Raw genomic sequence first — 70,946 nt, forward strand, 5'->3', positions numbered from 1 at the left:
TTCTCTGCCCATGAAGTGGGGTGGAAATTCAGCACCCCCCTGAGCGGAGCCTGGCCGTGAGATAGATGAGTTGCCCTGTTTAAGGCGGTGCCCAGGGACAGCCTCCACGTCACCATCACTCAGGCTCCCTCTTGCAGCCCCTGCTGGCAAAGTGGAAATGTGGCTTGCAGAGTTGAGTCCGAAGCCAAGCAGAGGGTGGGAACGGAGCCAAACTCAAAACTGAACCACCAGCACCCCCGCTGGGCAGCCCCGGCAGTGCACCCTCGGGGTCCTTCAGCCGAGAGGAGCTGGCCCCACCTGCCAGCCCTATGGTGCTCCCAGCCAATGACGGGGCATGGCGGGGGCTGCTCCTCTGTGGCCTCCTCTTAGGGCAGCTTTGGCTGGGATGTCTCTGAGGCGGGCTGACATCTCAAAATGGTCCCGCCACCCAGGAGGCCCCCCTCCTTCTGCAACTGTCAGAGCTATGCGGAGTCCCACAGCTCTCGCCTCCCACTCCTGTTCCCTCTCATCCTTCACAGGCTTTTCTGGCAAAATGTTCTTGCACATGGAATCCTGCTTTGGCATCCGATGTGAACCACAGCATCCAGTACACCCAAAGCCCCGCTACACGACAGCCCCCATCTGCTCTGCAGACGCCCCCAGCCTCAGCCCCACACCTCTTCCTCCTCTTCCTGTCTCACACACATATACGATACACACACACTCTCACACACACAATACACTCACACACACAAAATACACTCACATACACAATCAAGACACACAGACGTGTACTCACACACAAGCACAAGGACACACGTACACACATACCCACACATGCACACATGCACCCATTCACACAAAATACACACACACACATTCCCACACATGCACACTCACACACAGACATGCACTCACAAGCATATGCATACATGTGCACACATATGCACACTTACTGATGTGCACTCACACACAATACACACACAGACACACGCACGCACTCACACACACACAACACACACACAGACTGCACTCACGTGCACACTCACACACATTCACAATACAGACATACACATGCACACAGGTACATTCCTGCACACGCACACTCACACACACAATGCATTCATACAGTACACTCACACTCAGAGAAGCACTCACACAAGCATATTCACACGTACATCTACTCACACACATACACACACAAGTACACTCACACATCACAGTGACACACATGGCTCACATGTGCACTCACACATAACACATCCTCTTTCACACATACACTGACATTTACTCTCAAACATTTGCACACACACACATTTACATTTACTCACACACACACATTTACATTTACTCACAGTCACATTCATACTCAAATTTGCGTGTGAATACACCTGTAAGCACACATACACTTGTGCACGCACCTGCACACCGTTCGGACTGCACTCACACACCAACCCCAGAGTGCACCAGGCTTGGTCCAGCCCCCTGGTGCTTCCCCCGCGACTGACCGAGGCTGGTGTGGGAGGGAGGGAGGAAGCTGTCCTGCCTCCGGAGGGGAGATGAGGGCCATTCCAGAGCTTAGCCGCTCCGCTGCGTCTCGTCAAGAGCAGGGCCAGGGAGGCCCAGCGGCTTCGGGGAGTCAGATTCAACGGACCAGGCGGGAGGAGGGTAGGGCCTGTGGCTCCCCTGCCACGACCACACTGTGTGCTGAGGTGCCTGGCTCTGGGCTCTGGCAGACCAGGTTTTTGTAGTGTGGGCTGCATGGCCATCTCCTTCCTCTCCTTAACATTCTTTATCCATGAAGTGGGAATCATGATCCCTCCTTATCCATGAAGTGGGAATCATGATCCCTCCAGACCCAAGTTGTCCCCAGAATTAAAGGGGCATGTGTGTGTGTGGCAGAGTCCTGGGACCAAGGAAAACCCCAGAGAAACGGGGACGGTGCTGTGAAGAGGAAGTGTTGGCTGTGGGGGCCTGATCCAAGTCACCTAGGAAGACAGGGGCAAGAGGGACCCAGGCCCAGGGAGCTGCGGAGCCGGGCAGGATGGGGAGGAGGAGGTCTGTGGCTGGCTGGCTTGCACTGGGCACCCCGCAGAGCCTCCTCTGCTGCCCGCCCGCTGCTCCCTGATGTTGGGCAGAGCCTCCTCTGCTACCCGTCCGCTGCTCGCCAAAGCTGGGCAGGACCTGGAGTTCCCTCACCTGCAGGGTGGGACCATCCCACCTGCCTCCGCTCGCCTCTCCCTCTCCTTCCCAAACTGCGCGGCTCTCGGCACCCTCTTCGTACCACTCCCAGCACCCAGCAAACACATCTAGAAGAGTGTAGCACAGCTCACGGGCCCTGGCACGCTGTGGGGTCTGTGATGGGGCCCAGCAGACTGTGGGGACCACGAGCTTCATCAGAGAGTAACCTGCAACCTGTCCATGCTGGGTCCTCCTGGGGACCTGACTGGCAGGAGGCACCCCTGAGGTCTCGGTGGTTCTGGGGCCCACAGGCTTCAGATCTGGCCCGTCTCCCATCTTCCACTCTTCTCCACGGCTCACTTTGCCTGGAAAATAGGTAAATGCTGCCTGCTCTACTGGCCAGCCGCGGAGGCTCTGTTGGTGAAATGAGAGCCCATAGGCTGGAAAGTGTTTGAAACATTTGAAGGCCCAAGTCTGGAGGGCAGTTCCCAAGGTCCACTCAGATCCTGAGTTCATTGGCTCAGCCTTGGGGTGGGGCTGTCGCTCCCCGAAGGGGACCTGCCTGGTGAAGCCCAGGGCAGTGGATTCAAGTCTAAGTCCGTCCTGTGGATGTGGGGTCTGAGCGAACCACTCAACCCTCTCAGAGTCCCTCATGAGGCTCCCAATTTCTGGCCTGCCAGGGCATGACCTCCCTGGAGACCCTCACTCCAGATGCCTAGAAGTCAGCAAGAGGGAGAGGAGCCCACAGCCAGGGTTCCTCTGGAGGACGCCACAGGGCCGTGCCGACCCATGGCCCAGACTCTCCTTTTAGCAAAGGCCTCCTCTAGATGTGTTTGCCAAGTGCTGGGGTGGTAAGAAGGGGGTGCCAAGAGCTGCGCAGTTTGGGAGCGAGAGGGGGTGGGAGAACAGAGAGGGGCTGGGTGCCAAGGGGCAGTTGTACTGAGGGGGAAGCTGCTGATAGCGCTGGGCCCCAAAGCCTCTGCTGGGCTTCTGGGAAGCAAATGGCTAAGTGTCCTGTTCCCCGTAGCCCAGCTAAAAAAGACCCTTCAGGGAAGCAGGCAGCCACAGAGGCTGCACAGTCTTGGGGCCTGAGGCACAGCCCAGGGTGGGCCAGGACAGTCCCCGTGCCCCTCACAGGCCTGGGGAGGGTAAGGCAGAGCCCAGCAGGCTGTCCCCAGAGACCCCAGCTGCCTTCTGGGCCAGGAGACAGGAGTTGTAGTCCTTGTTTACAGGTTGGCTAGGGGACGCCCTGGGGGAGGTGAGCAGGAGGGGGACGTGGCTAAGAGCTGGAGTGGGAGTTGTGGCCTCTCCAGGAGTATTCCGGAGAGAATTTCCTAAACTGAACAGGCTTTGTGAGGCCACCCACACTTGCTGCCTGTTGGGGACCCCTGGAGTGGCATCCCCCCTCACACTTCTGTGGGACCCTCAGACACAGCTGTCACCATTGCTGAATGAACGTCACTGGCCACACGGGCAGCTGGACCATGGCCACAACTCACCGAAGGGCCAGAGGTACGACTCACAGAAGGGGCAGAGGTGGGATGCTGCCCACTGGTGGGAGGAGAGTACAGAGATGGACTCTACCCAGCTGCGACAAATTCAGGAGTTTCCCGAAGGGACTGTGACCTCTGTAGGCAAAGCCAAAACATCTAGGGGAGGCCGGGCGCACACCCCCTGGACCAAGGGTGTGACCCAGGGCTGGCGAGTGGGTACTTGGGCTGGGTCTGCCAGCTGGAGAGCTGTCCCTGTTTGCCGAGGGCCCTGAGGGCAGGATGTGGTCTGCCTGACAGCACGTCTGCTCACAGAGGGACCACCTCAGGAGGGCTTTCTTCCGAGCAATTGTGCTTCCTGTCCTGAGCACCTTGGGGAAACTGAGGCAGGAGGTAGTGTGGAGCCATGAGTAGCTTGGCAGGGGTGCCTCTTCACCAGCTCACGCCACAAAGCCTGTCTACCCCAGCCTCCAGCTTTCATGGGCCTTGGGACCCCTTCAGGCACTCCCACAGCCCACCCCCAGAAAAGCCTGGCTCACAGGTAGCCCGAACACACTCCTATTACAGTGAGTCCCACAGCACCCATGCCTGGATGCTGGCCAAGATCAGGTGCCTGCCACTGCCACTGGCTGTGCCCTGCCTGCAGGTCTCCCTCATGCTACCCTCTCCTCAGATTCTCTCCTCTGCCTCCTCTAGGAAGCCTCCCGTGACTCCACCCAGAGCCCTCTTGTCCCTGAATTCCTGGGGTTCTTTTGGCTTTGGGGATAAGTGGGTGTGGAGCTGTCATGTCCCTAGGTGCAAGCTGGACTGGTGCCCAGTCTCCCCAATGGCCTTCTTAGGGCCCACCCTGCAAACCTCTGCTGTATCTTCCACATACAACCTCATCCATGAAGGGAAGGCCACACCTGCATCCCTTAGGGTCAGAAACCAAGACGCCCTGCAGGCTCTGCACCTGACTCTGGAGCCTAAGATCCCTCGAAGCAGGGCAGTGCTGCCTCCCTACAGCTTAGTCCTGCCCATGATGGGTCCTTGGTTCAGTCATTCATTCATTCCCTCCCCTCCCTGCTGCCCCATGTCATAGACAGGCTGGCTGGGCCCTGTGCCGGGGCTGGGCCAAATCCTGCATGTGCAGAAGGACCCCGTGAAAGCCTGCCCACAGCAAGGTCAGTCAGAAGGGACAGCAGAGGCACAAGGGGCGGGGCTTACAGCCCAGGTGGGGGCAGCAGCGTAGGGTGCAGGAGCCCAGAGGGAGGGTGCGGGTCCATCCAGCAAGGCCAGCCTGCACAAGGCCGTTCCTGTCCAGTCCAGGTGCAGAGCCTCACTGGGACCTGGGAGAGCAAAGGGACAGGCAAGGTCATACTTGCGGGCGATGTGGGGCTCCTCTGCTGGGCCTAGACCTTGAGTTCATACCCCTTTGCCAGGTTGGGAGAGGGCATAGGCTGGGGACAAAGCGGGTCAAGCAGGTGTGAGATTACCCTTGGATCTCTTCCTCCTGCAGCTTGGAGGATGCCAGCAGGGGCCGGCATTGAGGAGGGCCTCAGGTGGCTTCACCAGCATGGCTCTGAGGGTCTCCATTTCCAGAGCTCTGCATCTGTGAGCTCAGGCACCCGACCCAGTCAGCAAGGGAGAAGGCAGGCTGCTTCTCAGTGGACTCATGCCGGTGGCCTCAGGTCCCATTGCTCCACCTCTCGCAGTGGAAGGCCACCCACAACGTGCTGAGTCCACTCAGCAGAAAGGAAGTGCTTTCCCTGAGCTTGCAGGACTCAGCCCAGAGCCTGGTGCTTGGAGGGCTCTGTGAGCCTGTGGGCCCAGGGGGGGCCTGTAGACGCCTCTGGAGGCTGGAATGCCTGTGGAAAGCACCACCTTGCTGATTCTGCCGCAGAGGCTGGGCTGGCATGTGGGCTGGGGCTTGTCCTAACACTGGGACCCTGGGGTTGCAAGCAGGAAGCAGGTAAGGCTTCCACACTACAGCCTGTATGAGGTTGTATAAGGTAAAGCATTCATGTATTCATCTGCTCTGCAAGTATTTATTTACTTCCCACATGCTGGACACTGTGCTGGGTATTTGCCACAGTGGCCTTGACTGGCGTCCACAGGGCCAGCAGCTTTCACAGGAAGGGCACACAGCCTGGGGGCCATGGGGGTGACAAGAATGTAGGCCTGAGATGGTGGGAAATGGCTCCTGCACAGAAAACGTGCTTCCCGTAGTCCCAGGCAGCTTAGAAGACCTACTGATGAGCATCGAAACAGAATCCTGCTCCTAAGCCTGGCTGTGCTCTCCCAGTGTGAGGTCTTTGGTTGCCGTCCATGTCATTGTCATCCTCCCTACCACAGGGGCCCTGGGCAGCCAACCTTGGCAATACTCATGCAGATCTAATAAAACCATGCCAGCAGACACCGTCCGTGCCCCTGCCTGGCTACCTCATGCCTGTGCCTGCTTGGAGGCTGCACATCTTTGGCTGGAGTTTGCTCTCAGCCTGGATTCCATCTTCTCCCAGCAAGGTAGGTGTTTTTCTAGCACTGATGCAGTGGCTGGCATGCTTCTTCATACATGGCATGTGGCATTAGCAATTTAAATCTCCACCTCTGTGTGTGATTTTTACCATTAAAATGAGGAAGGGGTAACTCCAGGTTGAAATTTAAGTCTAACTACACATGTGGGGCTTCAGGGAAGTCCCTAGCCCCCTGCTTCAGGGGGCTGATTGGCTGAAAGTTAGGTGAGCTAGAGCTTGAGTAAGGGGCTTTGTTTTTCTCCCCTAGACCAGATCACCACAGGAAGCCAGCCAGCCTGCTTCATTCCCCCTGAGAGATTTCATCTTCATTTTAAGGGGTTTTGGGCAAAGGTCTCTTCTGGAGCTACTTCCTGCTGGAGGCGAGTGTCATTCCTATATCCTTTACCTTTACCTGAGAGGAATGGAACTCCTCTCAGCTTAAGGGGACGATGTGCTAGGGCTGAGGGCTTCTGGAACACACTGGAAGCACTGCACGGTCGGTAAAATTGTTGCAATCTAGAAGACAAAAGTTTTCCCAGGAAGTTAAACAAGCATGGTCCAAAAATCAAAAGAAGGATAGCCGCTGATGGTCCTAAGGAAGGAAGAAACCAACTTGTAGAGAGAGAGGTGATGAGGCAGCATTCGGAACTGACTCCTCTGCTGGGCCCCCTTTACCCAGAGAGTGTGGCTATATTGTCTGATTGTAGATTGCTTAGATGTTCACCTCTGCTTGCCCTGTAGTATTTATCTAAGCATGGCAGGAGGTGTTGGTGACTATGTATACACCTCCTTGTTCTGCCATTAGGTAATCAAGGGCCAATGGTTATCCAACACCACGTTATCGAGAGAACTGAGGGAAGGCTTCACACCTTCTAAAGCCTGCCCAGTCTGATCCACTACATCACCAATCTGCCATGTCAGGCCTCCCCAAGGGGCTGCTAGGCCAATAGTCAGGCCTATTCCTGCTAGCACCATGCCAGGGCCTTACCTTGCTCAGATAGTGGCCTGATGTTGGGAGGTGCAGTTGTGGTTACTCCATTTATCCCCATCGATCCCAAGGCACATTCACCTGTGAATCACACATTGTCTCTACAAGAATAGGCATTTATCCCCATCGATTACTCCATTTATCCCCATCGATCCCAAGGCACATTCACCTGTGAATCACACATTGTCTCTACAAGAATAGGCCTGAGCCAACAGAGGAAAAGTATAAGGAAAGCAGGCAATGGACCACAGGAGGTTATTAGGGTGGCCTCAAGGGAAAACAATTCCAAGAGGAGCCCAAATTTGAATGTCCCCTGGTGTCATTGAGAATGGAGAGGTTCAGGTTATGAATTGTGCAGTTGGGGGTAGCAAGCCAGGGTCCTGAAGATAGTCTGCATATCCCCTGGTATATATCATTTATATAAGGATGTTACTTAACTATTGCTGTCTTCCAGAGGCAGCTTCTTGAACAAATACTTGAGGTCCTCTATAGGTTTATGGGAGTAGACTGTTTTCTCCAAGCAGGCCTGTCGTCCATCAGGAGAAGCAAAAGGTTTTATTCTACAGACAAGTCCTTCCAACTGTACAGCTGATGGAGTGGCCAAGGAAACCTGGTATGGACCCTTTCATTTCTCAGTGAACTGAGCCTCTGGGCTTCCTTTTCGCCACGTCTTGAGTAGGACCTGTGCACCTGGGCTAGCAGGGAAATGATCTGAAACTCCATGACCCAGCTGAGGTCACATCTTATTATCATATTGGAAGATGGCCTGCTGAACTTGTCCTAAGTTAATGATGTATTTTACAGCCTGATTTAACTCTTCGTCTAGAAGAAAGTGGCTAGGAAGAGGCTAGCAATAAGAGGAGTGGGTTGGGATCCTGTTGGCATCCTATGTCATGCTTAGACAAGGATGCTCGCCTAGAAACTCAGGTTAGAGGCTTGGCCCACAAGGTTAGATGCCCTGGGGTATATCTGGAACAATGGAAGTCTCTTTGCAAGATGTTTGTCAGTGTGTGATCTGAACTAATCCACCTTGTGCCCTCTGCTGGGGATGGGAAAGCTCTACGTCTCATCATTTCCCAGCTCATTGCTTTGCTGTACTGCAGCCTTGGGGCAGCCCCGAATGGCTGGCCCAGAAGTTTCCGCCTTCCAGTGGTGGCTTCTAATGCTCTTTATGTGTTTCTCTCTGTTCTTTTCTGCCTGTTTGGATCGGCTGTTACTAATCTGATGCCGAGTGGCAGCTCTGCTTATCTCATGGTGTTGAGGTGAGACTCACTGTTTTTGGTATTACTAATTCAAGGCTACCTGGAGATTGTCTTTTCTTGTACAGTTCAGCCAGTTCTGGCTAAAATGTATACATTAAAAACTCATTTAAACTGAAGAAAAAAATGATGGAAAGGTTTTTTTTTTTTTTTAAACCAAACTTCCTTAAAGACTACTTTACCAAAACTTTGGTCCACAGCTTTCCTTGGATTGCTTGTTGTATGTCTGGGTCAATTAAGAAAAGTTTATGCTGTGGGAAACATGTTTCTATAATTGTGGAAGGGTCTTATCTATAAAGTGCTAACATCTGGAAAACAGTGTAGGATCTCTTGCTTCCTCGGTTTGCAGACTCACAGATGAATGAGTGCCCTTAGCTGTCCCTTCCCGTCCCTTCCCGCTCCGGTTTCCTGTGTGCAATGTGCTCAGCCTTCCGAGCCTCGGGAGAAGCAGGGATTCTCATGCTTCTTTATGTTGCCCTAGGGACTAGGGGTTAACAGACCTCACCCCAACGTGTGAGGTCCTTTGGGCTCTATCTGCTGGGGAGCCTGGAGCCAGGGATCCTCCAGGTCAGCCACTACCCGGTTGCATGGGGCTTTTCGGCCTTTAGGGGCCCAGGGTTGCAGTGCCACCCCAATGGAGAGCCCGTTTGAGTCTCAGAGGGATATTTGTCAGCACATACTGCTAGGTCCCTCTTGTCCCCTTTGTCAGCTGCGTATTTGCTGTCTGTGCCTCACTAGTGACATCAGTCATCCTGAGCTTGCATGCTCTGAAGTTTACACCTGCCATTTTCCTTCTGGTCCTGGTGATTTTCATTCTTTGGGCTATTTAATTCAGCATCTCTCTGGGCAACGTTGGAGGCCAAAAGCCTCCCAGGAACTAGTCTTATTGAGAAGAAAAATAATTTTGTCTAATTCAGAAGTTATCTAAAGGTCAATTCAAATGATGAATTTGAAAATAGTTACTTACAAAACAAGTCAGAAAAGAGCCAGTAAGTAGGGGAGTGAGAGATGTGAATAAAAGTTATGGATATGAAGATGTATTTTTGGTAAGGAAGGTTATCAAGAAAAGAGAATAACGTTGTATGAAAAAGGATCTTGTATGGTAAATTTTTGTCCTAAAATAAAATGGCTGATTATTTAGGAAAGAGGGAAAGTTTGGGCAAGGCAGAAAGTCCAAGCATGTCTTCAATGGTCTGTGTATGTCAGGGTCAAGTTCATGAAGGGGAATTTATGAAAGAAATTTCGTATGTAATTAAGTTGGTTATTATTAAAAGGAAGCCACTTATAATAGTCTTTCTAATTGGTCTCCTATGTTAAAACAAAATGTTCTTAAGGCACTGATTTGCTCTTAATGACATTACAAGAAATTTTACTTTCACTTTTTTTGTTGTTTGTTTTGTTTTTTTGAGATGGAGTCTTGCTCTGTTGCCCAGGCTGGAGTGCAGTGGCGCGATCTCAGCTCACTGCAAGCTCTGCCTCCTGGGTTCATGCCATTCTCCTGCCTCAGCCTCACGAGTAGCTGGGACTACAGGAACCCACCACCACGCCTGGCTAATTTTTTGTATTTTTAGTAGAGACGGGGTTTCACCATGTTAGCCAGGATGGTCTCAATCTCTTGACTTCCTGTTCCACCTGCCTTGGCCTCCCAAAGTGCTGGGATTACAGGTGTGAGCCACTGCATCTGGCCAACTTTCACTTTTATAAACTGTTTCTCTCGAAAACTTCTCAGATCCATATTTCAATATTTCAGACATTCCATTTTTTCTGTCTCACTGCTTTCAGCTTTTTCCTCGTTGAAAAGGTCTGAGATCATGACCCTCTCGTTCAGTTTTTTCTCCTTAAGCAGGCCTGAGATGATGACCTTCTCCTTCAGCCTTTTTTGTCAGCTCCTGCACCCCTTTTTTCCTCCAGTTTTAACTGTTGCAATGGCCTGATGCTAAAATGTTTTATCTTGAAGGTCTAGAAAAGCAATGTTTTCTTCTAGTATAACTTGATTTTATATTCTTGGCTTTTCTTGCTGTGTCTAAATTTTCAGTGTAATCAGAAAACTTCTTATGCTGTTCCTAAGAGTCACATATGCTCATAACCTTAAACACACTGTTCCTGTGTCTGATTGCATTCAAGCACTTCTTTCATCAAGTTTGTCTTCCAGGTTATCTAAATGGGCTTCCTGTAAGAAGAAGCAGTCTCACTGCAGAAGGTTTTCTCTGCCTTTTTATCAGCTGGCTTTACTTTTTTTTTTGCAACTGGGTCTCACTTCGTTGCCCAGGCTGGAGTGCAGTGACACAATCTCAGCTCACTGCAACCTCTGCCTCCCGGGTTCAAGCCATTCTCTTGTCTCAGCCTCCCCAGTAGCTGGGACTACAGGCACCTACCACCATGCTCAGCTAATTTTTGTATTTTTTGGTAGAAATGGGGTTTCACCATGTTGGCCAGTCTGGTCTTTAACTCCTGACCTCAAGTGATCTGCCCACCTCAGCCTCCCAAATTTCTGGGATTACAGGTGTAAGCCACCACACCCAGCCTATCAGCTGGCTTTTTTAAAAATGCAAGATTTTATATTTTATCAAGATAATTCCTATGCTGTCTTTATTAGGTTTTCTATTGCAAAAAAAAAAAAAAACCTGAAATTTAAAAGGCTTAAGATTTTTACATCCATATGACTTTCTGTATTGCTTGTAATGTCTTTTTTATTATTACTCTTGGTTAAATGTGTGGGGAAAAGAAAGAGAGATCAGACTGTTACTGTGTCTATGTACAAAGACGTAGACATAAGAAACTCCATTTTGTTCTATACTAAGAAATATTCTTCTGCCTTGAGATGCTGTTAATCTGTAACCCTACCCCCAACCCTGTGCTCACAGAGACATGTGCTGTGTTGACTCAAGGTTTAATGGATTTAGGGCTATGCAGGATGTGCTTTGTTAAACAAGTGCTTGAAGGCAGTTTGCTTGTTAAAAGTCATCACCACTCTCAAATCTCAAGTACCCAGGGACACAATACACTGCAGAAGGCCGCAGGGACCTCCGCCTAGGAAAGCCAGGTATTGTCCAAGGTTTCTCCCCATGTGATAATCTGAGATATTGCCTCGTGGGAAGGGAAAGACCTGACCGTCCCCCAGCCCGACACCCATAAAGGGTCTGTGCTGAGGAAGATTAGTAAAAGAGGAAGGACTCTTTGCAGCTGAGATAAGAGGAAGGCATCTGTTTCCTGCTAGTCCCTGGGCAATGGAGTGTCTCGGTGTAAAACCTGATTGTATGTTCGTTCCATCTATTGAGATAGGAGAAAATCGCCTTAAGGCTGGAGGTGAGACATGCTGGTGGCAATACTGCTCTTTAATGCACCGAGATGTTTGTGTATGTGCACATCAAAGAACAGCACCTATTCTTAAACTTGTTTATGACACAGAGACATTTGTTCACGTTTTCCTGCTGACCCTCTCCCCATTATCACCCTGTTGTCCTGCCACATCCCCCTCTCCTAGATGGTAGAGATAATGGTCAATAAATACTGAGGGAACTCAGAGACTGGTGCCGGTGCTGGTCCTCCGTATGCTGAGCGCTGGTCCCCTGGGCCCACTATTGTTTGTCTATACTTTGTCTCTGTGTCTCTATCTTTTCTCAGTCTCTCATCCCATGCGATGAGAAACACCCACAGGTGTGGAGGGGCAGGCCACCCCTTCAAAATGAATAACTGTTACAATGACCTGTGATTCTGTTTTGATCAAATGTTTTGAGCCTTTTAACATCTTTAACAAATATTCTCAAAATCAAAATCCTAAATTAAGTCTCCAATTTAGTGTCCTTGCTAGGGCTTATTAAACCTATAAAAATTAATCTCTGTGAGGTTATAAAATCTTTGTATAGCTTCCAGGTAGACCATGAACTCCAGTATCACCACCTCCAGCCTGATAATTATATATTGGAAGAAAATTAGTTAAAGGATTCCCTTCAGCCCCCTTGAAACTGCCCTTATCAGGAGTTGTTAACTAATCCTTGTGCTCAGTTAATAACCTGTTGTAGGCCCTTGACTCCTGGGCACACATATCTAAAGAAGGCACTGACTTCCACCAGTATCTGACAAAAACTCAAGTTAATCAAAGCCTCGTCTTTAGACCTGGGCAAAGGGGACAAAGTAAACGGCTTTCATGAGACACAGGGACAGGCCTGTATTCAAAAACATTATGATTCATTTAATAATTTTGCCTTTATCTGAAATAATATAATTTGTTCTATGCCTTTACACTAAATAATTTAAATGTTTAACTTATTTCCTGGCATTCTCAAAATTAGATAGGGCTTATGACCTTTTTCTTTAAAATGTTTTTAATTCTTTATATTTTCTTTTACCTCCAAAATTTACTCCCACCAGGCCCAGGGAGTGTCGTAAGTGTTTTCAGGGCCAGTTTCGAGGAATAAAATGAGTTCAAAGCTTCCAAATAAAGGACAAGCACACAAATGCCTAAATGGCTGAACAAAGTGCTTGTGTTTTGTGTAGCTAATTGCCACAAACCATGATGACAGTAGCTCATACACAGAATGTATAAAGAAGCCAATTTTGTAACCTTGCCTTTTGGCTTTTGATTTTTGGTTCTTATGTTGCTGAAGGGGGTTTAAGCTTAATGAGTGCCTGCCCACCTACAGTCCCATCTGGCCTAGAGTACTTCATTGGCTCTAAGTCTTTTGACTCAAAGTCCCTTGGCCACAGGAATTCTGCCAAGGGGCATGATGGACCCAGGGCAGGTTGTCCACCACTCCCACTCCAGTGTCCACATGGGACAAAATAGAAGCGTGGCCGTTGACACTGCCTCTGGCATACCTTGACAAAAAAGGAGGAAAATGCATGTAAATAAATAAATAAAATCCTAAGCACCCCATCCCCAGCAGAATGGGGGCCCCTTAGGCCAAAAACCTGAAAAACTAGTTTAGGCCAGGAGGGGAAGTGGAGCTGGTAGTCAGGGGGTGGGGAGGGCATGGACAAGCCTCACTATACCTTTCCCCCACCTTGGAATTCAGGCACAACTGACCAGCATTAAAATTAAAATAGAGGTCATAAGACTGACAAAACAGACTGGATCGAAGACCCTGCCAGGCAGGGACGAAGTCTGCACCCCAGGGTAGACAGAGGTGTAAGTTACAGGAACGTTTTTAAATATGTTTGCGTCAGGACCCCTCCATGAATATTCATAGCTCCTCTGTTCAACCAGAAAACTTCATCTTATTAAAAACCTGGAAAGAAGGATCCTCTGAGGATCAATTACAGCCAAGATGGAGGGGTTCATCAGGTATTGTTAAGCTCCCCCATTGCCGTTAAACTTCAAGGACTCACTAGCTGGGTACACCTGTCTAAGATTAAGCCCATTTCTTATGAGTCCCCACAGGCACCTGAGAAAGATACCATGGCCAACACCTGTGAACTCTTAGAATACCTAAAGCTGCTGTTTTGGAAATAAACAGATGACTAGCAGGCTTAGTCCCTCCCTCCTACTCAGCCTCCTTAACAACTCTCATCCCATACAGGTTTGCACCCCCAGTGGATACCTATGGTCATGTGGTCACCTATTTAATCAGCATATAAATAGCTTGTCTCTCATTTGGGATCATTAACTCAATGGTTACCAGCGTATTGATAACATTTGGTTCAGGGGTCAATGTACAATAAGACAGGCAACGCCCTATAATGTACAATTATATAACATCACTTACCTGAGAGCTAAATGGGCAATTCGCCTTATATTGGCTGGGGTTGAGGCTGCCATTGGCTTACCAACCCCATGGGGAAAATTTACCTATCATGAGGCAACTCTTCAAAACTTTACTTCTTCATTCTATGCACTGTCTCATAAAACAGGAGACACTTTAGAAACATTAAAACTCTCCCTTGATTCCTTTGCAGATATAATAATTGATGATAGATTAGCATGAGAGTGTCATACTTATTGGTTGAACAAGGAGTATGCACTCTAAGCAATAAAACCTGCTGCACTTACGTAAACACCTCAGGTCAAATAGAAGAAGATGAACGTAAAATATATGAGCGAGCTGCCCGGTTGCATAAATATAACCAAGGCTGTGATCCTGACTACAGCTGCTCAACTATAAAAACCATCCTCCTGAGTCTTACTTGGTTTTTGCCCTTCCTAGGACCTTTGATATTTATCTCATTATTAGTAATCTTTGGCCTTTGCTTGTTTAACTTAATGGTAAAGTTTGTGTCTTCTAGATTACAACAATTCCACATAAAGATTATTCTGGCAACCCATCCTGTCTTCTGACCTTGGAAATAAAGACATCCTGCCTCAGGCCCCTTAGATCAGGCATCCAGAGATTTTTACACCTCCAATACTAGGCAAAGCATAAGCCCATAGAATCATCAGTCAGGCTGGAGTTAGAACGTATATGACTATCTGATCATAAACCCCAGGCAGAAAAACCACTTGCAAGTGGTCACGAGTCATCCTCATCCTGGGAAGCCAACAGAAACCATCATTGGAGGAGGACATACCCTCCACTCAGAACCCCAGCCTCCGGTTGACTAATGACAAATACAAAAGTGCCACTGACAACCAGAGGCACAGAAGTGATTAAGCCCCCAGGAGCAAAGGCAGAAGAAACAAAATCTCCAAGTTAGATTCCCAAGGAATTCCCATATAGGAATGACTGGATGCAAATGTAAACATACAGCCTTGAAAAGTCAGGAAAAAATCAGGTCACTTCCACTTCTACAAGGGATGCAGTAGGTTGTGGCTGCTCAGAATGTGACAACCGGGCAAATCAATCCAGAGTTAAAAGTCACATTTGAAAGGCCCTTCCACAGATGTGGAAGCACCAAGGCCCACGTAAACCGAAATTCCGAAGAGGGCGAGCCCTTCCCAGGGTACCCTTTGTCATTGCAGATACATTTGTCAGTTTGGGCACCAGCTGAAAGCCAGGCTGGCTACAGACAGGGACTCCAGTAGGGAATGCAAACCAGAGTGCTGTCTTGGCTCACAGGGGACCAAAGTCGCCCAGAATCTCCAGGTACCTAAAGATCAAGCCAGTTTTCCCATGGAAGAGCCTCCAAGTGCTGTGGTGGGAGGGACCCTGGGGAGTCAGAGAGGGCTAGGTAGAATCCCCCCCTCAGGGTGGCAGATCCCAGAAGACAAAGTGCCCCTAGAAGGAGCCTGCCACAGTCACACCACTGGTCTCCATCATAAGCCAGTGGCCCGGATGGAACAGGTGTATGGGATGAGGTTCAAGGGGAAAGTCAAAGCCTAGAAAGGGAAACCCATCCCAGCTGAGGATTCGGTGTGAAAGGTGAGCATACAAATTGGGTCACCCTTATCACACCCAACTAAGGCAGAGTGCCAGGTGGGGAGACCATTCAGCACTCAGGATAGAAAACATTGCTCCAAGAATGTACTTCTCTAAGGCCTGACTGCTGAAACTGCCTGCGGTAACTTGAAATTAGTTTTATCTGATGGCTACTGAGACCACCTGCTGCAACTCTAAGCCTCGGTTCACCCACTGCTGTCACTGATTCACTCATCAACCAGAGCTTGCCAGCTCCCCAAAATCCTACTAGTGCCAATGAAACTCAGACAGCAATATGTACTATTTCTCTTCTTTATAAAAAAGAGACAGTTACTCTGTTTTTTTTTTTTTTTTGGACAGAGTCTTGCTCTGTTGTGCAGGTTGGAGCGCAATGGCGCGATCTCGACTCACTACAACCTCCACCTCCCGGGATCAAGGGATTCTCCTGCCTCAGCCTCCTGAGTAGCTGGGACTATAGGCACACACCACCACACCCAGCTAATTTTTGTATTTTTAGTAGAGACGGGGTTTCGCCATGTTGATCACTCTGGTCTTGAACTCCTGACCTCAAGTCATCTGCCCGCCTCAGCCTCCCAAAATGCTGGGATTACAGGTGTGAACCATTGCGAATTTAAAAAAGCCTTTTCTTTGTTCTTTGGACATACTGAAGGCCAGCCAGTCTGCCCCCATGCCCCTAATTGCAGTTATTTCGTCCCAAATAAAACATTTCAATTTCAGAAATTCACCTATTTTATATGACTTCGACAAGAGACAAGCCACACTGTGTAGGAGATGCTCGGGTGAAGCCAACTGTCCCTGGCCACACACAGCTTGAAGGCAAAATGGCAGGAGCTCAAGCGAAAGCCAGGCAGGTCTCCCCCGAAACCTCTGCACAGGTGGGCGCTGGCGGGGCTGAAGGGCAAGGGCACCGCTCATGCTGGCTTTTGTCATGGTTAGGGACAGGGCCGGCTCCAGAGGCGACGGGGTCACACCCTGAGCGGAGGGGACCCCGGGGGTTATGGTGATGGCGGGACCACCTAGAGGGAGGGTCCAGGAACGAGGCGGGTGGACTGGCACCTTGAGGGCAGGGTGGGCCTGGGCGGTGCCTCAGGCTGCCCAGGGTGGCTGCTGTCCCGTTTCTCCAGCAGCCAGGGCCGTGGGCTTCTAGAACATTCCCCGTGGCTTTCCTGAAGGGAGCGTGGATGGAGCCAGGGTGTGCAGATTTCTGTGAGAAATATTTTCACCTGGGAGCCCCAAGGGGGACCCTGCCAACCTTTGAACACCGGCAGACGGGCTGGAGTCCTGGAGCCTGGGGACGGGGCTTGAGGGTCGGGAAGGAGGGCGGAGCTGTGCGGCCCGCGGAGGCCCCGGAAAGTTCCAGAAAGAGGGTGGGGCAGCCGGCGCGGGAGGCTCGCATCGCGGGAGGCGGCGGCACGCACACCGCAGGCTCCGAGGGGCACGGGTCAGTTTTCGGAGGCGGGTCGGGACCCGGGCGTGAGACTGGAGTCTGCCCAGGGGCCCAGCTGAGGCAGCCCGGCCGGAAGCCTCCTCGTCAGCTGCTTGGGCCGCCAGGACGCCGCCTGGGGGTGCGCCGCGCTTCCCTGGATGGGGTGCCCCCACTCCCCTGGGAACTCCACTCCCCTCGGAGTCCCAGGGAGACCCCCGAACTCAGCTCCTCTGGGGGGTACTGGGGGACCCCTCAAACTCCATTCCCCTCAGGGTCCCAGGGAGACCCGCTACTCCGCTCCCGTCAGGGTCCCAGGGAGACCCCCTAACTCAGCTCCTCTCACGGGTACTGGGGGACCCCTCAAACTCCACTCCCCTCAGGTTCCTGGGGAGACGCCCCCTACTCCACTCCCGTCAGGGTCCCAGGGAGACCCCCCGAACTCAGCTCCTCTCAGGGGTACTGGGGGACCCCTCAAACTCCACTCCCCTCAGGTTCCTGGGGAGACGCCCCCTACTCCACTCCCGTCAGGGTCCCAGGGAGACCCCCTAACTCAGCTCCTCTCAGGGGTACTGGGGGACCCCTCAAACTCCACTCCCCTCAGGTTCCTGGGGAGACGCCGCCTACTCCATTCCCCTCGGAGTCCCAGGGAGACCCCCTAACTCAGCTCCTCTCAGGGGTACTGGGGGACCCCTCAAACTCCACTCCCCTCAGGTTCCTGGGGAGACGCCCCCTACTCCACTCCCGTCAGGGTCCCAGGGAGACCCCCCGAACTCAGCTCCTCTCAGGGGTACTGGGGGACCCCTCAAACTCCACTCCCCTCAGGTTCCTGGGGAGACGCCCCCTACTCCACTCCCGTCAGGGTCCCAGGGAGACCCCCTAACTCAGCTCCTCTCAGGGGTACTGGGGGACCCCTCAAACTCCACTCCCCTCAGGTTCCTGGGGAGACGCCGCCTACTCCATTCCCCTCGGAGTCCCAGGGAGACCCCCTAACTCAGCTCCTCTCAGGGGTACTGGGGGACCCCTCAAACTCCACTCCCCTCAGGTTCCTGGGGAGACGCCCCCTACTCCACTCCCGTCAGGGTCCCAGGGAGACCCCCCGAACTCAGCTCCTCTCAGGGGTACTGGGGGACCCCTCAAACTCCACTCCCCTCAGGTTCCTGGGGAGACGCCCCCTACTCCATTCCCGTCAGGGTCCCAGGGAGACCCCCTAACTCAGCTCCTCTCAGGGGTACTGGGGGACCCCTCAAACTCCACTCCCGTCAGGGTCCCAGGGAGACCCCCCCAACTATGCTCAGGGGTCCCAGGGAAATGCCAGCACCCCAACTCCGCTTCCCTCAGGGGTCCCAGGGTCCCCCTCCCCTTACAGCTCAACTTCCCTCGAGAGACTGGGGGTGGAGGGTCCGTTCAGTTCGTGAACCCCCTTCCCTCGGGGTGTCCCGGGGGCCGCCCCACCCCCACACTGTCTGTGATTCCCCAAGGCGGGGGTCTCGGGCCGCAGCCCTTTCCACGTTCTGCTGCTCATTCTTTTCTGGCTCCTTGCTTTCGAAGGAGAGAAGGAGGCCTTCGTTTCCAGTCTTTTTTCCTTTTCTAATGGAGCCCTGCTTTTCCTTCCGTGTCCCTTCAGGCTACTTCTGCCAGGTTTCTATTTTTCATTCTTTGGTGTTACTTTGCCCAAAATATTCTTGACTTCTATTGAGAAGGATTTGGGGGTCCATTTCTTATTCGGAGGTGTGTTCTTAAGTTCCAAACAGATGAGGATTTTCCAGTTAATCCTTCTAGGGGTGACTTAATGCTTAATGCCACCATAGTCAGAAAATGGACTCTGAGTGTCCGAAACTGCATTCGGCTCTGAAGTATCTGTCCTTGTCACCTCTTGCAATGTTTTTTGCCTGGAAGCCTGCACTCGCCGACGCTGACATAACTGTTTCTGCCTTTCAGTTCTACAGCCTCCTTTGCTTTGTGATATTGTCATATACTTTATTTCTATATATGTTATAAACTCAATATTTCTTGTAGTGGGTCTGCTGATAATAAAATATTCCAACTCTTTTTGTCTGAAGCCATCTTAAGCTTACCCTGTATTTGCCCCATGCATCTCTTCCGTTTCACGGTTCCTGAGTTGTCACCTTTGTGATAAACTGGTAATAGTAAGTAAACTGTTTTCTTGTGCTCTGTGAGCTGTTCTAGCAAATTATCTAGGAGGAGGTGGTCTTGGAAACCCTTGATTTATAACTGGGCAGTCAGAAGTACACGTGGCCCAGACTTGTGATTGGCATCTGAAGTGGGGGCATTAGGGTGGGACTGAGCCCTTCACCTGTGGGGTCTGCCCTACTCAAGGCAGTGTCAGAATTGAATTGAAATGTTGGACAGTCAGTGTCCACAGAGTTGGAGAACTGGTTTGTGTGTAAAAACTCACATATTTAGGGTCAGAAGTATGGTGGTGTAGAAATAATTCATACTGTAGTCCCTTATTTCTGCCTCTTACACATCCTGTTATTTTTAAAATGTTTTCATCTTAAAAGATCAATTTAGTAACCTTTTTCTCTTTCTCTTTAATGCTCTCATTAGAATTTTTAAAGTACTTCTATGCTAATGTCAACATTTGAGTGACTGTGGGTTTATTTCTATTGTTGTTTTATTGATTAGCAATAATTTATTCCTAATTCTTACATATCCTGTGATGTTTTTATTGAACATCTTGCATTGCGTACAAAATAGCTGGAAAGCTTGGAGGTGGTTGTATGTTACTACTGGGGATGTGTGACCTCTCCTCTCTCCAGGAGCCTGTGGGAAGGCCCTGGACTACTGGCTTGTTCAAAGGTGGAGGCCAATTGGGATGCTCGCAGCTTCAACCTGACCCTGGCTGCCTCTGGAGCCGGCCCTGTCTCTAACCCTAACTGAAGCCATCTTGAGTGGTGCCCTTCCCCTTCTACAGAGTGTGGCTTGTCTTTTGTTGAAGTCAAATAAAATAGATGACTTTCTGAAATTGAAATATTTTCTTTGGGAGGAAATAATTGTAGTTAGGGGCATGGGGGTAGACAGGCTGGCATTCAGTATGTCCAAAGAACAAAGAGAAGGATTTTTAAAATTTGCTGTGGCTCACAGCTGTAATCCCAGCACTTTGGGAGGCTGAGGCAAGCAGATCACTTGAGGTCAGGAGTTCAAGACCAGCGGGGCCAACATGGTGAAACCCCGTCTCTACTAAAAATACAAAAATTAGCTAGGCGTAGTGGCGCGCACCCATAGTCCCAGCTACTCTGGAGGCTGAGGCAGGAGAACTGCTTGAACCCAGGAGGTGGAGGTTGTAGTGAGCCGAGATCACGCCATTGCACTCCAACTCCAACCTGCAGGACAGAGCGAGACTCTGTCTCAAAAAAAAAAAAAAAAAAGAAACTATGTCTCTTTTTTTATGAAGAAGAGAAATAGTACATATTACTGTCTGAGTTTCATTGGCACTAGTAGGATTTTGGGGAGCTGGCAAGCTCTGGTTGATGAGTGAATCAGTGACAGCAGTGGGTGAACTGAGGCTTAGAGTTGCAGCAGGTGGTCTCAGTAGCCATCAGATAAAACTGGTTTCAGTTTACCGCAGGCAGTTTCAGCAGTCAGGCCTCAGAGAAGTACATTCTTGGAGCAATGTTTTCTATCCTGAGTGCTGAATGGTCTCCCCACCTGGCACTCTGCCTTAGTTGGGTGTGACAAGGGTGACCCAATTTGTATGCTCACCTTTCACACCGAATCCTCAGCTCGGATGGGTTTCCCTTTCTAGGCTTTGACTTTCCCCTTGAACCTCATCCCATACACCTGTTCCATCCGGGCCACTGGCTTATGATGGAGACCAGTGGTGTGACTGTGGCAGGCTCCTTCTAGGGGCACTTTGTCTTCTGGGATCTGCCACACTGAGGGGGGGATTCTACCTAGCCCTCTCTGACTCCCCAGGGTCCCTCCCACCACAGCACTTGGAGGCTCTTCCATGGGAAAACTGGCTTGATCTTTAGGTACCTGGAGATTCTGGGCCACTTTGGTCCCCTGTGAGCCAAGACAGCACTCTGGTTTGCATTCCCTACTGGAGTCCCTGTCTGTAGCCAGCCTGGCTTTCAGCTGGTGCCCAAACTGACAAATGTATCTGCAATGACAAAGGGTACCCTGGGAAGGGCTCGCCCTCTTCGGAATTTCGGTTTACGTGGGCCTTGGTGCTTCCACATCTGTCAAAGGGCCTTTCAAATGTGACTTTTAACTCTGGATTGATTTGCCCGGTTGTCACATTCTGAGCAGCCACAACCTACTGCATCCCTTGTAGAAGTGGAAGTGACCTGATTTTTTCCTGACTTTTCAAGGCTGTATGTTTACATTTGCATCCAGTCATTCCTATATGGGAATTCCTTGGGAATCTAACTTGGAGATTTTGTTTCTTCTGCCTTTGCTCCTGGGGGCTTAATCACTTCGGTGCCTCTGGTTGTCAGTGGCACTTTTGTATTTGTCATTAGTCAACCGGAGGCTGGGGTTCTGAGTGGAGGGTATGTCCCCCTCCAATGATGGTTTCTGTTGGCTTCCCAGGATGAGGATGACTCGTGACCACTTGCAAGTGGTTTTTGTGTCTGGGGTTTATGATCACACAGTCATACACGTTCTAACTCCAGACTGACTGTTGAGAAAGCCTCTGGGTAAGGAATTCCTGGGAAACACACTGTTTTCATGCATCCTCTGGAAGATGAGGCCCAAAGTTACCAGGGTCTCTGTTTGCTGATGCTGATGATCCACATTTTCTAGCCCACTCTGCTTCTCTGGCACCTTTAGTCTTGAGGATCCATGCTCTGTGAAGGAATCCAAGCTCTCATTTCCCACTCACCTCGGCCCTGGCTCTGTCTCCAGGACCTGTTCTACTACAAAATCCTAAAGCTCTGGGCGCTGGGTGTCAACCTGTGCCCCAGGAAATCATACAGTTACTGTGGACTTTCCAGTTTGCTTTCTTCTAGTATTCCATTTTAGCTCTTGGGTATTTTCCCATCTGCCCCAAGATCCAGCTGGAAATCAGTGAACACATTTGATGGGAATTTTCCTGCATGTGCTCTGGGCATTGACAGTGGAAGGGTGTTCAGAGGAAGAGGGCCTCAGTGTACATGCTCTGGGTCAGTAGGTGCCCTTGAGCCCAGCTTTGGGAGCAAGTGTTGGATGAGTGAAGGAGGCATCCAGGGAAAGCAGGCAGGACAGGGTGGAGATGGGGCTGCTGGGTCTCAGGGGTATGGGCATGGAGTGGGTAGAAGATCCACCTAGGGAGGCTGGCTGGCCGGGCGAGTCAGGAGCCCCTTCCAAGGGTGGACACTGACAGGCCCTCAGTCTTGGTCTCCTGCATCCCAGAGGTACCAGCCCATCTTTTTTCCCAAACTTGCTGATGTAGGGCTAGGGACATTTTGAATCTCAGCCTCGCCCACTGGAGCTGGACTTGGTACACAGGGTGGGGCAAAGTGGGTACTGGATCCTGATTGTCCCTATCCCTGGGATGTGGCTTCTTGCTGCACAGTCAGCTTCTGGTTCTGTAGCCCCAGCTGCTCCTGTGGTGGGGGGAGCTACAAATCAGGCTCTGACCCCCTCCAGGTGGGGCCTTAGTATGAGGGGAGTCAGCAGGCATCAGCAGCTGGGCCCAGGGAGTTGCCCCACTGAGCACTGAGGACTGACCTGCTCCCAACCAGGGAGATGGAGCTTCCCCCTTGAGTCGGGCTGCTGAAGGGGAGTAGGGGATGGAGACAGTGCATTTGCAGGAGTAAGGGTGCAGTTGGGTTCCTGCGAGAAAATGTCTCAGTTGTGGCAACTGATTGGTGACCTGAGGGATGTTTCTTAGCCCACAGTGCTGGCATCAGGACTCAGGTGTGAGGTGCTCCAGACCCTCCCCTTGCCAGTAATTAGCTGATGGCTCGGTGATGCCCAGGGTGAAGGAAGACTTGATTTTGGGAAGGGAGTTCTCTCGTAATGACACTGAGGATGCCTTCAAGTTGGTCTTCTGGCATGTTCTGTCCTCGCTCCCCTTCTGTAGTCACCTCAGCCCTCATGTTGCTGAGTTGTGTGTGAGAGCAGGAAGTACATCAATGGGCAGTATTTGAGAACATTTCACAAGTCGCTGTTGAGGTTCAGAATCAACCAATAGATACAGAAAAATATTTTGGAGCATGGGGATCCTTGGGTGAGCTGCCACATGAAGCAGCCCCAGGACCTCCCTGGCTCGAGGAGTGACAGCGAGTTTGTCTGAGGTGAGGGCACAGGCCTGGCGAAGCCTTGTGTGTGGGTGAGACCTGCCCGACCCCAGTGCCTTACCCGAGGAGCTGCTGGCCCAGTGGGGGAGGCATTCAGGTGGGCAGAGTCAGGGAGACTCATGAGGCCGTTGAGGCCAGGGGCATAGAGCTGGCCAAGGAGCCATGGCTCACTACCGTGTTGTATGGGTCTCCTTACCTTCAGGTCCAGGCTCCTGCGTGAAGTGATGCTCCTTTTTGCCTTACTCCTAGCCATGGGGCTCCCATTGGTGGCAGCCAATGTCACCGTGGGTGCTCAGTGTAAGTATCATTCCCTCTCACTGTCCTGGAGAGGACGAGAATTCACCTGGGGCTGCTGGGGATCACTGGAATGATTGGCTGCAACGTGGAGCAAGTCTCGGCCAGCTGGGGCCTGCATTGTCTGTGTAATCAGGGGTGGGCACTAGGGCAGTCCAGGAGTAGTCATGAGCAAGGAGAGGGTTAGGATGGAGGAGCAGCTGACCAGGGACCAAGGGGGAACCTTGATGTAGCCCTTCCCCATCAGCGCCAGGCAGGAGGGGCTGTGTCCAGGGAAACCCAGGAGGATGCTGGACCCCTGTGAGTATCCAGTCTTCCTTGGTGAGGTGGGCCAGGTCTGCAGAGCATAGCAATCCCATATGTGACCACCAGTGGTGCTCTCTGGAGCCTGCGTTGGAGAGCAGGGAAAGCTCTCCTTGTGCCTGGCCTCCCTCCCAGGAGCTAGCCTGGGCCAGACTCAGACTGCATAGAGAGCTGAGCTGTGCAGGCTAGGAGAAGTCCTTGGAAGCAGAGGGGAAGGGCTGGCCATTGAAGGAGGGTGGAGTGATCTGGTAATGGGTGGAAAGGGCGTGGTGGAGCAGAAGCCTGAAGCCTGCTTTCTCCCCTCTCAGGGACCTATAATGTGAGATGCCATGACTGTGCGGCCATAAATGACTTCAACTGTCCCCAAACTAGAGTATGTCCGTATCATATTAGGCGCTGTATGACAATCTCCATTCGTAAGTACCTCTTTGTCATTTTGACACATTGTAAATTAGTCCCTTACTTGGGTAGTTTCTGGGGCCAGGGCCAGTCTGCTTTCTTCTCTACACCCAGCTCTGTTTCCCCTTCCCTCATGTCCTCCCATCCTGAGTGCGTTTCTGCACGCTTTGGTCTCAGCCTCATGTTAGGCCAGCATGCATCATCTTGTAGAGCCAGGTACTCTGCAAAGTAGTACAATCTGTCCACACATCTGCAGTGTCTCTAGGGGGTAGGAGCATTGCTGGACCTCAGAGCCTCTACTGTCCCTGGTCGTGTGTGTAGACACCCCATGCTGCCTAGGCGAGTCCTCACTGGCCATTCAATTTCTGGTAGTCTAGAGAGTGCTTCCAGCTCGGCAGGTCAAAGCAGTGGATGGGCCATGGACTCCCCTCAGGGAAAAACCTACCACACACAGATGGGAAGGACAAGCATGAGGTCAGGGCACAGCCTGTACTTCCAGGATGCTCTTGCTTCTTCCTCAGAGCCCTCTGGTGCTCTGAGAAAGGTGCCCTCTCTCCCCAGGGCCCTAACCTGTAGAAGATGTATGGCCAGAGGCCCAGTGACCAATGGAGCAAGCAGGGAGGGTGCAGCCAGTGTATGTCCTGGCGCACAGTTGGAGGCCTTGTCTGGGGCCCTGCTCAGGGCCTTTCCTCTAGCCCTTTTGTCCCCGGTGTCTGTGGTTGTGCTTGCAATTTCACATGTCATTCTGCGTTCTAAGCTTTGTGCAAAAATAATCCCCTGATTACCACCTCGGTGTGGTTTGGCTATGTCCCCACCCAGATCTCATCTTGAATTGTAACTCCCATAATCCCCGTGTATCATGGGAGGGACCTGGTGGGAGGTAGTTGAATCATGTGGGTGGTTACCCTCATGATGTTCTCATGATAGTGAGTTCTCACAAGATCTGATGGTTTTATAAGGAACTTTTCCCCGGCACTTCTCCTTCCTGCCATCATTTGAAGGATGTGTTTGCTACCCCTTCTGCCATCATTGTAAGTATCCTGAGGCCTCCCCAGCCATGCGGAACTGTGAGTCAATTAAACCTCTTTCCTTTATAAATTGCCCAGTCTAAGGCAGTTCTTTATAGCAGCGTGAGAAGAGACTCATACACACCTCTTCTTCAGACCAACTGCTGATTTGGGACATGGGCAGGAGGCTGAGAATCTGGGCTTTGTCTCCACAGTGGCCACTGCTGGGGACCTTGGTGGCATGGTTTTGTCATGTTGGGATTACTGCCTCTAAATGAGGCTGAGAACTCTCTTTCCTGTAACTCCCTCATGGGATAATAGTTGGCAAAAAGAGGAACTTGAGTGAGATTTGCAAGGTATGGGTGAAGCAGAGATCACTCTTCTGGAAGGTCACGAAGTGATGGACACTGGCGGACTCCAATCTGTCCTCCTTCATGTCCACCCCATCTTCTCCACTTTTGAGCCTTTGACTGAAAGCAATTCCTAAGACTCCAGCAGGTATTTGGCCATTGGCCTGCCTAGGTGATGGGTACTCCAGTGGAGCAGTTTAAACATCTCTGCAAGAGACTCTTCTGCACAGCCTTTCTTGAGAGGATAACGGTGCATGGCCTTTGATATTGCCCTGCAAAGTTGGGCTGTTCCAGCCTGCCCCAGTGTAAGTGACCTAGCTCCGGACTGTTCCTCTGATCTTCAGCCTTACCTGACTGACTTCCTTTCTTGGCTCCCCCATGGTCATGGCAGCTGTAACACTTTTATTTAATAACTTAGACCTAGACTGTTTTAGAGGCTCCATTTTCCTGAATGAACCCTGATGGATATTAGGACAAAGAAATTGGGAATGCTGGAATGCTGGGACATTTTTCCTTTCAGGAGATTTGCTGATTTCTGGGGCTGTGCAGGATGGTAAGCAAAAGACCTCTATGGAAAGAAACGCAGGCAGTGTCCTGAGACAAGGGGCCTGGTATGAGGCATATAGGAACTCTGCACTATCTCTGCAACTTTTCTGAAAACCTAAAACTATTTTAAAATAAAAGATTCATTCACACACACACACACACATGCGCACACACACACACCATAACCCCACTACCTTGTGGATTGAATAACAGAATTGCAATGTGGTTTACAATTTGAAACCCATCAGTTTAATTCACCACATTAACAAAGAAAAGGGCAGAGATGATTGTAGATGCTGAAATGTTTTGATAAAATCCAACACTCTTTCCAAATCTCTGAGGGAAATGTCTACCATCACCACTTCTATTCCCAGTGGAACTGGAGTTCTTAGGTAGTTCAGTTAGGCAAGAGGAAGTATTAAGTCTCATGGAGAGGAGAAAGAAAGAATTTAAACTGCTTACTATTCATCAGAGACAACAAACTTCAAATAACAAATATCTTTAGGAAAGATCCTGGATACAAGATAAGTATTCAAAAATCAGTTTACAAAATCAATTGTCCTTTTGTACATCAACAAACAGATTGAAAATGAAATCCAAGGAATGGTGCTCTTTAAAGTATCATAAAATCAAGTACCACAAATCTAACTGGATTTGTGCAAGATTTCAACACTCAAACTGCAAGAACACTATTGAAGACTTAAAACACCATTAAAGACTTAAACACATGGAATTGTACACTACACTTATGGATCATGAGAGTCAAAAGAGTAAGGATATCTCTTCTCCAATTAACCTACAAATCCAGAAGAATTTCAGTCAAAGTCTCAGCAGGGGTGTGTTTGTGTTTTGACAAGTTGGTGCCGAATGCTTTTTGAAAATATGAAGGGCTAGGAATAGCCAAATCAGTCTTGGGGAAAAAGAAAAAAGCTCGAGGACTTGTGCTCTGAACTATCAAAATTATTCATATAGTTTCCTTAATCAAAACGGTTTGGTGTTGGATCCTGTGGTCAGGATTGAAAAATACAACACTAGAAGAGAAATAATTCAGAAAAAGCCACATACTTCTGGTTTCTTGACCTCTGACAAAGTTGACCCTGCAGTGCAGTAGGTAAAGACACTTCTCTGCGCTGAGTAGTGGTGGATATGTTAGATATTCATACACAATATTTGCACCATATAAAAGAAGCAGTTTCAGGTGGTTTGTAGATCTCAGTGTAAATATTAAACCAATAAAATTTTTAGAGAAAAATGTAAAATGCTGTATTTATGACTTTTAGGAATTAAGAATTTAAAAAATAGGACAAAATAGTGCTAGTCGCATAAGAATGAAATTGATAGGTTGAATTACCTTTAACTTCAAAACTTCTGTTCCTAAGAAGATACCTGTGAAATAGTAAAACCGCAAGCCACAGATGAGGAGAAAGCATTTCAAAACATGTATTTACTAAAGTACTTGTATTCATAATATAATGAACTTATTCCTATGAATTAATAAAAAGCTGATCAATGGAAATTTAAACAAAAGGTTTAAAGAGAATTTGCCAGAAAGTGGTGTCTGAATGTGTAACATACATAAGAAAAGTTGTTCACTGTCATTCTTCTTGCAAGAAATGCAGCTTAAAACCACAACACACTAACACCACAGGAGATGACTCAATATCCTAAAATGATCATACCAAGTGTTGTCAGCGTTCTGAAGTGTGCACAATCCCTCAGACTATAGATAAGTTCAACCCAGTGTAGAAAACTCTTCGACGTTGTCTGCTAAAGCTGTATATCAAACACTGAGACTCAGTGCTTCTGCTCCTAGGTACGTAGCTAATTATAAAAAAGCTTATACAGGCTCACCTCAAGGCAAATACAGGACAAGAGTATTCATTGCAGCACTGTTTGGAGTAGACAAAAACCAGAAACAACCTTAATGTCCATCAACAATAAATTGTGGTATGTTCACCAATGTAATGCTATGCAATTTTGAGAATGAACAATATACAACAGTGTGCAACAACAGGGATAAATTTCATAAACACAGATTAAAGCAAAAGAAGCCATCCACAAAAGCAGATATAATGTATAATTTCATTTCATAAAGTTCAAAACCAAACAGAACTAACCTATAGGTTTAGAAGTCCATACATTTCCTGTCTTTGGCCTGGGCTGCTCACAGCAGTGTCTGCATGGAGGAACAGAGTGAAGAATCCTGGGTCTCTCTTGCAGCTCTGTTTCTGATGCTGCATGCTGAGTACTGGCTGTAGGCACTTGGTGGAAATCCATTGAGTTGTGGACTTATGGTCAGGCACATTTCTGTAGAATGTTGAACTCCAATAAACTTTTTAAATGGAAAATAACAGAAAACAAGTGACTGGTTCGTATTCATCAGTTGTTTCTGGTGTTATAGAGGAGACAAGACCAAGAGCCATGAATAGATAAATCAATTATGGTAAGTTCCAGAATAAAGTATTTGTGTAAACACTGGATAGACTTCAAGGGGAACAGAAGTAGTGATGAGGGCCAAGGTATTTAACCCAGGGATTCTTGAAGGAGGTGTTAGATGGAGCTTTGGTCAGGTGGCATTGGTCAGCTGAGGCTACTGGGCAAGCCCTCTAGTGAAGGTTATTGATCACATTAGTCGTGATCACATTAGTTGCGATCGATAACCTTCACCAGAGGGCTTGTCCATCGGATAACATGTACCTAGTTGGAATGGTGCATCAAGTCTGTAATGGGGAGGAGGTTGGCACCAAGGGCTCAAGAGCATTTATATGTTGGTCCAGGAGACTGAAACACCAGGCTGAGGGTCCCAGGAAGGAGTTTACACTAGAAGGGTCTTGCCAACTGCAGAAAATCTAGTTAAGGCTACATTAATATGGGCACCTCTGTTAAAGGTCCATGTGATCTCTAGACCATAAGTGAAACATGATTTCTGGTCTGCATTTAATTTCTCGGGCTCTAGAATTCTTACCATAAAAAATGAACAGGACATTTCATTGTGCGTAGCTACATGACAAGGTACCATGATATCATTTTGGGAGGGCCAGAGGCCTAAAGATGGCAGCTTAGATAGAAAACTGTCTCCAGAAGAAGTTGTTCTGGGAGTGATGAGACCCGCTAGTGGACTTGGATATTCTCTCTCAGTCAAGTGTTCTAGACAGCTGGGAGTGTAGAATGTGAACATGGAGCTAATTATGGTTGAATGTGAGGTGGATGTGCTTCAATATTTACAAGCAGAAAATGTGAAATCAATTATTTTCATTGCTGCTTCTTTTTTTAGGCATAAATTCTCGTGAACTACTTGTTTATAAGAACTGCACAAACAACTGCACATTTGTATATGCAGCTGAACAGCCTCCTGAAGCCCCAAGAAAAATCTTCAAAACTAATAGCTTCTACTGGGTTCGTTGTTGTGGTGGCATGGTTTGCAATGCAGGAGGACCTACTAATCTTGAAAGGGACATGTTACCCGATGAAGTAACTGAGGAGGAGCTTCCAGAAGGAACTGTGAGGCTGGGGGTGTCAAAACTGTTCCTGAGCTTTGCCTCTATCATAGTCAGCAATATATTGCCATGAGGACCCCTCCTTGGAGGGTCTGACCATCTTCACCTGTTCCGCAGAGAAATGTTGCTCTCCATTATTCCCTTGTAAGCCAGAGACCCTTATCCACTGCTCCTTTAGGTGGCCCATTTATGGTTTGTTGTAAGAGAAAAATAAAAAAAATATATCGTTTAGTGGAGATGTTCATGAGCATTTGTTTGCCTGCATGTACTTGAGCACTCATAGTGGAGTCTCTATTCATATCTGTTCTTCCCTCCCTTGCTCTGTATTCAGGGATTACTTTGTGGTTTTATTATAATAAGTTTCTGTAGCTATTATTGATTTTGGTAGTTTTGTCTTTGCGCTTCATACTAAAGTTATGAGTGGGTTGCACACTGCAGTTACAGTATTGCAATATTTTGGTTTGTCTGTGTACTTAATTTTACCCTAGGTTTTATACTTTCAGATGTTTTCTTTTTATACATGAGTGTTTTTTTCTTTCAGTTTGAAACGCTCCCTTTAGCATTTCTTGTAAGACAGATGTGGTGGTGGTGAATTCTCTCAGCTTTTGTTTGGGAGAGACTTTATTTCTCCTTCATATTTGAAGTTCAGTTTTGCTGGATACATTATTCTTGGATGACAGTTGAGGATTTTTTTTCTGTTCAACACTTTCAAAATGTCATACCACTCACTCCTGGCCTGTAGAGTTTCCCTTAAGAATTCTGTTGCCAGATGAACTGGAGCTCCTTTACATGTCTGCCTATTTTCTCTTGCCACTTTTAGGGTCCTCTTTTTGTCCTTGACCTTTAAGAGTTTGATTATTATATGTGTCAGGGTAGTCCTATTTGGGTCAGATCTCTTTGGTGTTCTCTAACTTTCCTGTACCTGAATATTTATCTCTTCTTCAAGTTTTGGAAATTTTTCTGTTATTAGTTTTTGAACAGCTTCCTACCCCTGGTGCTTGCTTAACTCCCTCTTAAACACCAGTAATTCTTAGATTTGGTCTTTTGAGGTAATTTTCTGTATCTTATAGGTTATCTTCATTCCTTTTCATTCTTCTCTCTTTTTTCTCCTTTGTGTACTTTCAAATAGCTGTCTTCAGGTTCATTGATTCTTACCTCTGCTTTATTTATTTTGCTGTTGAGAGCCTGTAATGAATTTTTCAGTTCAGCAAATATATCTCTCATTTCCAAGGTTTCTGTTTGACTTTTTAGATTATTTCAATGTCTTCGTTAATTATTTCTCATAAATTTCTGAATTGCTTTTCTTTGTTATCTTGGAGATCACTGAGTTTCCTTAAAACTACTATTTTGAATTCTTGGTCAGAGAATTCACATATTGCTGTCTCTTTAGGGTCAGTTACTGGTTCCCTGCCTTGTTTGGTTGGGGAGGTCATGGCTCCCTGTTTGCCATTGTTTCTTGTGAATGTATGTCTATGTCCTTGCACAGAAGAATTATGTATTTATTTCAGACTTCTCTGTCTGGCTTCTTTTTGTTTCTTTGCGTGTATGTGTGTGTGTGTGTGTGTGTGTGTGTTTTAAGACAGGGTCTCACTCTGTCACCCAGGCTGGTATGTAGTGGTGATTGTGGCTCACTGCAACTCCACATTCCAGGCTCAGGTGATCCTGCTACCTCGGTCTCCTGAGTAGTTCAGGCCAGCTAATTTTTGTATATTTTTGTAGAGATGAGGTTTTGCTGTGTTGCCCAAGCTGCTTTCAAACTCCTGGGCTCAAATGATCTTCCCACCTCGACCTCCCAAAGTGCTGGGATTACAGGTGTGAGCCACCACACCCAGCCTGGTTTTTACTGGATATGTTTCATTAGAGATCTTTGTAATGTATCTGTTTCTTTCCTTTTTCTTTTTTCCTGCTAGGTTGCTGCCTCCTTTTCTGCACTAGATGGCAACTTAAGCCCAACTTTGCCTTGGTTCTAGTCAACAGTAGAGTACTGCCAGTCCCAAAGAGAGAGGCCCCAAGGGGATATCCTGGTCATGTGGGAAGGCTGACCAGGGCTGCATGCCTGGGGGCCTGTGGGACTTACTTCCTACAGCATGGCACTGTGAACAGCCACCCTGATTTAGTGTCTCCTTTGGCTGAGTTACACAGCAGAATTTTCAAGGGTGGGATGGGAGTCCCATTTCCCCTTTTGTCTCTGACTTTCCTCAGAAATATTTTTCCCTTCAGGCACTCCTGATGATACCTCTGGGTTGAAGCAGGGGCAGGTCTCCTGCCCAGGAAACCCAACATGGGAAGGAAGCTGGTTGTCTGCCTCCATGTCACTTTGTCCAGTGTAGAAACTGTGAGTCAGGGGGAAATGTTCTGCACATTTGGTGCTGAGCAGACAGGGGAGAAGGGCATTTGGGCATGTAAATCCCGTTTTCTTACATCTGCTCTAGGAGTTTTTTTACTTTTCTGTGGCCCCAGGAACTATCTCATCCTCATATTTGAGTCCTGGGATATTGCTGGTGATAATCTCAGTGCTGTGTATTTGGTTTTGGTTTTCTTTGAGATGGGAGGGAAGCCAGCTTGCTTGTACACTGCCATCATGGAAACTTGGACTTGTGTTCTGTTAGGTATATTCCCAGTAGTGGAATTGTTGGGTTCTATGGTAACTCTCTAGATAATTATTAAAGAGACTGTGAGACTGTTTTCCAGAGTGGCTGCACCATTTTACAGTCCCACCAGCCATGTATGAGGGTTCTAGCACTTGTTATTACCTGATGTTTTTTATTTTAGTCTTTCTAGTAGATGTGAAGTGCCATCTCATTGTGGTTTTGATTTGCATTTCCCATATGACTAATGACATTGAGTATCTTTGCCTGTGTTTTTTGGCCATTTGTTTATCTTCCTTGATTGTTAAGAGTACTTTGTATACTCATGATACAAATCCCTGATCATATAGATGATTAGCAAATACTGTCTCCCATTCTGTGGTTTGTCCTTTCACTTTTGAGAGTGTCCTTTGAAGCACACATGTTTTCAATTTTGGTGAAGTCCAAACTATCTACTTTTTCTTTTCTTGCTCATATTCTTGGTGCCATGACCTTCACCAAACCCAAGGTCAGTAAGGATTACATCTATGTTTCCCTCTAAGGCTGTTATTTTTTGCTCTTATGATTAGATCTTTGTTCAATATCAGATTAATTTTCATATATGGTCTGAGATAAGGACACAACTTCATTCTTTTCCACATAGTTATCAAGTTTCAATACCATTTGTTGGAAATATTATTCTGTCCTCAATGGATGGTCTTGCCACCTTTGTAAAAAAGTCAGGTGACAGGGGTGGTCCGTTCCAAGATGGCCATATAGGAACAGCTCCAGTCTGCAGCTCCCAGTGTGATCGATGCAGAAGATGGTGATTTCTGCATTTCCAACTGAGGTACCTGGTTCATCTCATTGGGACTGGCTGGACAGTGGGTGCAGCCCACAGAGGGTGAGCCAAAGCAGGACAGGGCATCACCTCACCTGGGAAGCACAAGGGGTCACAGGATTTCCCTTTCCTAGCCAAGGGAAGCTGTGACAGACTATACCTGGAAAATCGGAACACTGCCACCTAAATAATGAGCTTTTCCAATGGTCTTAGCAAATGGCACACCAGGATATTATATCCCACACCTGGCTCAGCAGGTCCCACGCCCATGGAGCCTTGCTCAGTGCTAGTCCAAGATTGAACTGCGAGGCAGCAAGCCTGTCTAGGGGAGGGGTGCCCACCTTTGCTGAGGCTTGAGTAGGTAAACAAGGCAGCTGGGAGGCTCGAACTGGGTGGAGCCCACCACAGCTCAATGAGGCCCACCTGCCTCTGTAGACGCCACTTCTGGGGGCAGGGCATAGCTGAACAAAAGGCAGCAGAAACTTCTTCAGACTTAAAAGTCCCTGTCTGACAGCTCTGAAGAGAGCAGTGGTTCTCCCAGCATGGTATTTAAGCTCTGAGAACAGACAGACTGCCTCCTCAAGTGGGTCCCTGACCCCTGTGTAGCCTAACTTAGAGACACCTCCCAGTAGGGGCCAATTGACACCTCATACAGCTGGGTGGCCCTCTGCGATGAAGCTTCCAGAGGAAGTATCAGGCAGCGATATTTGCTGTTCCACAGCCTCTGCTGGTGATACCCAAGCAAACAGGGTCTGGAGTGGACCTCCAGCAAACTCCAACAGACCTGCAGCTGAGGGACCTGACTGTTAGAAGGAAAACTAACAAATAGAAAGGAATAGCATCAGCATCAACAAAAAAGAACATCCACACCCAAATCCCATCTGTAGGTCACCATCATCAAAGACCAAAGGTAGATAAAACCACAAAGATGGGGAGAAACCAGAGCAGAAAAGATGAAAATTCTAAAAACCAGAGCACCCCTTCTCCTCCAAAGGGTCACAGTGCCTCACCAGCAATGGAACAAAGCTGGACGGAGAATGACATTGACGAGTTGACAGAAGTAGGCTTCAGAAAGTCGGTAATAACAAACTTCTCCAAGCTAAAGGAGGATGTTCGAACTCATCGCAAGGAAGCTAAAAACCTTGAAAAAAGATTAGGTGAATGACTAACTAGAATAAACAGTGTAGAAAAGACTTTAAATGACCTGATGGAGCTAAAAGCCATGGCAAGAGAACTATGTGGTGCATGCACAAGCTTCAGTAGCCGATTCGATCACCTGGAAGAAGGGGTATCAGTGATTGAAGATCAAATTAATGAAATGAAGTGAAAAGAGAAGTTTAGAGAAAAAAGAGTAAAAAGAAACAAAGCCTCCAAGAAATATGGGACTATGTGAAAAAACCAAATCTACGTTTGATTGGTGTACCTGAAAGTGAGAGGGAGAATGGAACCAAGCTGGAAAACACTCTTCAGGATATTAGCCAGGAGAACTTCCCCAACCTAGCAAGGCAGGCCAACATTCAAATTCAGAAAATACAGAGAACACCACAAAGATACTCCTCGAGAAGAGCAACCCCAAGACACATAATTGACAGATTCACCAAGGTTGAAATGGAGGAAAAAATGTTAAGGGCAGCCAGAGAGAAAGGTTGGGTTACCCACAAAGGGAAGCCCATCAGACTAACAGTGGATCTCTCGGCAGAAACTCTATAAGCCAGAAGAGAGTGGGGGCCAATATTCAACATTCTTAAAGAAAAGAATTTTCAACCCAGAATTTCTTTTTTTTTTTTCTTTTTTTTTTTATTAAGTATTTATTGATCATTCTTGGGTGTTTCTCGGAGAGGGGAATATGGCAGGGTCATAGGATAATAGTGGAGAGAAGGTCAGCAGATAAACACATGAACAAAGGTCTCTGGTTTTCCTAGGCAGAGGTCCCTGCGGCCTTCTGCAGTGTTTGTGTTCCTGGGTACTTGAGATTAGGGAGTGGTGATGACTCTTAAAGAGCATGCTGCCTTCAAGCATCTGTTTAACAAAGCACATCTTGCACCGCCCTTAATCCATTTAACCCTGAGTTGACACAGCACATGTTTCAGAGAGCACGGGGCTGGGGGAAAGGCCATAGATCAACAGCATCCCAAGGCAGAAGAATTTCTCCTCCCAGACAGGGCGGCCGGGCAGAGGCGCTCCTCACTTCCTCCCAGACAGGGTGGCAGCCAGGCAGAGGCGCTCCTCACATCCCAGACGATGGGCGGCCAGGCAGAGGCGCTCCTCACCTCCCAGACGGGGCCCGCCTGGACGTCTGGGAAGTGAGGAGCGCCTCTGCCTGGCTGCCACCCTGTCTGGGAGGAAGTGAGGAGAGCCTCAACCCAGAATTTCATATCCAGCCAAACTAAACTTCATAAGTGAAGGAGAAATAAAATCCTTTACAGACAAGCAAATGCTGAGAGATTTTGTCACCACCAGGCCTGCCCTACAAGAGCTCCTGCAGGAAGCACTAAACATGGAAAAGAACAACCAGTACCAGTCACTGCAAAAACATGCCAAATTGTAAAGACTATCGAAGCTAGGAAGAAACTGCATGAACTAATGGGCAAAGTAACAGGCTAACATCATAATGACAGGATCAAATTCACACATAACAATATTAACCTTAAATGTAAATGGGCTAAATGCCCCAATTAAAAGACACAGACTGGCAAATTGGATAAAGAGTCAAGACCCATCAGTGTGCTCTATTCAGGAGACCCATCTCTCGTGCAGAGACACACATAGGCTGAAAATAAAGGGATGGAGAAAGATCTACCAAACAAATGGAAAGCAAGAAAAAGCAGGGGTTGCAATCCTAGTCTCTGATAAAACAGACTTTAAACCAACAAAGATCAAAAGAGACAAAGAAGGCCGTTACATAACGGTAAAGGGATCAATTCAACAAGAAGAGCTAACTATCCTAAATATATATGCACCCAGTACAGGAGCACCCAGATTCATAAAGCAAGTTCTTAGAGACCTAAAAAGAGACTTAGACTCCCACACAATAATAATGGGAGACTTTAACACCCCACTGTCAATATTAGACAGATCAACGAGACAGAAGGTTAACAAGGATATCCAGGACTTGAGCTCAGCTCTGCACCAAGCAGACCTAATAGACATCTACAGAACTCTCCACCCCAAATCAACAGAATATACATTCTTCTCAGAACCACATCACACTTATTCCAAAATTGACCACATAGTTGGAAGTAAAGCACTCCTCAGCAAATATAAAAGAACAGAAATCACAACAAACTGTCTCTCAGACCACACTGCAATCAAATTAGAACCCAGGATTAAGAAACTCACTCAAAACTGCACAACTACATGGAAACTGAACAACCTGCTCCTGAATAACTACTGGGTAAATAACGAAATGAAGGCAGAAATAAAGATGTTCTTTGAAACCAATGAGAACAATGACACAATGTACCAGAATCTCTGGGACACATTTAAAGCAGTGTGTAGAGGGAAATTTATAGCACTAAATGCCCACAAGAGAAAGCAGGAAAGATCTAAAATTGACACCCTAACATCACAATTAAAAGAACTAGAGAAGCAAGAGCAAACACATTCAAAAGCTAGCAGAAGGCAAGAAATAACTAAGATCAGAGGAGAACTGAAGGAGATAGAGACACAAAAAACCCTTCAAAAAAATCTATGAATCCAGGAGCTGGTTTTTTGAAAAGATCAACAAAACTGATAGACTGCTAGCAAGACTAATAAAGAAGAAAAGACAGAAGAATCAAATAGACAAAAATGATAAAGGGGATATCACCACCAATCCCACAGAAATACAAACTACTATCAGAGAATATTATAAACACCTCTATGCAAATAAACTAGAAAATCTAGAAGAAATGGATAAATTCCTGGACACATACACCCTTACAAGACTAAACCAGGAAGAAGTTGAATCGCTGAATAGACCAATAACAGGCTCTGAATTTGAGGCAATAGTTAATAGCCTACCAACCAAAAAAAGTCCGGGACCAGATGGATTCACAGCTGAATTCTACCAGAGGTACAAAGAAGAGCTGGTACCATTCCTTCTGAAACTATTCCAATCAATAGAAAAAGAGGGAATCCTCCCTAACTCATTTTATGAGGCCAGCATCATCCTGATACCAAAGCCTGGTAGGGACACAACAAAAAAAGAGAATTTTTTAGACCAATATCCCTGATGAACACTGATGCAAAAATCCTCAATAAAATATTGGCAAACTGAGTCCAGCAGCATATCAAAAAGCTTAGCCACCAAGATCAAGTTGGCTTCATCCCTGGGATGCAAGGCTGGTTCAACATATGCAAATCAATAATTATTTTACATCACATAAACAGAACCAAAGACAAAAACCACATGATTATCTCAATAGATGCAGAAAAGGCCTTTGACAAAATTCAGCAGCCTTTCTTGCTAAAAACTCTCAATAAACTAGGTATTGATGGAATGTATCTCAAAATAATAAGAACTATTTGTGACAGACCCACAGCCAGTATCATACTGAATGGGCAAAAACTGGAAGCATTCCCTTTGAAAAGTGGCACAAGACAGGGATGCCCTCTCTCACCACTCCTATTCAAAATAGTGTTGGAAGTTCTGGCCAGGGCAATCAGGCAAGAGAAGGAAATAAAGAATATTCAGCTGGGAAAAGAGAAAGTCAAATTGTCCCTGTTTGCAGATGACATGATTGTATATTTAGAAAACCCCATCGTCTCAGCCCTAAATCTTCTTAAGCTGATAAGCAACTTCAGCAAAGTCTCAGGATACAAAATCAATGTGCGAAAATCATAAGCATTCTTATACACCCATAACAGACAAACAGAGAGCCAAATCATGAGTGAACTCCCATTCACAATTGCTTCAAAGAGAATAAAATACCCAGGAATCCAACTTACAAGGGATGTGAAGGACCTCTTCAAGGAGAACTACAAACCACTGCTCAATGAAATAAAAGAGGACATAAACAAATGGAAGAACATTCCATGCTCATGGATAGGAAGAATCAATATCGTGAAAATGGCCATACTGCCCAAGGTAATTTATAGGTTCAATGCCATCCCCATCAAGCTACCAATGACTTTCTTCACAGAATTGGAAAAAACTACTTTAAAGTTCGTATGGAACCAAAAAAGAGTCTGCATCGCCAAGACAATCCTAAGCCAAAAGAACAAAGCTGGAGGCATCATACTACCCGACTTCAAACTATATTACAAGGCTACAGTAACCAAAACAGCATGGTACTGGTACCAAAACAGAGAAATAGACCAATGGAACAGAACAGAGGCTTCAGAAATAACACCACATGCCTACAACCATCTGACCTTTGACAAACCTGACAAAAATAAGAAATGGGGAAAGGATCCCCTATTTAATAAATGGTGCTGGGAAAACTGGCTAGCCATATGTAGAAAGCTGAAACTGGATCCCTTCCTTACACCTTATACAAAAATTAATTCAAGATGGATTAAAGACTTAAATGTTAGACCTAAAACCATAAAAACCCTAGAAGAAAACCTAGGCAATACCATTCAGGACATAGGCATGGGCAAGGACTTCATGACTAAAACACCAAAAGCAATGGCAACAAAAGCCAAAATAGATAAATGGGATCTAATTAAACTAAAGAGCTTCTGCACAGCAAAAGAAACCACCATCAGAGTGAACAGGCAGCCTACAGAATGGGAGAAAATGTTTGCAATCTACCCATCTGACAAAGGGCTAATATCCAGAATCTACAAAGAACTTAAATTTACAAGAAAAAACTCAAACAACCCCATCAAAAAGTGGGCAAAGGATATGAACAGACACTTCTCAAAAGAAGACATTTATGCAGCCAACAGACACATGAAAAAATGCTCATCACCCCTGGTCATTGGAGAAATACAAATCAAAACCACAATGAGATACCATCTCACACCAGTTAGAATGGCAATCATCAAAAAGTCAGGAAACAACAGGTGCTGGAGAAGATGTGGAGAAATAGGAACACTTTTACACAGTTGGTGGGACTGTAAGCTAGTTCAACCATTGTGGAAGACAGTGTGGCGATTCCTCAAGGATCTAGAACTAGAAATACCATTTGACCCAGTGATCCCACTACTGGGTATATACCCAAAGGATTATAAATCCTGCTACTATAAAGACACATGCACACTTATGTTTACTGCGGCACTGTTCACAATAGCAAAGACTTGGAACCAACTCAAATGTCCGTCAATGATAGACTGGATCAAAAAAATGTGGCGCATATACACCATGGAATACTATGTAGTCATAAAAAAGGATGAGTTCATGTCCTTTGTAGCGACATGGATGAAGCTGGAAATCATCATTCTGAGCAAACTATCACAAGGACAGAAAACCAAACACTGCATGTTCTCACTCATAGGTGAGAACTGAACAATGAGAACCCTTGGACACAGGGCAGGGAACATCACACACCGGGGCCTGTCGTGGGGTTGGGAGGCTGGGAGAGGGATAGCATTAGGAGAAATACCTAATGTAAATGATGAGTTAATAGGTGCAGTAAACAAACACGGCACACGTATACATGTGTAACAAACCTGCACGTTGTGTACATGTACCCTAGAACTTGAAGTATAAGTTTTAAAAAAAGGTGACCATAGATGTATGGCTTTATTTCTGAACTCACGATTCTGTTCTATTGATCTATATGTCTGTCCTTGTGCCGGTATTTCACTGTTTTCATTATTGCTACTTTGTAGTAAATTTTTAAGTTGGGAAGTGTGAGTCTTTCTACTTTACTCTTTTTCAAGACTATTTTGGCATTTGTGGGTCTCTTGCAATTCCATATGAATTTTATAATCAGCTTACCAATTTCTACAAAGAAGAGATTCTTTGAGACTGTGATAGGGATTGCATTGGATCTGTAGATCGATTTGAGCAGCATTGTCGTCTCAGCAACATCATGTCTTCTGACCCATGAACATGGATGGGATGCTTTTTCAGTTATTTAGATCTTTAATTTTCTTCAACAGGGTTCTGTAGTTTTCAGAGCATAAGAGTTGAACTTCTTTTGTTAAATGCATTCCTAAGTATTCTATTCCTTTTGATGGTATTGAAAATGGAATTATTTTCTTAATTCCTTTTTCAGATTCTTCATTACTAGTAGGGAAAATACAAATGATTTTTCATATTGATCTCATACCCTGAAATCTTGCTGAATTACTTTTGTTAGAACTAATACTGTTTTTAGTGGGCTTCTTAGGATATTCTATATGAAAGATCATGTGAAGTTTGAAGAGATGGTTTTACTTTTTCTTTTTCCATCCGGCTGCCTTTTATTTTTATTGCCGACTTGTTCTGGTTAGAACCTCTAATACAGTGTTAAATAGCAGTGGTGAGCAGATGTCCTTGCTCCTGATCTAACTTAGGAGGAAAGTAGCTAGCTTTTACAATTAAGGGAGAAGTTAGCTGTGAGGTTTTCATAAATGACTTTTATGAGGTTGAAGAAGCTCCTTTCTATTTGTAGTTTGTTTAGTATTTTAAAATGAAATTGATGGTAGATTTTTCAGACGCACTTTCTGCATCTATGGAGATGAGAATGTGATTTTTGTTTTTTTATTCTACTGATACAGTTTATTGCAATAATTGATTTTGGAGGTTAAACCAACCTTTTCTTCCTGGAATAAATCCCACTTGTCCATGGTGTATACTTCTGTTTATATATTGCTGGATTCAGTTCGCTAGTATTTTACTAAGGGTCTTTGAAGGAAGCTGATGGGGCCCAGAGAGTTTGTCAGGGCAGAGGAGATGGGACTGGGACAATGCAAGGCGCCAGGTGAGGACTCCCACTTTCTCCGCCATCCTCAAGGTATGAACAAACAGGAGGGATATTCTCACAGAGACTCCTCCGAGGACCCCACATTCTGTGCTCCATCTGTGTCTCCCTGCTCATTGCCCTGCCCTGCCTGGCAGCCACTCCACCTTGCTGGCCCTGGCATGGTTTCTCTCAAGGAAGGTGTGTTTGCTGACAAAGTGTCCTCCCAGCCCTACTGACACATGCCACCTCGTGTGCCTCCTTGAGATGCACCTCTGTGAATTTTGACCTTCTTCCAGTCTCCACCACTGCCTCTGGGCAGCTCCCACAGTCCTGACTCCTTGCAGATGCAGCAGGAAGTCTTCAGATCCCCTCGGCATTTGATGTTTCCTTTGCTTGTCTGCTCTGAGCTCTGTTGTATCTCCCTCTTGGTCCTCACAGTCATTGACAAGGTGGCAAGCACCCTCTCATCTGCTGCCCCACATGGTGGAGATGGGGGAGGCCCACACCCATCGATCAGCACTGCTGGGACTAAGTCTGTTGGACCAACCAGGTTGTCCACACATCGCTGTGCCACACCACTGATCTGGGGCCTCCAGACTTGACATCCTGCTGTCTTTTCCTAGACCCTATCTTTGAGACGTCACAAACATTCCACCCAACCCAAGCCCTGCCACACAGGCAGTGAGTCCCACCTCCCCCATGTTCACAGAGACCAACCTTCCCACCTCCCCAGCACAGGCACCCACACCCAATCTCGCTCTCTCTCTGGCCTTTGCTGCTTTTTAAGCTGTTCACTGAATCATGTGAACCACGTGGGACACAATCTCCCGACACTCCCTCTTCCCCTTCAAGGCTGCACTGTGAGTCCCTGCACTGTTGATCACCCTCATCTTCATGTGAACCCGAAAGAATTCATCTCCACAGTGGCAAAAACTCACCTCGCCTGTGCCTGGACCACATGGGCACAAACATTCTCCAGTCAACAGGCATTTTGGTTGCTGTTTCCTCCATTTTCAGTTTCTTTCATTTTTCTTCTTTGTATTGGTTTTTGATTTGAGACAGGGTCTCACTCTGTCACCCAGGCTGGAGTGCAGTGGTGATCACAGCTCACTGCAGCCTTCAACTCCTGGGCTCAAGCGTTCCTCTCACCTCAGCCTCCCGAGTAGCTGGGACTATAGGTGCCACCACCGGGTCAGGCTAATTTTTAATTTTTGGTAGCGATGGGTCCTTGTTCTGTTGCCCAGACTGGTCTGGAACTCTCTGCTTCAAGTGATCTTCTGCCTCAGCCTCCCAAATTGCTGGGATTATAGGTGTGAGCCACCACGCCCACCCATTGTTCTGTTTGTGTTGCATTTTTCTGTTTGCGTTAGTGACACCGCTGTCACTAATGCCATGACCCTAGGAGTAAAACCACTGCAGGAAAGGAGATGTTCTGTCCAAGGCTACAGATGAGGGGCTGCTGCTTTCTGCACCAGCCCTAATACTCAACGGTCCTCTTGGCTGGGATCAGGAGACACAGCTGCAGGTGGACAGCCCCGCTGCTCCAGAGACTGCTGGGCACACAGACTTCTGGCCCAGGGCCACTGGAACTCAGCCCGGGGCAGGCGGATGGAGGGTGCTGGGTCAGGGCTGAGGTTTGAGTTGCTTCTCAGAGCAGGGAGAGGAACCTGAGAACTTTTCAAAATATCATGGGGTGCAGACTTGGACACTGGGTTTGGGGCCGGAAAGGATTGGAATGAGCAGGACCCACAGACCCAGGGGAGGTGGAAAGTTCTGCTGCAGGCCTGAGGGCTGGCCCAGCCTGGTTCACAGGAGTCCCTGAAAGTGGAGGCCTGGTCTGTCCCCGGAGAGGGAGCCCCTCTTCCTCCACAGTGCACCTTGGGGGTGTCCAGCCAATTCGAAGACAGTTGCTCTGGCCTTGGCCCGTGACCGCAGCCTCAGGATCTTCTCCAGGCGGCTCTGGCACCCCCCACCAGGGAAGAACATCAGGGTGGGGGCTCCTGGACCACCAGGGTGCCCTCTGCCTGCCCCTCTCAGCTGCCTCTGGGGCTTGGCTGGGCCCTCACTCTACAGCTGAGTTAAAGGAAAATGTTCCAGGTCAGCCTTGTGGGACCATTTCCTCCCCAGGAGGCACACTCCAGAGGGGTGCGGCCAGACTTATGGGCAGGGAGAGGGGCCCGGAGGTGAGGTGGGGAGGGGCCTTGGGACCTGCACCTCTTCACTGCCTCAGCACGGCGACATGACCGAGGCTCTGCAGGAAGTGAGTTCCGGGATTTGCTTCCAGGTTTCAAGGTCAGGGCATTAGGGAAGCCGCAGAGCCCAGAGCAAGACCGGGGTGCTGGTTCTGGCACCTCCACGCCTCAGCTGCACCCACAGTGTCCTCTGGATGGGAGGGGCCTTCTGGGGTGCTCTGAGGCCCCAGCCTCCTTGTGGGTGGGCTGAGGAGGGATGGGAAATGCTGGCTCATGGCCACAGGTTCAGAAACCCCCAGAACAGATGAGAACAGACCCAGCTGATGGGAGACGGGAGGTGGGCAGGAACAGGCAGGAGGACTGTCCAGCGTGCCCAGGCAGATTGCACCACCACTCCAAGGACGTGCTGGGAGGTCCGATGGCATCAGCCTGCCCAAGGCCAGCTCTGACACGACAGCGGGAGGCACACGGGGACACACAGCACATCACAGCTGCTGAGGGGCCGAGGCCTTTGAGATTCCCAAGGAAGAACGGGGAGTGGGGAACTGATTAAAGTAAAATGAGAAATAACAAATGGCCCTCCCCTGTGAAAACACTCCCAGCACCTCATCTGGCTCCCCCCAGCCCCCAGCCCAGGCCTCACACCCTGTTGCTATCCACTCCTGGCCAGGCCTGACCTCTTGTGTCTCGGGCTAGAAGAGCCTTCCCCTGACTGCACTGGTGGCTGCCTTTGGCTTCCCCTTCAGCTTCGCCCCCCAGCGAATTCCCCACTCAGCCTTGTGGTGCCCGCCGCGGCCCCTCCTGCAGTTGGAAGGACTTGACTCGGGTGTTAAAAACATAATCAGCAGTCAGAGGCCACGGTCTACACGTTCCCCAAGCAACCACCCGCTGAAACGCAAGCTGTCTTCATGTCCCCAGACCCTGGCTCCGGTCACCAGCAAAATGCACAAGGGGCCTCTGGACCTCCCTGTGAGCATGACCCAGAGAAAAGGAGCCAACCGGTGGTCCCCAAGTTAGCCTGCAAGCTCTGCAGCCCTGAAGAGAATGCGGAGAGGGGTGACTGCAGTGAGGGGACAGAGGGGACAGACTGCCACACTTGCTCCCTCTGCTTTCCGAGCCACACGGTGACTGCAGCTGGTGGCATCGCCCACTTGGCTGGAAGCCTCCCACCGCGGTCGGCCCTTTCTGCCTGTGGGATGGTGCAAGTTGAGAGGTTTCCTAAGTGCAGTGCTGTGCGGGGTGGGACGCACACCCTCCCTGGGCCCGTGGAGTCCTGGGGATGTGCAGCTGTGTGAGCCGTGAGTATGAAAGGGCCCCTTCCTCTAGGCTGGCCCCAGGCCACAGCTACCGCAGGGCAGTCCAGCCCCACTCTGGCCTCAGCTGGTGTGGCGCTGCAGGCTCTGACCTGTGTCAGGGTGCCCCGGGATGCCATTCCCAGGGCATCAGGAACCCTGTCATCCTCCCCCATGGCCAGGTGCTGCCCCCCTCGACTTGGAGTGAGTGCCTTTCCAAGGGAGGGTGGACAGGCAGTGCCAGGTGCCAATGATCTATCCTACCAAGGGAAGGCGGGGGCCCTGGCAGGCAGCATCAGCAGGGAGGGGCGGGCAGCTGGCCTGGCATGGCAAGCGACCAGGCGTGTTCCCCTACCCAGGGGTCTAGGCTGAGGGTCCGTAGGGCTTTGGCGGGTCCCCCTGGAGTCTCCAGGATCTGACATCGGTGGGTTGGAGTCAGAAGAGCTGAGGCAGAGCCCAGCGGAGCAGATCTCGGGATTTCCTGGTCCTTGAAACTGGAAAAGGCCACAGGGTGTAGAAGCCACTGCGGGGCAGCAGGAGGGGTGTAGTCTCCCTGGGGCCGGGGCTGCTCGGCCTCAGGCTGGGCTGCTGGGCTCAGGGCTTGGAGGGCACATCTGAAGGGTGCTGAGGAGTGAGAGCTCTGCGGTCCCTCTGACCCACTGGGGGACGTGAGGCAGGGGACTGCACACCCTGAGCCTCAGTTTCCTCCTGTGGAATGGGGACAGTGACAGCAATCCTCCCTTCCTGGGACTACTGCAGGCTTCCGTGAGACAACACGTCACCAAACTGCAGATCCCCCTGCAAGGTATGGTGCCTGGCGTGTGGCTGCTGGAGGGAGTTCATGGCACAGTGGGGACCCTGAGAACGGCCCTCAACTCAGTCGTCACAGGCCCCTCATGGCTCTATGAATCTGAACTACAGACAACATGTTTTAGGACAGAAAAGGGGGATGTGAGTCGCTGGCACAGGGCCCCTGCCCGGATGAGGGCAGACTCAGGCAAGCACTGCTCGTCTTCCAGCCTGGGTGTGGCTCCCAGTACCCGGCCTTTCGTGGTCTCCTGGGTATTCCCAGCTCCTTAGCAGGACCAGTGAGGTGAGCCCAGACCTGGCCTCGGACATGTTTTCATCTCCTTCTGTGCCACCTTGTGCCCCTGGGGACTCATGGAATTGCCCCGAGAGGACTGAGCCCCTCACAGGGAGGGGCCTGTGTGGGCTCTTGTTCCTGCTTCATGCACCCAGCACAGGGCCTGGAAGAGGAGGTGAAATGCCAGTGGGGTAATTCTGGAAGTGCAGCCCTCCACCCTTCCTTCCAGTGTGGGACCTTGCTCCAAGAATATGAGTAACCCAAGTCTCTTGGATAAGATAAGGGCCCATTCATCTTGCACCTCTCTGCCCTGAAGGAGGAGGGAGGGGACTCTGTCCCCTGATTTCTTTCTCCATGCACCCCTAATCAGTCCCCACCTACTGCCCACACCTCTGCCCTCACTTTCTCAGGCATGTTCAGGGCCAGTTCTCCCATGATATGATCTGTTTCCAGGGCAGGTTCCAGACAAGTTAAAAGGATTTGGGCTGAACAGGGTAGAGGGAGCATTGGAATGGCACTCAGGGCAAAGGCAGAGGTGTGCATGGCAGCACCCTAGCTGGCCCCATGAAGGACATGGGCACTGGGCACCAGAGCCACCTGGGTCCCCAGGATAGTGCTAGCCTTTGAAGCCATGCCCCAGTGTCCAGGCAACAGGTGGCTGAGGCTGCTGCAGATCTGGAGGGAGCAGGGTTATGAGCACCTGCACCTGGAGGTGCACCAGACCTTCCAGGAACTGGGACCCATTTTCAGGTAAAGCCCCACCTGGCCCTCACTGGGAACACCCAGAACCCTGCCCCTGCTGCCCAGGACCCTGCTGGGCACTCAGCACTGCCATTCCCAGCAGGTCCCGGCACTCTGCATCCTTTGGAGGATGGGGAAGGAGTGCAGCACGTGCTGGCCTGTAGCGCTGCCAGTGCAGGGGATGGTGCAGAGCAAACCCCAGCTCAGTGCAGAGAGGGCAGGACTCAGAGGCACTAAAGTTGAGAGGTTCCGGGGAGCCAGCAGGAGGGCTTTAGCTGTGAAGCCGCTAATTCAGGAGCAGGGAGGGTGGACAGGAGACACTTTGGATTGGGACTGCAGGGTGGGGCCAGGGAGGACATGGCCCCTTCCAGCAGGGCCTCATGCTTGGCCCCACAGGTACGACTTGGAAGGAGCAGGCATGGTGTGTGTGATGTTGCCGGAGGACAAGGAGAGGCTGCAGCAGGTGGACAGCCTGAACCCAGGCCAGATGAGCCTGGAGCCCTGGGTGGCCTACAGACAACATCGTGGGCACAAGTGTGGCGTGTTCTTGCTGTAAGCGGCGAGTTGGGAGCTGGGAACTGGGAGCAGGGTGGGCAGCCTGGGTGTAGGGGAGAGGCGAGAGAGGCAGGACCCAAAAGCACATATGCCCTGGGCCCCTGTGGTGGGCAGTGAGGGTGAGCACCGGGCCCAGAGGACGGCCATCCCGTGGGGTCACGTCTGCCCTGTGGGTTGGAGAAGGAGGGCGGTGGTGGAGAAATGGGCACAGGCACCTCTGCAGAGGAGAAGACACAGAGCAATGAGCCCTTCTGTGTAGTGAGAACCCACTCTGCACCAATCTTGGCGGCTGCTTTCTCTTGCGGTCTGGGGACTCTCCTTCCCACAGGTCAGAAAACTGAGGCCCTCAGAAGGGGACTCCCACTGGCCCGGGTCACAGGCTGTGAGTGCTGAGCCTGGTGTTCGCCGGGGCCACAGCCTCCCTCAGGGCGCTCAGGGTCCCTGCAGTCCTGCCAAACCTTCCTGATGGGGACAGTCTGGGGCAGGAGGCAAGTGGGGACGCAGGTGGCTGGCGGCTCCGTTGTTCTCAGAAGCAAGGCACGAGGTGGGGCGGTTGATGGCACTGGGGAGGATGTTTCCTGGCCCCGTGGAGAGGGTGGCGCCTGGTCAGGTGGGCAGGGAGAGGCTGATGCTTGGAGTCGGTCACCTGCAGGGATGTTGTCATTAAGACGGGGGGAAGGACTGGACGAGGATGTCACAGTGGCGACAGCCCCCACTCCATGGTAGGAAGGGAACGCTCTTGGGAATAGCGGAGTTTAGGTAAAAGGGCACCCGTGGGTCGGGGCCTTCACTGAGGCTGGCCTACAGATGACATCTGGGAGAGAGTCAGGACCCAGGAAGGCAGGTCCAGGAGGCTGGGTGCGCATAATGGAAGGAAGGGGAGCGCACCTGTATGTGTGTGTGTCTTGCATCTGTGCACACGCTGTGTGTTTCTCTGTACCTGCATTTGCACATGTGTTGTGTGTGCATGTGCATGTACACATGTGTCTGTGTGTGTGCTTGTATGATGTGTGGTGTGTGTGCACGAGTGTCTCTGTGTGTGCATGTGCAGGTGCCAGCATGGGTGTAGTGTCTGTGCACGCGTGTACATGTGTCTCTTCACACATGGTGTTGAGGTCTTGCATGGGCGCATGTGTGCATGTGCGTCTTCTGACTGTCATCACTGTCAACAGCTGACAGCAGCCAGCTGGACATAAATAGAGTTTTGCAGGAATGTGGCTGACAGGGGAAATTCCTCCCCACCATTCCCTGGGGGCATCCATGGAGCCCCCATGCACTCTGGCTGTGGGTGAGGATGGCATGAAGCACAAAGCTTGGTTTCTGTCCTGCAGAAGATACAGATGCTTCACAGAGACAGGCAGAGGCTGCTGCCCCAGAGGCACTGTGCCCAGGGCGGGGAAGGGCAAGGAGGAGAGGGCAGCCAGGGGCTCTCCCCTCAGGACACTGTGTGGGTGACGTGGGCAAAGCCGACAACAGGGGTCACCTCCTTTCTTGGAGAAAAGCCCTACCCTGCTACTACAGGGAGGACCCACATGGGTGAGGTGGTGCCAGACTTGGGTCGCCAGGTCCCAGGAATGACCTCAGTTACCCTGTCAGCACCTGCGGGCAGAAGCTACCGTCTCATCCCTGCTTAGACCTGAGTGGCCTTTGCCCAGCACCTGGAGGCCGCTCTGAGAAAAGGCAGCAGCTCAAACACAAACAGGCAGCTTCCACCAGGGCCCCCGTCAGCTCCCTGCAGGCTGATTCCTCTTGGAGACGAGGAGGATAGGATACAGGTCAGGGCCTATGTCTTGCTGAGGCGGCCTCACAAGCTCTGCCCTGGCCTCTGTAGGAATGGGCCTGAATGGTGCTTCAACCGATTGCGGCTGAACCCAGATGTGCTGTCGCCCAAGGCCGTACAGAGGTTCCTCTCGATAGTGGATTAGGTGGCCAGGGACTTCTCCCAGGCCTTGAAGAAGAAGGTGCTGCAGAACGCCCGGGGGAGCCTGACCCTGGACGTCCAGCCCAGCATCTTCCACTACACCATAGAAGGTGTGGGCCATGTGGGAAGGTCCAGCCTCAGATACCCTGGAGTGGCCAGGGACGGGGATGGGGGACTGGAGGGAGTGGGGGGAGGCAGCCAGGAGGCCCGGGGCTGCCTTGTGCTCAGCAGTGCATCCTCCCCGCAGCCAGCAACTTAGCTCTTTTTGGAGAGCGGCTGGGCCTGGTTGGCCACAGCCCCAGCTCTGCCAGCCTGAACTTCCTCCATGCCCTGGAGGTCATGTTCAAATCCACCGTCCAGCTCATGTTCATGCCCAGGAGCCTGTCTCACTGGACCAGCCCCAAGGTGTAGAAGGAGCACTTTGAGGCCTGGGACTGCATCTTCCAGTACGGTGAGGCCAGGGACCTGGGCAGTGCTATGGGGAAGGGACACCATGGGGGCCCAATTTCTCCCTCTCCACCACCCAGTGGGGAATGGAGGCCACAGGGAGGGGTCGGGGATTCCTCACCGTCCTGCCAGGGAGATTGGTGTGAGGCTGGGGCTGGGCTGGGCTGATCTGGAGAATCTGGGATGAGAGCAGGGCAACTTGGGTGTCGGGGCAGGCTGGGCAGGAGGAGGACACTGAAGGACACTTCCCAGCACCAAAGTCTGAGGGCTGCCTCCTGCTCCCCGGATAGGCGATAACTGTATCCAGAAAATCTATCAGGAACTGGCCTTCAGCTGCCCTCAACAATACACCAGCATAGTGGCAGAGCTCCTGTTGAATGCAGAACTGTCGCCAGATGCCATCAAGGCCAACTCTATGGAACTCACTGCAGGGAGCATGGACACGGTCAGGCCGGCAACCAGCCCCACCCAGAGAGGGTGATGCCAAGTCTGCCTTCCAGGCACTGCCTGCCAATGCCACACAGCACCCACGTGTCCCATCCCCATACTACGGGCCCCACATTTCTTACTTGGGATTGTGATGTGATAAACACATTTGCAGGTTGCCTTGGTTGGAATGGGGGTTCCTTTCTCTGGAGGACTCAGGGAAAGGGGTTTGGATGGGCATTAGGATTTGAAGTCTTGGGCTCTGTCGTGCTCGGGGTATGCATGTCTCCACCCCTCACAGGGAGGTTGTCCTGGGAGTTTCCCTGGGAGTCCCTTGCTGATGACGCTCTTTGAGCTGGCTCGGAACCCCAACGTGCAGCAGGCCCTGCGCCAGGAGAGCCTGGCCGCCACAGCCGGCATCAGTGAACACCCCCAGAAGGCAACCACCGAGCTGCCCTTGCTGCGGGCGGCCTTCAAGGAGACCTTGAGGTGGGTGCTGGCTGAGGCCTCCCTGTGGCCCTGGCCCCCTGCTGGAGAGCAGCCCCCACTGGGTGGTGGCAGACAGAAGCTGCTGATAAGCAGCATCACCCAGCAGCCCATTCCCCTGCACCTGCTCTTCCTCCCCCTCAAGGACAGGGAGCCCCTCTTCCTCTGGAATCCCTCTTCAACGCCCTGGGAATTAACGTGGGGCATGTCCTTCTGGACTTGGGGCTGCTCAAGTTAGGGGAGGTTTGGCCAGGCTCAGCAGGGGCAAGGAAGCACTTCCTCACGACCTGGGCTTCCCATGGGCCAGGGACCTGTGGGGGGTCTTGGGTAAGAAGGGTGCAGAGGGCACAGGAAGCCCCGTCCAGCTGAGGACCCTTTCTATGGATGCCCCCACCTCCAGGCTCTACCCTGTGGGTCTGTTTTGGAGCAAGTGGCAAGCTCAGACTTGGTGCTTGAGAACTACCACATCCCAGCTGGGGTGAGTGAGCCCCACACCCCTCCAGCTGAGATATTCCCCCCCAGTCATTCCCTGATTCCCGCTCTGCACCGTCCGCAGACATTGGTGCAGGTTTTCCTCTACTCGCTGGGTCGGAACCCCGCCTTGTTCCCGAGGCCGGAGCGCTATAACCCCCAGCTTTGGGTAGACATCAGGGGCTCCAGCAGATACTTCTACCACGTGCCCTTTGGCTTTGGCATGCGCCAGTACCTCGGGCGGCACCTGGCAGAAGCAGAGATGCTGCTACTGCTGCACCATGTGAGCAGGCCCGGGCTGGGGAGGGGTCTGGGCAGTACAGGCAGGGCTTGGGCATGGCTGGATATAGTGAGCGGGGCTTGGATGGGGCCTGGGTCTAGCTGGCTGGGTACTGGGAGAACCTGGTGGAGGCTGGAGCGGGGTGGAGCTGGGGCAGGAGTGGCTACTGTGTGGAGGGGGCCGTCTGGGTGAGCTCGCTGCTAAATAGAGTGAGGTGGGGACTTGAGAAGTGGAGTGGAACCTGTACAGGATAGTGGGGCTTGGGCAATACCTGGATGGGGTGCAGTCTGGGGCTGGGCTATAAGGTGGGGTTGGTCAGGAATGGAACAGGTCAAGGCCCAGGCTACTGCTCCCCCTTTAGCATAATCACTGAGCCTGGGAGGGCGGGAGGAGGCTGCCCCACTTCCATGGGCTGCTGACAGGCCAGATGGAAACCCAGCCTCTGTCCTAGGTGCTGAAACACTTCCTGGTGGAGACACTAACCCAAAACGATGTAAAGATGGTCTACAACTTCATATTGAGGCCCGGCACGTTCCCCCTCCTCACCTTCAGAGCAATCAACTAATCATGTCTCTGCACTCAGGGTCCCAGCCTGGCCACCAGCCTCCCTCTACCTGACCCCAGGCCACCCCTCTTCTCTCCTACATGCACAACTTCCTGAGTCACCCCTCTGTCCAGCCAGCTCCTGCACAAAAGGAACTCCTGAGGGCCTCCAGGACCAGGGCTTGCCAATCTTGCCAAACAGCAAGGCCAGGGCACAGCTGAGGATGATCTTGCTGGCAGGGCCTGGCCTTGTCGCCAGTCCCACCCGGCTCCTTCTCCAGCAAGCAGTATCCTCTGAGCGGTTTGCCTCCATCCTTCCCAATAGTAGCTCTAGGCTCCTCATGTGGCCATCCAAGGGCACTCAGATCCCTTCTGTAGACTCATATCTGGGCTTATTTTCTCCCTGTCCTCCTGTTCCTGTCCCCTTTCAGGAACCATCCACTTGGGTGTCCCTCTCTGGCTTCCTTGCCGTGATCTTCAAGCTGTTCTGTTGTTAGTTTTTCCCCTCCCTCTTCTGCTCAGCCCCCTTAGGCTCCTTCTAGCAGTATCAGGCCTCTCTTGTTGGGGCTAAATCCCCAGCCCAAGGCCTACACAGTGTCATCAGTGGGTGTTTGCTAGAGGAATAGCCTCCAAGTCTGCAAAAGTGTACGTCTGGGCCAAGAGATAATGATCTGGGAAGCAGGAAGGATTGTCAACACAGCTAGCTGGTGGTTGGGTTTACCAAGCAGAACCTTCTGGTAGAAGAGTTGTCTGTCTCCATGCTGCCAGTGGCACTGACATTCCCATGTAGGCAGATGGCCAGGAGGTGAGGTTTGCTGCAATCTCACTCTCACTCCCTCTCCACCTCATTCCATCTGGTGAGGACCAGGCACTCAGCTCACACCAAGGCAGGGAGTGGGAGCAGGGGCTGTCCAGTCCTGCAGTACTGAACATCCAGACAGCATCCTGTTTGGTTCCTGGAACTCCTGGATCAGGAAATGGTTCTGCAGGCTCCTTGACCCACGATGATCCAGTGGAAGAGCTATCTGCAGAAACAATCTTATCTCTGCCCCAGTCAGGCACCTTTGAAGGGGACTTGGAGAATCAGGGAGAAGAGAGAAGGTTCAAGGGTCTGTGGCCACACAGGCCCCAGCTGGAGCTCTGGCATATCACATGGGCCCAACCCTTCACCCCTCTGAGCTTCAGTTTCTTCACATGGGAATTCTGTATAATAATTCCCATTTTTCCTGTGCTCCAGTGAGGAAAACATGATTGGTGTTTATAAAGTGTCTAGCTCACTGCCTCAACAGAAAATAAATGCAAATGTCTCCTCCCATCTCTAGAGTTGCTTCTTTATTTGTGGCCCTGAGGGTAGCATGCGACAGCAATGGTGGAATTGAAACGTAGACACCATCTAGTGAATGTGAGTGTGTGGTGCCCTGCCAGTCTCTGCACAAATGTCCACCTGTTCTTCACAGCAACCCCATGAGGTAAGCTCTGTGATCATCCCCATTTCACAGGTGAGGAAACCGAGGCTTAGAGAATCCTGTCTACATAAAGCTATCTCTCTATCAAAACTCATGCATTCACCCTGTCATGCCAAGTCCAGCACTCTGGGTCCATTTTGCCACCTTTCCATCAGTGTAACTCTGTACTTTGACAGTGCTTCCTTTGGCCAAACATATTTATTCGTTTACCCAATCTTAGAATGTACAGAAAGTCATTTAAGAGTTGTGCACATTTTTCCAAAAAGAAATCCACTCATTAGAGTCCAATATTTGATGAGAGTGCTTTTCATATTTAGAATGAGGAGGTTCAGCCTGAATGTTCAGCCCAAATGATGTTCAATGGTTAGTTGAGTTACTTCCCTTGCCCAACAGTAGTGTAATTATGCTAACCATTTGAAATATGGGTTCATTCTTTTCCTGGTTTTATTCAATCTTAGGCTGCTCCCCATTTTCCCCTACCCCAGCCCCTGGTAACTTTTACCATTCTACCGCTTCTTTGAATTTAACTATTTTGCATAACTCATATAAGTGCAGTCACACAGTATTTGTCTTCCTGTCACGGTGTATTTCACTTGGCATATGTCCTCAAGGTTCATCCATGTTGTAGCATGAGTCAGAATTGCCTTCCTTTGAAGGCTGAATAGTATTTCACTGTATGTTCACACCACATTTTGTTTATTCATTCATCCACTAATGGACACTTGGGTTGCTTCCACCTTTTGGGTATCATGAAGAATGCTGCTATGACACAGGTATACAAGTATCTCTTTGAGACCCTGCTTTCAATTTTTTAGGGTGTATACCCAGAAGTGGGGCTGCTGGATCATATGGTGGTTCTATTTTTATTGTTTTGAGGAACTGCCATTCTGTTTTCCAGAGCGGTTGCACAGTTTTAAATTCTCACCAGCAGTGCACAGAGTTCCAATTTCCCACATCCTTGCAACACCTGCTATTTTTTGATAGTAGTCATCCTAATGGCTAAGAGGTGATAGGCCATGGTGGTTTTGGTTTGCATTTCCCCAATGCTTAGTGACATTCAGCATCTTTCCATATGTCTATTGGTTATTTGTATATCTTCTTTGGAAAATTTCTATTCAAGTTCTTGGTCCAGTTTTAATTCAGTTATGTAGGCAGCTGTTGTTGAGTTGTTTGAGTTCTTTATATATTCTGGATATTAACTCCTTACCAGATACATGATTTGAAAATATTGTATCCCATTGCATAGATGGACTTTCCACTGTGTTGATTATTTCCTTTGTTGTGCAGAAATTTTTATGTTTGATGTGGTTCCATTTGTCTATTTTTGCTTTTGTTGCCTGTTTTTGGTGTCATATCTAAGAAATTGTTGACAAATCTAATGTCATGAAGCCTTTCCCCTATGTTTTCTTGTACTAGTTTTACAGTTTCCCTGTCTTACATTTAAGTCTTTACTCCATTTTGAGGTGATTTTTAATATGGTTTGAGTTGGGTCTGTTTTTATTTTTCTGCCTGTGGATATCCAGGTTTCCCAACACCACTTACTGAAGAGACTGTCTTTTCTTCTATTGAATAGTCTTGAGGTTTTACTTCTGGTCTCTCTATTCCATTCCGTTGGTTTATAGTCTGTCTTTATGTCAGTCTTTTACTGTTTTGATTACTGTAGCTTTGTAATAAGTTTTGAAATCAGGGTGTGTGAGTCCTCGATCTTTGCTCTTTTTTTTTTCAAGATTGTTTTCACTGTTCATGGTACTCTGAAATTCTATATGAATTTTAGAATAGATTTTTCTATTTCTGCAAAAAATGTTTTTGGGATTTTGATATAAATTGCATTAAATACGCATTGCTTTGGGTAGTATCATCATCTTAACAATATTGAGCCTTCCGACTCATGAACACAATTTATTTCCCCATTTATTTGCATCTTCTTTAATGTCTTTTGACATTGTTTTGTGGTTTTCTATGAACACATCTTCCACCTCCTTGGTCAAGTTTATTCCTCAGTATTTTATTCCTTTTGATGCCGTTGTCAGTGGAATTGTTTCCTTAGTTCTATTTTCAGATTGTTCATTGACAGTATAGAGAAATACCAGTGACTTTTCTGTGTTGATTTTGTATTCTGCAACTTTGCTGAAATTATTATTTCTTAAGTTCTCTGTGTGTGGACTATGGAGGGTTCACATTAGTGGGGTTCTGTTTATTTTTACGTATAAAATCATGTTGTCTGTCAACAGAGATACTTTTACTTTTTTGTTTCCAAACTGGATACCTTTTCTTTTCTTTTCTTTTTCTTTTCTTTTCTAATTACTCTGGCAGGCACTTCCAGTACTGTGTTGAATAGAAGTGGCAAAAATGGGTATCCTTTTCTTTTTCTTGATCTTAGAGAACAGCTTTCCACTTTTTGCTGGTGAGTGTGCCATGGGATTTCGCGTATGGCCTTTATCATGCTGAGATGGCTTCCTTCTAGTCCCAGTTTGCTGAGTGTTGTTTTTATCCATGGACGTGTCTTGAATTTGGGGAAATGCTTTTCTGCATCAATTAAGATGATCATGTGGGTTCTCTCCATTATTCTGTGGATGTACTGTATTACACCGATTGATTTCTATGTCAAAGCATCCTTGCATTCCAGAAATAAATCCCACTTGGTCCTGTTGTACAGTTCTTTCAATGTGCTATTCAATTCTCTTTGCTTCAGTATTCATCAGGGATATTGTTGAGAATTTTTGCACCAATATTTATCGGAGATATTGGCCTGAAGTTTTTTTCCTATAGTAGCTTTGTCTGGCTATGGTATCAGGGTAATGCTGGCCTCATAGAATGACCTAGGTGCATAGGACTTACAATTGTCATTGTGTTAACTGTTTCTTGTATGTCTTATAGCTTTTAGGTTCCTCGTTTCTGGCCCTACTGCCTTCCTTGGCGCTAGTTAAGTTTTTGCAGTGACACAGTTCGGTTCCCTTCTCCTTTTCTTTTGAACATCTTCTAGAGATTTTTTTGAAGGTTACCACAGGGATTGAGTATAGTATCCTAAAGTTATAGCATTCTATTTTAAACTTATAACAAATTAACTTCAATTACATACAAAAACTCTACTCCTTGCAGCCCTGCCCTTTCCTACTTTGCTTTTTAAAAAAATTTATTGATACCTAATAATTGTACATATTTTATGAGTTGCATGTGATATTTTGATACATACATACAATGTGTAGTGATCAAATCAGGGTAATTGGTATATCCATCACTTCAAACATTTAGCATGACTTTGTGTTGGAAACATTTCAAGTTTTCTCTTCTAGCTATTTTGAAATACACAATAAATTAACTATAGTCACCCTACTACGCTGTTGAACACTAGAACTTATTCCTTCTATCTAACTGTATTTTAGTACCATTAATCAACCTCTCTTCACCTCCCCTTCCCTTCACAACCTCAGGTAACTATCATTCTACCATTTGTCTCCATGAGATCAACATTTTTAGTTCCCACATATAAATGAGGACATGTGATATTTGTGTTTCTGTGCCTGGTTCTTTTCACTTAACACAATGACCTCCATACTGCTGCAAAGTACAGGATTTCATTCCTTTTAAGGCTGAATGATATTCCATGGTGTATATGTAGCACATTTTCTTCATCCATTTATCTGTTAATGGGCACTTAGGTTGATTTCATATCTTGGCTATTGTGAATAGTGCTGTGATAAACATAGGAGTGCAGCCATCCCTTCAATATACAGATTTCCTTTCTTCTGGATATGTATCCAGCAGTGAGATTGCTAGATCATATGGTAGGTCTATTTTGTTTTTGAAGAACATCTATACTGTTTTCCATAGTGGCTGTACTAACTGACATTCCCAATCACAGTGTACCTGTGTTTCTCTTTCTCTGCATCTTCACCTGCATCTATTATTTTCTTTTGATTATAGCCATTTTAACTGGGGTGAGATGATATCTCATTGTGGTTTTGATTCGTATTTCCCTGATGATTAGTGATGTGGAGAATTTTTTATATAGCTGTTGACCATTTGTATATCTTATTTTGAAAACTGTCTATTCAGATATTTTACCCATTTTTAAACCAGATAATTTATTTTTTGCTATTGGGTTGCTTTACCTCCTTATATATTCTGGTTATAACTTCCTTGTCAGATGGATAGTTTGCAAATATTTTCTCCCATTCAGGGGCTTGTCACTTCACTCTGTTGATTGTTTCCTTTGTTGTGCCTGAGGTTTTTAGCTTGATGTAATCTCATTTGTCTATTTTTTGCTTTGGTTGCCTGTGCTATTGAGGTCTTATCCCAAAGTTTTTTCCCTGACCAATGTCCTGAAATGTTTCCCCAATGTTTTAAGTGTATTGTTAAGAAATTACACTTAAATGTCTTACATTTATTTCTTTAATACATTTTATTTGATTTTGTGTATGGTGACAGGGTCTAATTTGATTCTTCTACATATGGATAGCCAGTTTTCCCAGCACAATTTATTGAAGAGACTGTCTTTTCCCAACTGTATGTTCTCAGTGCCTTCGTTCAAAATGAGTTGACTATAAATATGTGGATTTAATTCTGGGTTCTCTATTCTGTTCCATTGGTCTATATATCTGTTTTTATGCCAGTATCACGCTGTTTGGGTTACTATAGCTTTGTAAAATATTCTAAAGTCAGGTAGTGTGATGCCTCCAGCTCTGTGCTTTTTTGCTCAGGATTGCTTTAAATATTTGGAAGCTTTTGTGATTCCATATGAATTTTAGGATTTTAAAAAAATTTCTGTGGAGAATTTCACTGATATGTTGATAAAGATTGCATTGAATCTATAGGTTGCTTTAAGTAGTATGGACATTTTAACAATATTATATCTTCCAATCTATGAGCATGAAATATCTTCCACCTCCCAGGTTCATGCCATTCTCCTGCCTCAGCCTCCTGAGTAGCTGGGACTACAGGCACCCGTCATCACACCCGGCTAATTTTTTTTGTATTTTTAGTAGAGACGGGGTTTCACCACGTTAGCCAGGATGTTCTCGATCTCCTGACCTCATGATCCGCCGGCCTCAGCCTCCCAAAGTGCTGGGATTATAGGAGTGAGCCACCGTGCCCGGCCGAGTGTCTTTTTCTTAATTAGGCATTCACTTGGTTGCTTGCAACTTCTCAACTGGTTTCCAGAGTTCTCAGAAATCTATTTTAGTCCATATAATGTTTATTTAGCGTTTCAGTGGAGAAGCAAGGGCTTGGAGCTTCCTGCTACTCCATCTTGCTGACAACACCTCCTTTTCATTTTATTTTCAAGTTGTGTATGTGAAATCGTTACTGAAGTAGGAACTATACAAAAAGACATGTATTCAGGGAAGTGTCAGAAGTGGCATCACACCATTCGCTCTCTCCTTCCCATCCCATACCCACACCTTATCTGTAAACAATCTCAGTAGTTCTGGTTTAGCCTTCCTCTTTTTCTTTACTTTCTTCTTTCTTACACAAAAGGCAAAAATTGTATACACAATTTTTAATAGATCCTGGAAATTGCTCTGATGATAATCGCAGGAGTTTTCTTCCTTCTTTTTATAACTACACAGTTGTCCTTTATATAGATGTACCATAGTTTATTCAACCACTACTGTATATGAACATTCAGCTTGTTTCCAATGTTTTGCAATTACAAACAATGCTTCACTGAGTAGTCACGTATATTTATATTTCCATATATATTTTGAAATAATTTTAGAGTTATCCGAGAGTGTCAGAAGAGTGCAGAGTTCCTTTATCCACTTCACCGATCTTCCTTTGAGTTAGCATCTTACATAATCACAACACATTTCTCAAAACTAAGTAACTACTTTATTACAGCAATATTAACTAAAGCACAGAATGTGTTTGTATTTTACCAGCTTTCCATTAATGTCCTTTCTGGGGTTTGTTTTGAGGAACAATCCATGACACCACATTGCGTTTGGTGAATATGTCTCCTTAGTCTCCTTTGACCTATAACTATTTCTCAGTCTTTCCTTGTTTTACATGACCTTGATACTTGCAATTCTGGTCAGCTGTTTTGCAACATGCCAGTCAATTTGGATTATCTGATGTTTTCTCATGATCAGTCTGAAGTTACGTATCTTAGGGAAGAATACCATAGAGACGAAGAGCTAAGGGCGTGTGTGTGTGTGTGTGTGTGTGTGTGTGTGTGAATTCTCTGTTCATGAATTTTTACCATTTTATCAGGTTTTAAAGTTTTCTCTCAATTTCTAAGCTTTTAACATTTTATTTTATTTTAGATTTGGGAGTTGTATTAGTCCGTTTTTACATTGCTATAAAGAATACCACCGGAGACTGGGTAATTTGTAAACAAAAGAGGTTTAATTGACGCACAGTTCTGCATGGCTGGGAAGGCCTCGGGAAACTTACAATCATGGTAGAAGGCAAAGGGGTAGCAAGGCATGTCTTACATGGTGGCAGCAGAGAGAGAGAGCAGGGAAAACTGTCATTTATAAACCATCAGATCAGTTGGGTTGTACAAATGGTGGAGAAGAAAACTTCAGGAAGAGTGCATAGACTGAGCAGAGAAGAGGACCAGCTACCTCCGTAGAGGCAGGGAGAGCAGCCAAGCTGGAGCCTGAGCAGCATTGCTGGACATGGAGAAGGTCTGGAATCTTGTCAAGGAAGCAAGCAAAGGGTCTCTTTCTATTCAATGAAGTCCACTCCCAGGACCCTGGGCAGCAGTGGGTGCTGGATTGGGCCACCTGACAGCGTCGCATCAACTGGCAGCTAGAGGTCCTGGAGAATGACAACTTCCAGGACGACCCCCATGTGGGACTCCCTCAGCTCAGCAAGAGACTGCCACAGTTCGATAATGATGCAGACACCAGACAGTAAAAGAAGAAAACCCGAGGTGATCATTTTCAACTTCGCTTCCAAAAAAACTTTCAGGCCCTGCTGGAGGAGCAGAACTTGAGTGTGGCCAAGGGCCCCAACTACCTGATAGCCTGTGCAGAGTCCCTGTCGTGGCCACAGCGCTCCTTCTGTGCTGTCTGCAGCTTCCCCTCCCCCTACACCTGTGTCAGCTGTGGTGCCTGGTATTGCACCATGTGCTGTCTGGGGACCCACCAGGAGACCAGATGTCTGAAGTGGACCATGTGAGCCCAGGCATTCCTGGAGAGGAAGGGCCTCTGTGCATTGCCAGGCCTCCAAAAAGCCAGAGTTTCATCACCCAGTGGAGTGAGGGCTCTCCCTGGACTAAGGGAGGAGCTGCTCACTCACCTAACAAAACTGTGTCTTACTTGCTAGGAAAGACCAGCCTCACTACTGGGAACTGTCTGGCAGGTGGGTTGGGCCCACCCAGTGCTGTTAGAATAAAAAGCCTCGTGCCAGGAAAAAAAAATTAAAAAAAAAAAAAAACATCAGCTCTCATGAGAATTCACTCACTATTATGAGAACAGCATGGGGAATACTGCCCCATGATCCAATCAGCTCCCACCAGGTCCCTCCCTCAGCACTTGGGGATTACAATTCGGATTGCAATTCAAGATGAGATTTGGGTGAGGACACAGAGCCAAACCACATCAGGGGTCATGGGTGCGTGTTTGTTACATGGGCATATTATGTAATTGTGGGGGTTAGGCTTCTAGTCTACCCATCACCCAACTATTGGACATTGTACCTAACAGGTTATTTTTAAACACTCACCCCACCCAACCCTCCTCCGTTTTGAAATTCCTACTGTCTATTATTTCTGTCTTTATATACATGTGTATACATTGTTTAGCCCCCACTTATAAGTGACGACATGAAGTATTTGATTTTCTATCTCTCAGTTAGTTCACTTAGCATAGTGGTGTCTAGCTCCATCCATGTTGCTACAGATAACATGATTTCATTCTTTTTATGGCTTTGTAGTATTTCCTGGTGCAAATATATCACATTTCTTTATCCAATCAACTGTTGATGGACACTTAGGTTGGTCCCATGACTGCTGTTGTAAATAGTGCTGCCATAAACATATGAGTGCAGGTGTCTTTTTTATATAATAATTTCTTTTCCTTTGGGTAGATACCCAGTAGTGGGATTGCTGGGTCAAGTGGTAGTTCTATTCTTATTTCCTTGAGACATCTCCACACTGTTTTTCCATAAAGGTTAAACTAATTTACATTCCCTCCAACAGTGTATAAATATTGCCTTTTCTCCACATCCATGCCAGTATCTGTTGTTTTCTGATATTTTAATAATAGGCATTCTGACTGGTATGAGACAGTATCTCATTGTGGTTTTAATTTGCATTTCTCTTTTGATTAGGAATTTTCAGCATTTTTTCGTGTGTTTGTTGGCCATTTGTATTTCTTCTTTTGAGAAATGTCTGTCCATGTCCTTTGCCCAGTTTTCAATGGTGGTGTTTGGTTTTTTTCTTGTTGGGTTGTTTGAGTTTCTTGTAAATATTAGTCCTTCATCAGAGGCATAATTTACAAATATTTTCTCTCATTTTGTAGGTTGTCTGTTTACTCTGTTGATTGTTTCTTTCGCTGTGCAGAAGCTTTTTAGTTTAAGTCTCATTTGTCTTGTTTTGTTTTTGTTGCATTTGCTTTTGGGGTCTCCATCATAAATTATTTGCCTAGGCATATCCAGAAGAGTTTTTCTAGGGTTTTTTTCTAAGGTCTTTATAGTTCCAGGTCTTACATTCAGTATTTAATTCATCTTAATTTAATTTCTGTATAATATATGGTGAGAGAGCTGGGCGCGGTGGCACATGCCTGTAATCCTAGCACTTTGGGAGGCTGAGGTGGGCAGATCACCTGAGGTCAGGAGTTCCAGACCAGCATGCCCAACATGGCAAAACCCTGTCTCTACTAAAAATACAAAAAATTAGCTGGGCATGGTGGCAGGTGCCTATAATCCCAGCTACTTGGGAGGCTGAGGCAAGAGAGTTGCTTGAATCCAGGAGGCAGAGATTTCAGTGAGCCGAGATCATGCCATTGCACTCCAGCCTGGGCAACAAGAGTAAAACTCAGTCTCAATATATATGGTGAGAGTTGGGGCCCGGTATTATTCTTCTGCATGTGGCTATCCAATTTTCCCAGTACCATTTATTGAATAGAGTGTCATTTCCCTATTGTTTATTTTTGTCAGTTTTGTCAAAAATTAGTTGGTTGTAGGTATGTGGCTTTATTTCTAGGTTCTCTATTCTTTTTAATTGATCTATGTGTCGATTTTTGTACTAGTTCCATGCTGTTTGGTCACTATAGTCTTGTAGCACAATTTGAAATCAGGCAATATGATGCCTCCAGATTTTTCCTTTCTACTTAGGATTGCTTTGGCTATTTGGGCTTTTTGTTGCTGTTCCATATGAACTATAGAATTTTTTTTCTAATTTTGTAAAAAATGGCGTTGGTAATTTGATAAGAATTGTGTTGAATCTACAGATTGCTTTGGGCAATATGTTCATTTAATGATGTTGGTTCTTCCAATGCATGAGCATGAAATGTTTTACCATTTGTTTGTGTCATCTATGATTTCTTTCATTAGTGTTCTGTAGTTCTCCTTGTAGAAATCTTTCACCTCCTTGGTTAAATGTATTCCTAGGTTGTGTGTGTGTGGTCTATTATAAATGGGACTGAGTTCTTGAATTGGTTCCCAGCTTAAATGTTATTAGTGTATAAAAATGCTACTGATTTTTGTATGTTGATTTTGTATTTTGAAACTTTACAGAAGTTGTTTATCAAGTCGGGAGTCTTTTGGAGGAGTCTTTAGGGCTTTCTAGGTATATGACTATGTAATTGGTGAACAGAGATAATGTGACTTCCTCTTTTCCTTTTTCTTTCTTTCTCTTGCCTGAGTGTTCTGGCTAGGACTTCCAGTATTATGTTGAATAGGAGTGGTGGAACAAGGAATGGACATCCATTCCAAGAAGTGGAACAAGGAATGGACATCCTCATTCCAATTCTTAGGGGAAATGCTTTCAACCTTTCCCCATTCAGTATGATGTTTAGTGGCTGTGGATTCATCATATATATTCCCTATTCAGTGGCTGTGGGTTTGTCATATATGGCTGTTATTATTTTGAGATATTTTTAAATGCCTAGTTTGTGGACAGTTTTTATCATGAAGGGATATTAGCTTTTATCAAATGATTTTTTCTGCGTGTATTGAGATAATCATATGTTTTGTGTTCTTAGTTCTGTTTATGTGGTGAATCACATTTATTGATTTGCATATGTTGAGCCATCATTGCATCCCTGGAATAGAGGGATGAATTACCTTTTTGATGTGCTGTTGGATTCAGTTGCTAGTATTTTGTTGAGGATTTTGGCTTCTGCGTTGAGTGATATTGGCCTGTAGTTTTCTTTGTTGTGTGCTTGCCTGATTCCTCCCTAACTCATTCTATGACACCAAAATTCAACAGTGCATCAAAAAGACAATTCATCACAATTAAGTGGACTTTATTCCAGGGATGGAAGGATGGCTCAACACACACAAATCAAAAAATGTGACTCACCACGTAAACAGAACTAAGAATGAAAACCATATGATCATCTCAATAGATGCAGAAAAAGCATTCCATAAAATCTCTCTTTCTAGGTTGTTTGGAATAGTTTCAGTAACTTTGGTCCTAGCTCTTCTTTGTACATCTGGTAATATTTCGCTGTGAATATGCCTGGTGCTGGGATTTGTTGTTGTTTTTGGAAGTTTTTTTAATATGAGTTCAATTTTACTACTCCTTATTGGTCTGTTCAGTAGTTCTATTTCTTTCTAGTTTAATCTTGGGAGGTTGTATGTTTCTAGGAATTTATCCATTTCCTCTACATTTTCTAGTTTGTGTGCATAGAGGTATTCAAAGTACTCTCTGATGATCTTTTGGTTTTTATGTGGTATCAATGGTAATGTCAGCTTTATCATTTCTGATTATGCTTATTTGAATCTTCTTTTTTTCTTGGTTAGTCTAGCTAGTGGTCATTAATTTTGTTTATCATTTCAAAGAACCAACTTTTCATTTCACTGATCCTGTGTGTCATCCTGTTTGGTCTCAGTCTCACTTAATTCTGCTCTGAGTCTTGTTATTTCTTCTCTTTTGCTAGATTTCGGTTTGGGCAAGCAGCTGGGAGAGCTGCAGAAAAGAGCCAGGTAGATCCTGCACCCAGTGTGCCTGGGCAGCCCCTTAGAAGTGTTCTCAGACTGAGACTTTTCTTGTTCTAGTTCCTTGAGGTGTGATGTTAGAATGCTAATTCGAGATCTTTCTTTCTTTTCAATGTAGGTGTTTAATTCTATAAAGTTTCATCATACCTCTGTTTTTGCTGTACCACAGAGGTTTTGATATGTTTTATCTCTACTTTCATTTGTTTCAAAGAATTGTTTTACTTCTGTCTTAATTTTGCTGTTTACCCAAGAATCATTCATGAACAAGTTGTTTAGTTTCCATGTACTTATGTAGTTTTGAGAGTTCCTCTGGATATTGATTTCTAATTTTATTCCACTGTGTTCTGAGGATACTTGATACGATTTTTTTAATGTTGAGACTTGCTTCATGGCCAAGCATATGGTTGATTTTGGAGATTATTCCATGCATAGACAAGAATGTATATTCTGTGGTTATTGGGTAGAATGTTCTGCTGGTATCTGTTAGGTTCATTTAGTCTATAGTCCAATTCAAGTCCAGTGTTTCTTGATTTTCTGCCTCAATGATCTGTCCAGTGGTGTCAATGAGGTGTTGAAGTCCCCACTATTATTGCATTGCTATCAACCTGTTTTCTTAGGTCTACTAGTATTTCTTGTATGAATCTGGGTGATCTGGTGTTGGGTACATATATATTTAGAAGAGTTAAATCTTCTTCTTGTATTCAACCCTTTATCTTACATAATACCCTTCTTTGACTTTTTTAAACTGTTTTTGGTTTAAAGTTTGTTTTATCTGATATGAGAATGGCTATTCCCACTTGCTTTTGCTTTTCATTTGCATGACATATCTTTCTCTGCCTTTTAACTTTGAGTGTGAAGGTGTCATTAGCCAGTAGATGGGTCTCCTGTAGGCAGCAAATGATTGGGTCTTATTTTTTTCATCCAATTTGCCACTCCTTATCTTTTAAGTGGAGCACTTAGGCCATTTACGTTCAAGGTTAATATTGGTATGTGAGGTTTTGTTCCTATCATAGTGTTGTTAGCTAGTTGTGTTGGAGTTTAAATTGTGTAATTGCTCTACAGGATCTGTGAACTTTGCACTCGTGTGTCCTTCTATGATGGCAAGTATTGTCCTTCTGTCTCCATGCTTAGAACTCCTTTGAGTATTTATTGTAGTCTAGTGGTGACAAATTACCTTAGCGTTTGCTTGTCTGGAAAAGACCTTATTTCTCCTTCATTTATGAAGCTTAGCTAGCCAGGATTATACAATTCTTAGCTGGCTTTTTTTTTTCATTAAGGAAGCTAAAAACAGGCCCCCAACCTCTTCCGGCTTGTAGGGTCTCTGCTGAGAATTCTGCTGTTAGTCTGATGGATTTTCCTTTACAGGTGATTTGACCCACCTTTCTAGCTGCCCTTACGATTTTTTTTCTGGTATTGACATTGGATAGTCTGATGACTATATGCCTTGGTGATGTTTGTCTTGTATAATATCTCACAGGTGTTCTCTGAATTTTTTATATCTGGATGTCTACCTCTTTAGCAAGATTAGGGAAATTTTCCTGAATTATTCCCTCAAATATGTTTTTCAGGTTGCTTACTTTTTCTTCTCTTTCAAGAATGCCTATAAACTGTAGGCTTGGTCACTTTACATAATCTCATATTTCTCAAGGGCTTTGTTCATTTTTTATAATTCTTTTTTCTTTATTTTTGTCTGACTGGGTTAATTCAAAAGACCAGTCTTCAAGCTTGGATATTCTTTCTTCTGCTTGGTGTAGTCTGTTGTTAAAGCTTCCAACTGTACTTTGAAATTCCTTAAATGAACTTTCCTTTTCCTCAAGTTCTGTTGGGTTTTTGTTTCTAAGATATTTACCTTTGTCTTTATTTCCTGGAAGGCTTTCATGTTTCTTTTGTGTTGGTTTTCAACCTTCTCTCGGATCTCGTTGAGCATCCTTACAGCCCATACTTTGAATTCTTTACCTGTCATTTATGAGTTCTCATTTTGGTTGGGGTCCATTGATAAAAAGCTAGTGTGATTCTTTGGTCACAACATTCTGATTTTTATGGTGCCAGAGTTCTTATGCTGATTCTTTCTCATTTGGAGAAGCTGACACTTCTTATTTTTGAATTTATTTTCATTCTGATTGTTTTTTTTTTTTTTTCTCTATTATTCCCCTCAACCCTTGGGGGTGTGACTGTGGAGTATGTTGGGCAGGGTCTTTTGGCTTCCCTTCTATAGCCCTCTGCACCTTGGTCAGCAGGTTTTACAGTGAGTTGTGCAGTTTGACCTGCAGGCCAGTAGGTGGTAGTTATGGGTAAGAATCGGCTGCAGCACAAGTGGATGGGTATGAACTAGACCTTCGGCTACTGTGAGGAACTCTCTGTTGTTTCAGGTGATGGGCTGGACAGTGGAGTGCCTGGCACCCTGAGCTATCTGTTCAGTGGATGGGGGACACAGCTAGGCAGAGCTGGATCCCCTGGCTTGCCCATAAATACCCCAATGGCAAGCACAGGCACCTGGGGAATTGCACTAGCTCTATGTCCCAGATAGGCAGGAACACAATCCGTTTCCCTATCACACCCCTGTGCCAGGGCTCATGACTTTCATTTCAGATGCACGCTGTGGTCTATCTCCAGGCCACACTGTAGCGGAGAGCCGTGGAAATGCCAGTCCTATGGCTCTCTGTGGGAGTGGTTTTGGATATAACCTCCACTCAGTCCGACACAGACAGCTTTGTGGCTTACCTGTTCCCCAGGGTGGTAACTACTGGCGGGTGGGGAGGGCCTCTGCCTTTCAGCCTGTGTGGACGGGTTTCAGTTGCAGTGATGTCAGCTGGTTGGGTCAGCCCACCTCAGGTCCTGGGGGAGTGGTCAGGTATCAGCAGTGCCACAATAGGCTAGATAATTCTCTAATTCCTAGGTCCCTAGATGGCCAGTGAATGGTGTATATGAGTGCTGAAGGGACTGGACCAGGATCTGGCCGGCCCAGAGTTCAGGTGCTAGATGTGACAGGGAGGGGTAGACTGGTCCTTGGCCACCAGCCAAACTCTCAGGTGCGAGCAGGCAGAATGCTCAGGCAGTGAGAGCCTGAGGGCAGATTATAGGCCTTTGGGGGCTGGGCTGTCAGAAAGGCTCCAAGCTGCAGCTGAAAAGGTCAGGTGAGAGCTGAGGCTTGTGCTGTGGCCCTTTCACTAGGGAAGGCAGACCCCCCGAGCTGCGACACTGGAGACTGGCAGCTTCAGAGTGCGTGGCCCATCACACTTCCCTCCCATAGAAGCAGCGCTGGATTTTGCTGTTGGGGCATGTGCAGGTGCCTGGCCTCCCTGCTCCCTCCCTGGACCATGGGTGGCAGGGGTGGAGGCAGCAGTGGCAGTGACTACTGCATTACCCACAGGGCTTATCAGTGGTTTCTGGGGGTTGGGATTTCAGGGAAACGCTGAGCTATGGGGTGGCTTTGCTGGGACCCTGTTGCCAATGCAGGCACACCCCATTTGGTGGGGAGCAGCAGAAGTAGGAAGCCATGCAGTGCGTAGTCTGCCTGCTCCTCCATACCATGGGTGCAGCATCTGTCTTTGGGGAATGCAAAAGTGCTCAGCCTCCCTCCTTGGCATGGTAGCAGCAGCTGGTATTAGGCTGTTCAGGGATCAAAAGCCTGTGGGATTCCACACAGGTTTGAGGGGTGCCTCTGTGCTGTCTCCAGGCAGCTCCCTGGAGGTCCGGGATACTTGAGTGGTCTTTCTCATGTCTAGGATTTTAAAGGCCCATGGCAGAGGTGTGGACACCTGGGGTCTCTCACTTGCCCACATTAGGGAGCCTCTCCCAACTCTGTGCCCGTACCAGCTCGGAGGGTGCCATCTTAGCTCTCCTAGGCTGTCTGTGATTCCTGTCATTTCTCTGTTGAATTTCAGTGTGCTCTCTTAGATGATCTACTTGAAGTGTTAGTGTTTACTCATGATTTTGATTCCTCTCTGGGAGAGAGGTGCCCAGTAGCTGATCCCAGTCAGTCATCTTTAAGCACTTTATATTTTGAGGACATTAGCACTTTATTTGTTATGTATTTTGCAAATATTTTCTACTAGTTCATCAGTTGTCTTTTGATTTGTTTACATTTCTGCAATGCAAAAGATTTTTTTGTGTTGTCAGATTTATCAAGCTTTTATTTATTGAAAAGCCTTTTCCTGTAGCCAGGTGTATTAATTTGTTTTCACACTGCTATAAAAAACTGCTTGAGACTGGGTAATTTATAAAGAGGTTTAATTGACTCACAGCTCTGCATGGTTGGGGAAGTCTCAGGAAACTTACAATCATGGTGGAAGGTGAAGGGGAAGCAGGGACCTTCTTCACAAAGCGGCAGGAGAGAGAGAGAAACAAGGGGGAAGTGCCAGACACTATCAAACAACCACATCTTGTGAGAACTCGCTCACTGTCATGAGAACAGCATGGGAGAAACTGCTTTCATGATGTAATCACCTCCCACCTGGACCCTCCCTTGACATGTCTGGATTGCAATTTGAGATGAGATTTGGGTGGGGACACAGCCAAACCATATCACCAAATGTATTAGTGCAGGTCCTCTAAAGAAACAGAATCAGTAGTTCCAATGGATCTCTCTCTCTCTCTCTCTCTCTAAATATATACTCTGTGTGTGTGTGTGTGTGTGTGTGTGTGTGTGTGTTCACATGATTTGGGGGGGCTGGTAAGTTCAAAATCTGTAGCCCAGGTCAGTAGGTTGGAACCTCTTGGGCAGGAGTTGATGCCTCAGTCTTGAGGTAGAATTTCGTCTTCTCTAGAAAACATTAATTTGGCTTTTAAGCCCTTTCAACTGATTGGATAAGATCCACCACATTTTTGAGAGTGATCTTAATCTTCTTTACTTAAAGTCAATTTACTGTTGATGTTAACCACATCTACAAAATACCTTCACAACACAGAGTGATATGGTTTGGCTGTTTTCCCATCCAAATCTCACGTTCAGTTGTAATCCCCAGTGTTGGAGGTGGGGCCTGGTAGGAGGTGACTGGATCATGGGGGCAGAGTTCTCATGAATGGTTTAGCACCATCCCCCCTTGGTACTGGACAGTGAGTGAGTTCTCAGAAGATCTGGTTGTTTAAAAGTGTGTAGCACCTCTCCATACTCTCTTACTCCTGCTCCAGCCACATAAGACGTGCCTGCTTCCTCTTTACCTTTCACCTGAGGCCCCTCCAGAAGCTGAGCAGAAGCTTCTATCCTTTCTATACAGCCTGCAGAGCCATGAGGCAATTAAACCTCTTTTTAAAATAAATTACACAGTCTCAGGTATTTCTTTATAGGAAGGTAAGAACAGACTAATACTCATAAATCATGTTTGATTGAGTTACTGGATACTGTATCCTACTCAAGTTAACGTATACAATTATCACAGCCGTTAGGACAGAAAAGTTGTGTTGCTGATTTTGCCAGCTGAAAGCAAATTACTTCTGGTGGTCATTCCTAATAGATATTTAGAAAAAAGCACTTGTCAGTCAATACCTGCATACTAGTGTCTTAGTTTATTTTCTGTTGTTTATAACGGAATACCTGAAACTGGGTAATTTGTAAACAAAAAGAAATTTATTTTTCACTGTTATGGGGTCTAAGGAGCTGTCAGTTCGAGGTGAATCTGGTGAGAGTCTTATTGCTGGTGGAGACTCTCTGAAGGGTCCCAGGGTGGCGCAGGGCATCATATGGCGAGGGGCTGAGTGTGATTGCGTGTGCTAGCTCAGGTCTGTCTTCCTCTTCTTATAAAGTCACCAGTTGCCATGACAGCCCATTAATCCAGGAATGGATTAATATATTAATGGGGGCAAAACTCTTCATAGTCTAATCACCTCCCGAAGGCACCACGAATCAACACGGCCATTTCTGGGTTATGTTTCAACATGAGTTCTGGAGGGGACATTGAAATCATAGCAACCAGGTACCAGGAGACATATTAATTTGCCACAATAATGAAATGATATCAGGTACAGAAACTGCACTTGGGGTCACCATCTGGCTAAGTTTACAGTACTTTATTTTCATTCTAGAAGATCCATCTATCTTCTGCTCAGTCCAAATAATCTAGTTGACTGGGAGTATGGTGGGAATCATCATCCCTCCACTCTTCAAGTCCTTAATAGTGACACCAACATTTGTAATTTTTTTGTGCAAATGCAATATTGCCTTTTATTTATGGTTTTCCTGGGCAGAATCAATTCTAGTGGCTTCCATTTGGCTTCTCCTACAGTAATAGCCCTTGCTTCACAGGTCAAGAGACCCTTGTAGGATTTTGTCAGGACCTGAGTATGTCTATTCCAGTAATGCATTCTGAACTGAGGGAAATAAGCACTGGATGGGTTTTGGGGCCCATTGGATCCACTGTGAGATGGACCTGAGCTAAAATTCCATTAATCATCTGAGTTCTATAATCCCTTATATTTGGGGTCTCCTGAAATTAGTGTCAATTCAGAGCCTGTGTTTAGAAATCCCTGAGAAGTCTGATGATCTCCTTTTTCCCAGTGCAAAGTCACCCTGGTAAAAGGCTCTTTGGGGGAGGATGTGAGAAAGATTAACGGTATAAATTTTTGGCAGTGTCATGGGGTCTGTTCCTCAAGAGGAACTGGCCTACCCTTCATTCAAGCGGTTCTGGCCATGTAAACTGGCTCATTGTGGGAATTGATTCAGGGGCAATGACTCTGCTTTTATTATTCTGGTTTAACTTCTGTCCACTTAACCTAGAACTCCTCTGCTTATACAGATCAAATAAGGATTTAGTGGACTCCATACCTATTTATTTGGAATCTAGGAACACTGTGATCAACTAGCCAATGCTATGTGCCTCCGCCAGGCAGATTCTTCTGAGTACAGCTTTAACCGTGCTGTTCATTATTGCAGCCATGACAGCTTATCTGGTTATTAAGGATTGCCACATGGCCCTGCTACGCCCCTCCCACTGCAATTATTTC

General features: G+C 47.4%; 2 protein-coding genes, 1 long non-coding RNA gene and 1 pseudogene across 4 annotated transcripts; 3 read left to right on the forward strand and 1 right to left on the reverse strand.

Moving 5' to 3' along the window:
* The first annotated feature begins 16,968 nt into the window (after nucleotides 1–16,968).
* GML (glycosylphosphatidylinositol anchored molecule like) lies at nucleotides 16,969–30,003 on the forward strand. Of its 2 annotated transcripts, none has more exons than XM_002819503.5 (4): nucleotides 16,969–17,143; nucleotides 23,576–23,670; nucleotides 24,279–24,386; nucleotides 29,547–30,003. In XM_002819503.5, exons 2-4 carry the CDS (start codon nucleotides 23,598–23,600, stop codon nucleotides 29,840–29,842), a joined length of 477 nt encoding a protein of 158 aa, XP_002819549.2. In that variant the 5' UTR covers nucleotides 16,969–17,143; nucleotides 23,576–23,597; the 3' UTR covers nucleotides 29,843–30,003. The 2 variants fall into 2 exon arrangements, with proteins under 2 accessions (XP_002819549.2, XP_054374949.1); XM_054518974.2 differs by having other exon boundaries at nucleotides 17,131–17,267.
* LOC129047564 (uncharacterized) lies at nucleotides 26,502–42,278 on the reverse strand. The gene is made up of 4 exons (XR_008509345.2): nucleotides 41,933–42,278; nucleotides 28,390–28,604; nucleotides 27,624–27,658; nucleotides 26,502–26,696 (listed from the first exon to the last, which is right to left on the reverse strand). It is a non-coding gene; the product is annotated as an uncharacterized LOC129047564 (long non-coding RNA).
* A 3,795-nt stretch (nucleotides 42,279–46,073) lies between these two features.
* On the forward strand, nucleotides 46,074–51,930 carry LOC100450488 (cytochrome P450 11B1, mitochondrial-like; annotated as a pseudogene).
* A 4,511-nt stretch (nucleotides 51,931–56,441) lies between these two features.
* Nucleotides 56,442–60,223, forward strand: LOC100459540 (zinc finger HIT domain-containing protein 1). The gene is given in 2 exon segments (XM_054561124.2): nucleotides 56,442–56,463; nucleotides 59,581–60,223. Coding segments are annotated over 2 exon segments (465 nt in total). The 3' UTR covers nucleotides 60,024–60,223.
* Nucleotides 60,224–70,946: the final 10,723 nt, after the last annotated feature.

Source organism: Pongo abelii, chromosome 7 (genome assembly GCF_028885655.2).
Source record: "Pongo abelii isolate AG06213 chromosome 7, NHGRI_mPonAbe1-v2.0_pri, whole genome shotgun sequence".
NCBI classification, from domain to species: Eukaryota; Metazoa; Chordata; class Mammalia; order Primates; family Hominidae; genus Pongo; species Pongo abelii.

Bases quoted from the DNA above. Each gene is read 5' to 3' on its own strand.
- GML (XM_002819503.5), top strand. From the start codon at position 23,598: ATGCTCCTTTTTGCCTTACTCCTAGCCATGGGGCTCCCATTGGTGGCA. The intron at 23,671-24,278 runs GTAAGTATCATT...CTCCCCTCTCAG, and splicing joins TGTCACCGTGGGTGCTCAGT to GGACCTATAATGTGAGATGC. The intron at 24,387-29,546 runs GTAAGTACCTCT...TTCTTTTTTTAG, and splicing joins CTGTATGACAATCTCCATTC to GCATAAATTCTCGTGAACTA.